The sequence below is a fragment of the Mytilus edulis genome, chromosome 2 (assembly GCF_963676685.1).
Source record: "Mytilus edulis chromosome 2, xbMytEdul2.2, whole genome shotgun sequence".
NCBI classification, from domain to species: Eukaryota; Metazoa; Mollusca; class Bivalvia; order Mytilida; family Mytilidae; genus Mytilus; species Mytilus edulis.
This window is the reverse complement of record NC_092345.1, coordinates 58340573-58412661: the sequence shown is the minus strand read 5'-3', so window position 1 is coordinate 58412661 and position 72089 is coordinate 58340573. Positions and strand designations below refer to the sequence as shown.

The window sequence follows — 72089 nt, the reverse complement described above, 5'->3', positions numbered from 1 at the left end:
TGTATAAAGCTGTGGTGACGCCTTACCGGATAGCACGAACGGACGCCTAACGGATGAAAATAAAAGTTGTCCGTTGACAAAATTGTTATCCGTTCGGAGTCCGTTGATGTACTGACCAAATAAAATGGACGCGTAACGAATGGTTAACAAACACAGACTGGATATGCAACGTACAAGAAACGGAAACGTACCGGACAGAACGGATGTCGAACGTACATTAAACGAACGAGTACCACATAAAACGGACAACTAACGAAAGCGCACCGAATAAAACGAATGAACAAGATATACGGACAAATTAAAGGCGACAATGATAATACATGTAAGTCGCATCAATCTTCAAACAGTTTCTGTGTATACTGGTTTTGGTTTGTCCTTCAAAATGCAACCAAAGGGTAGTGTCTGGCCTTAATAAGAGCTGCTTGATAGGGAAGACGTGAACTCTAAGATCGATTATGAATAATAAGAATTCATGACACTCAAGAAATCTGACATACCAATAATTGGCATTTCTGACGCGAAAATTTCAATTGACATATATCCGTTTCTCATCCATTCATCATCTGTTTTATCCGTTATACGTCCGGTAGACCGTACAAAAACAGACGCCTACCGGACGTTCAACAGACTTTTCATCTGTTAAACGTCTTTTCAAAATTTTGAACAATCTCAAAATTTCCCAGCGGACAGAACGGACGTCGACGAATAAAATGTACGCTAAACGGACATAAAACGGATATGGACGGACGTCGAACGGATAAGAACGGACGTCTTACGGACATGAACGGATTGAAAAAAGTTATCCTTTCGGCATCCGTTCGAGATATCCGTTAAGATGTGACCGAGGCTTAACAGACAAGAAACGGATACAAAACGGAAACGAAACGGAAGAGTACCGACAAAACGGACGTCTACCGTACGTTCAATGGACACTTCATCCGTTGGACGTCCGTTCAAAGTTTTGAACATGCTCAAAATTTTCTACCGGACAGAACATACGTCGACGGATAAAACGTACGTTAAACGGGCATGAAACGGATATGGCCGGACGTCTAACGGATTGAAAAAAAGTGATCCGTTCGGCATCCGTTCGAGCTATCCGTTAAGGTGTGACCGAGGTTTTAGTAACAGGCAAATTAGAAACTGTTGTATTTCTTTCCTTTATTATTTGGCTCTCGAACGTAAGATGAGTGGCGTTAGTCTCAAGTGTACCCGATGAAGGTTATAACATAACAGAAATATGTGGCCTGCGCAGAGAAATTGGACGACCACACTATCATCAGTTTTATCAAAACATACTTCCGGTAGTAACGGCTACGGTAATGATCACCGTAACATTATTGAATGCGTATTACTTTAAAATAAAAAGGTATATGACACATTTATGCTCCCAACGATACAATAACATAAAATTTTGTGAAATTATGATATGGATGTGAAGTAAGCAGCCGGTTCGTTATTCGATATTTGATATCCAACCGGCTGCTAGCATTCGGCTTGATATTCAAATTTAGTTGAAAATAATACCTACCTGAGACCGTTGAAATGATTGCGAGACCCCCCTGTTTTTCAATGTCCATAAAGTTCGACGAATTTATAGATTCTGTATACATAAAGTTTTTTATCAAAAGCATTTACCAGAATAATGTCATCTTCGATGTTTACGGCGGGCTTAGATTGTCATTTTCAGCTAAACATTGTCAAAATGTCAAATCAAAGGGCACTGGACAATAGTGAGAGCCCCTGAACTCTCAATCTGCCTAATATTAGGCAGACAGTTAATAGGTAGATACAATCGTGAAAAAAGTATTTGGATACACTTTCTGTCTTATATATGTACGGAGGGCCTAAAGTGCCAGTTGGATATTCAATATATATAGAGATAACCTACATTAGACCGCTGATAAGATGGTGAGACCCCCTATTTTTTCAATGTCCTAAAATTTTGACAATTTTTAGCTAAAAAGTGACAATCTAAGCCCTCCATAGATATCGAAGGTGACATTATTTTGGGAAATACTTCTAATATAACCTTTATATAAACAGGGTCTATGATTTACCTGAATTTTATGGACATTGAGAGACCAGGGGGTCTCACCCTCATTTAAGCGGTCTCAGGTAGGTTTTCACTATCTATATCTTTTTTGGCTTTCCATTAGTATTTCTATTTATATTTCTAAATGTTTCTAGAGTTATATGTTTTCCTTTTTGCTTCAAGAAATATCATATATAAAAGTACATCTTTGAGGTTGTTTTATTGATAAAAATCTACATTACATAAAGACAAATATGCAACTTAGAAAAGAGTTTAGAAAAGGGTTAATATTCGAGGACCACGAGAATTTACGACAGATTGAAGAGGCCATTAAACGAGTTCCTACGTAACTTATCAGTCCTTTTTACTATGAAAATGATGCTTTTAATGTTATCAAGTAATTTTTTTTTATGATTTTTAACTTCATTTAGAATATCGAATATCGAATAACGAACCGGCTGCTAACTTCACATATACATGAAATAATAGATCTATGAATATAAAGCTACACGTCAATGCATACATAACCCTTATTTTATTCATTTTTAATTGCGAATTCTTGAAACCTGTCGAATATGTCTATGACTGGTTATTGCTATTAACATTTCCGTTGTCGTGATACGAATATATGTTGAGCCTTAATATCTTTTGTTCAGAAGAAACTAGATAATGTCGACGTGATGTCTGAAAGTCTGCCATATTGTTTGTTTGTAAATTGTTTTATTTTAAATTAGGTCGTTGGTTTTCTCAATTCAATTGATACCTATTTTTTATTTTGGCGCCTTTTATAGCCTACTATACAGTAGTTTTTTCTTTTATCATTGAAGTCCGTACGGTAGCCTTTAATTACTTACATCAACTTCATTTGAACTTGGGTGGATAGTTGTCTCATTGGCAATCATATTACATTTACTAATATATTAATTTAAACATTATATACTATTTTCTTTATCACAATCAGTAAATATATTTTGATTAATCTAAAACCGACCTGATATATAACATCTTGTTTCGTCTTCACCTCCGGCACAATCACTATGGGAATCGCACAACTTTTCAAAAGGAATGCATGTTCCGTCGTCACATTTAAAATTTTCATTACAGCCTTCTGTGGAATGAATGAAGAACAAATACTTTAGTTAAGACTTGTGCATATTGTTGTACTGTTTTACGTAGTCATACTGTGAGGTAACTGTTAAGAATTTTTATCATTTTTATAAATTTCCTGTTTACAAAATTTTTAATTTTTCGAAAAAAAAACTAAGGATTTTCTTATCCCAGTCATATATTACCTTAGCCGTATTTGGCACAACTTTTTGGAATTTTGAATTCTCAATGCTCTTCAACTTTGTACTTGTTTGGCTCTATAAATAATTTGATATGAGCGTCACTGATGAGTCTTATGTAGACGAAACGCGCGTCTGGCGTACTAAATTATAATCCTGGTACCTTTGATAACTATTTAGAGTAAACGAAAGCACATCAACACCAGGAAGTGAATGAAGTATTTCTGAGCGCTATTCAAAGGCAATATATATATTTTTTGTAACTTTTTAATATTTCAACAATTTTTAAATTGATTGTATCTTAAAAGATAATAATTGTTACATAACTAGAACTCTATCCATATTCTGTCTTTTCATTTCATCGATGGAAAGCTTTTATATTCAGGCAAAAATGACAAGTACTGTCTATATAGAACGATTTTTCAGACATCTATTTGTTATTGTAATCTTGGTGATCATTTGTCTTTTGACCATTAAGGCCAGTTTGGTTTTTATTATTACCTGGTGCAAAATGAAATGATGTATTAAATTATAGAATATAAAATATAAGATACCTATCAAGCAAACATAATATTCTTCATATGCAATGCTGTGTTCGTTTTGGCAATCAATATTCCCATTACAAACCAAACTGTATGGTATACACTCATTTTCACCACATGTAAACTCTCCTGGGCAGTCACCTGAAAAAGATTATATCTCCATATAAAATAAAATTATCAGAAAACAACACTAACAACAGTATCCGAACAACGGTGAGCTATAGTTGCTTAGTTGTAATCCATTAGTTTGATGTGTTTGAGATTTTGATTTTGGCATTTGTTTAGGGATTTTCCGTTTTGAATTTTCCTCAGAGTTCAGAGTTTGTGATTTTACTTTTTACATAATTATGCGTCATTTTGTCTCTGTTGGATATTTGTCACATTGAAAATCAAACCACACTCTTATTTATGTGATACTACGTCTACTACTACTGCTACTGATACTGAAACTTCTACAACTATAACATGTTTGTAAACTATAAATTGATACAGACACATTCAACTAATGCCTAAGACAGGAACCCTTTGATTTCAAAAAGGGGTTATCTCAATATTTACAATGATCACAAGCAATTTGATATGAACTGGTGGTTAAATGTATTTTATGTACAGTACCGTGTAAAATATATACTTATTTAAATTATTTATCATACTACTGATTGATTGTTAATAGAGTAGTAGAAGCTGATCATCATTTATAGTACTTTGTGAAACAATGAAAAGGAGAAACAAACAAATGAATAGCTCTCGTAACAGTAATAGTGTAAAGTAATTTATAAATTACACGATTTGAAACTTTATTCAGAAGAACAATTAGGGTCAACAATAACCAATTGAAATCTCACAGATTTCACTTAATCAAAATAGCAGATAGTTTGTACCTTGGGCGACTCCATAGCATGCCAAAATGCTGTAAGTGCGATCGTAACACTGATTATTGTTAGTATGAATTAAACATTAGAATAAGATATTTAAGTTTTGTCCGATTAACGCATGGAGCGATAATAAATAATGTGGGAAATAAGGTCAAATTAAGCATCTAGCTTGAAATTTTCATGCTCATCACACCGATAAACAGGCTTCGGACATATATATATTTGGACTGTACTTTCATTATTTTTAGTAGTGTGATATCTTTCAAGAGTGCTACAGAGTTACCGCTGTTGATACAAATAAAAGTAATAGTATATGAAATTATGAAAACAGCAAGAAATGAACGAAACTAAGTTTAACTTACTTGTACAAAGCCTCATTACCATTATCCAAATCGAAGCGGAAACCAGTCGTTGTATTGAAAACTATAAACAAAAAAATATTACACTCTCATTAATTTGAAATAATAAAACAAGAAAATTGAAAACTGTATCATATAAAAACTTGTTACGATACAGGCATAAAACAAAATAAACAGTAAAAATGTTAAATCGTCTCATAAAGTTTTGTCCGTACGTACTATATAACTTGCCATTTTTGCCATTTTTGTTTTTTCCGTGGATTTGGTAAAGCTGTTTAACTACTTGTGATATTTTCGTAATTCATATATACACTTAAACTATATAAATGCATTCTGCATTTGAATATTTGCCTAATCATATTCATCGAAATAAACAGATTAGCATGTTAAGACAGTTTATTTGTCACTATTCAATATACATTTAATAGGGAACTAGCGCCTTAAATCGACACAGCTTTATAATTGAATATTTGGAGTCTACACTATATCAGGCCTAAAAATTATTCAGTAATACAATCTCATACGAACTATCTATAGTATAATTATCTGTACACCTGTACTAAAACTTTTGTGTGAAATTTGTTGGACATGAATATTTTTATTTAACTTTCCAATGGAATGTCTTATGTTCTGCATAGTCTTAAAGGTGTAGGGTTTCGATTTGGCATGACTATAGATAAAACAAGAAAGCATGCATCTATATATGCTGACATAACTTACTTTATGATAATGGTTTTGTTCATTATCGAATGCTTACGTTGACCTATATCTCATTGCGTATTATTATACGACATCTTATTTTGCATTTCTAGTGTATCATTCTATTATATTGGTCTGTTATTGTTCATATCATGGATATTTGTCCTTCGGTCCGAAATGGAATGCTGTATAATAGATAATCAAACAAGAAATTGCATGGAATATTTCGAACCACCAATCTTCATGCTGTGACTTTGATTAAATAGAATGTTAAACGTACATAGAGTATTAAAAAGGTCTGAATACATTTTGACAATTTCTTTTTTTAATGAAAAAATGTTTTTACATGCTATGAGAAAATGCTGATTTTCTGAAAGTAAAAAAATACCCAAAACAAGTCATTGTTTTATTTGTTTTTCAGTAGTCAGGCTTTTACAATCCCTGTACATCACCACCTGACAATGGTGTTAAGGGGTTAGATTTTTTTCAGTAGTCAGGCTTTTACAATCCCTGTACATCACCACCTGACTATAGTGTTAAGGGGTTAGATTTTTTTCAGTAGTCAGACTTTTACAATCCATGTACATCACCACCTGACTATGGTGTTAAGGGGCTAGATTTATAAAACACCTACACATCAACACCTGACTATGGTGTTAAGAGGTTAGATATATAAAACACCTATACATCACCAACTGACTATGGTGTTAAGGGGTTAGATATATAAAACACCTGTACATCACCACCTGACTATGGTGTTAAGGAGTTAGATATATAAAACACCTATACATCACCACCTGACTATGGTGTTAAGGGGTTAGATATATAAAACACCTATACATCGCCAACTGACTATGGTGTTAAGGGGTTAGATATATAAAACACCTGTACATCACCACCTGACTATGGTGTTAAGAGGTTAGATATATAAAACAACTATACATCACCTCCTGACTATGGTGTTAAGGGGTTAGATATATAAAACACCTGTACATTACCACCTGACTATGGTGTTAAGGGGTTAGATATATAAAACACCTATTCATCACCACCTGACTATGGTGTTAAGGGGTTAGATATATAAAACACCTATTCATCACCATCTGACTTTGGTGTTAAGGGGTTAGATATATAAAACACCTATTCATCACCACCTGACTATGGTGTTAAGGGGTTAGATATATAAAATACCTATACATCACCACCTGACAATGGTGTTAAGGGGTTAGATATATAAAACACCTGTATATCACCACCTGACTATGGTGGTAAGGGGTTAGATATATAAAACACCTGTACATCACCACCTGACTATGGTGTTAAGGGGTTAGATATATAAAACAACTATACATCACCACCTGACTATGGTGTTAAGGGGTTAGATATATAAAACACCTGTACATTACCACCTGACTATGGTGTTAAGGGGTTAGATATATAAAACACCTGTACATTACCACCTGACTATGGTGTTAAGGGGTTAGATATATAAAACACCTATTCATCACCACCTGACTTTGGTGTTAAGGGGTTAGATATATAAAACACCTATTCATCACCACCTGACTATGGTGTTAAGGGGTTAGATATATAAAACACCTGTACATCACCACCTGACTATGGTGTTAAGGGGTTAGATATATAAAACACCTATACATCACCACCTGACTATGGTTTTAAGGGGTTAGATATATAAAACACCTATACATCACCACCTGACTATGGTGTAAAGGGGTTAGATATATAAAACACCTGTACATCACCACCTGACTATGGTGTAAGATATATAAAACATAGATATATAAAACACCTATACGTCACCACCTGACTATGGTGTTAAGGGGTTAGATATATTGAATAATTGACTACATTTGCTTCCTTCTACTGTGAATATATACTATATGAAAATCATATATAATTATAAATATACTGTGTGAACGGTCGAACCGTAAACACACAATATTCTTCACAGAAACGATACCCTGTACAAAGTTGAATGACAGCTAGGTAAACGTCTTCTTAATTCATTTCTGAGCATGCACCACGATTAGATATTCCTAAACAGTAAACACCTTTGTTTAAACTTGATGTCGACTGACATACATTAATGTTATGTATTGATAAACAAATTAATTGTAGAGAATGGTGTTTCAAGGATTTTGTGGGAATTCAACTTTTTGGGTAGGATTTTTTTGTTACTCTACAGCAGTCTTTGAGTTCAAGAAGTGTGCAGTTACTCTACTAAAACTCTCATTATCTCCAGAAAAAAGTCAAATTACATAACTACTGAACTCGGAGGAAATTCAAAACGGAAAGTCTCTAATGGCAAAATCAAAAGCTCCAACATATTAAACGAATGGATAACAACTGTCATATTCCTGACTTGGTATAGTTTAAGAAGTGTACAGTCACTCTACTGAAAACTCTCGTTATTGTCATAAGCAGAGTTGATATCGTATCTCTATTTCAATCTGTTACAGTATTGCCACGGACATTTAAGCTTTGACCATAGACATTTGTTAATGATTTTGAAAAGATCTGAAAGAATTTACATTGAACAAAATTGAACTATAGCGGCTGTCAAACATCCGATTTTGATCTTGAATTTTCAATATTGGAGTGATAACATTTCAACATTCAACATTCGATTTTAACATTCAACATCCGTTTTTTCAACATTCAACGTTGGATATCAACAATCATATTTTCAAAATTCGATGATTACTTATCAAATCGAATGTTGAATGTTTTAAAATGAATGCTGAGTTATATAAATGGAATGTCGGAAAGTTGAAGTTGTTTTGAATTAAGGATATAACTCAGTTTTAGTTTGTAGCCTGGATTTGTTTTCCCTCAATCGATTTATGACTTCTGAACATCGGTTAACTACTGTTGCCTTTATACAGAATTAAATGTGCTTATTTCTACGAAAAGTATCATTAAAAGCCACAGTTATTATACACTTTACAACTTGTAACATTATTTTCAGGATGAAAATGTTCTGACCGGTGAAGTGCCAAATTTAACTGATTGTTTTCTCACTACTATACCAATTTGGATACCTACAGGATGGCTTCTTATATCCTTTATATACGATTGCTTTATTTCAAGGAAGGTTCAGAATCCACCCTTGGCAGTAGGAACTATAAGTGTGTTCAAAACTGCAAGTACTTCTTACATTTGACTTTTCACGGGGAAAATTGACAATTTAATTATAAAAATACATTTGCATGTTCTCACGTGCACAATGTTTGATTGCTGTCTTATTGACGTACACTCACAGCCTCTTTTTATTTTTTGTGGAAATTTATATTTCCTTTTAAGGAACTGATACAATTTTATATGTTTCAACACTAAACTACGCTGAAAATCAATTTCGCTTATCGGTCCGATATTCATTTTTGGTCATAATAAATTTTTAAGAAGCTCTGAAAACTAATACATACCAAAAAACAACAGAATATAATTTTATACATTAATTTCATCTCATCAAATCTGAATGAAAGTAAATTCAAGAGTTGTATCACTCTTTCTTTGTATATTGTAAACGTTTTGATAATTCAGGTTATATGTGTCCTTCTGTTGGTGCTGAGTCTGTTCTATCTTTTGTCCAATATCCATTATGGTTACAGATGTGACGAACACAAACCTGTCCCACTGTCACTACTGGTTGGTCTTTTACTAAATGGTATTTCTTACGTAAGTATATTCTATGTTTTAAATAAAACAAACAATTTTCAATTTTCATATATAAATGCAATCACTGCTGTATCCTTGTATGTTCTACACCTGGAATCTGTATCTTTATAATTTCGATTTATTGCAGAATACGAAATATTCTCTCGTTCCTATTCTGCAAACATAGCTAATCATTCATCTATTTCACAAATTTCGTTTCTCAGTTTCAGGTACGTCGATGGCCAATGTCTTAGGAAACACAAGTCGAAAAGCTTCAACATAACTAAGAAATCAATCGTGTCATTACTCAAATTAATTATCAAGTGATGAAGGTAAATCTAAAAGAAAAATAACCATTTCCGATGATTATACTCGGCACAACACAATGGATATGCATGCTGCTACTGTACATTTACAATATATCATTCAACTGTATTTAACATATTTTTTAAGCTCTTCTTGGCTATTGTAACACAGATCAACCGAATGAAAGGAATTACAACATCGTGGTATTTATGGATATACTGGATAATTTCTGTTGTTTTGTTTATTTTTACTCTTCAAAATGACATACAGAATCAGGTAACAATTTATGATTTAACATACCACTGTCGATTTTTGTCCTTCATCGTTAAAATTCGTCAATTATGCGCGCCTTTATGACATCGTTTCCCTAGACTGGTATCCGGTCGTTATTGACAAGCTTGTATATTCCGAAGGCATACTGAATATTTTACAGAGGGAACCAACCTATACTATTAAAGTTTATCAATCGTCTTTCTGATCTACATTAAGTAGGATAACTAGAAATAATGTTTGTTCAGAATTTTAATTGCCAAAGAATTTGTGCAATATAGCATCATATTTTAACCACTCGCTCAACATAGTAATGGAAGTAAAGATTCCTCTAAATGCACGCAAGAAATATGTTCACTAAATCCATTTTTTTTACTGAAATGCAAAGAATTCTAAAGTGTCTATTTGTTTAACAATCATGTGTTTCTTTTTAAATGTGAGCTCTCGGTCGTCTGTATGACGTTAATTTTAACAATCATCAAAGACTAAGCCAAATCACTCTTGAGGTATCTTCAAAAGCATTTTCTATGACCCATACTGCAAACCAACTTTACCACCAAAACTAAAAACATATAAAATAGGGGTTAAATACAAGTATTGATTTTTGTAAACTGCATTAGAAAGTCACAGGCGGAAACCCAATTGAAATGGAACAAAAGAATCGAAGCTCTTTGTTAGAGAAGGCAATAAATGCTTACTGTAATGTTTACTAAAGTAACAAAAACTTTTAAAGTTAATAGAAACAAATAAAATGACAATTTTTTTCTCAATTACGAAGTGTTCTATTTTAAAAACACTATTTGCATAAGGTTTCAATTTATCTGTTACATAGTTAAGTAGAATAATTAGATATCAAGTCAACGACATGGGTATCTATCAAGTTGGATGTAGAAAATTCATAACCTCCCATTTTTTGGAAAAAATTACCACGGACGGAGAACAATCAATAGTTCAGTAATTTTCGTGTCTTCCATTATGTGACTCAAGAAAAAAATTCTAAAAAATGAGTAACAATTGTAACGAAAAGAGAAAATCGAGTGCACTTTTTTATGTTAGGGCGTGTTTCAGTTGAATATTTTGTCTTGAAAACGTACAAAGGAAGAATATTTGACACATCATCTCGCTTCAGATTCTATCATTTTTATATATCAAAGCTACAGGTTGACTTTATAACATAAAAACAGCACAGTACTAAAAGATGAAATATATGGGTCATGTGAATACCTATCTAGTGAATCATAAAAACAGAGAAGGTGTCATCGAATAAGTATTTTTTTACTAAAAGTACTTGACGACAGTCTTTCAAGTCGGATGATGAAAAAATAATAATTTTTTGTGTGTGATAACTAAGGTTTATAGTCTTCAACCACTAAAAAAATCTAGTCTGCCCGTCCACGAAATATTTGATTAGAAATTTTTTAAATGTTTATGAATTTTCAAAAATTTCACCTGACAACCGATTAGACACTAGTTTTAAGTGGAATCAATGCAGACAAGATCATTAACTGATGCTCATCAGCTAGAAGATACATTTGTCTTTTAAAATACAACTGACATATAAGGATCGTAATGATGCTATGCGGATAAATTTATCGTTTTTCAACAGCAAAATTGGCAGCGCGTCATCCCTACAATGGATTTCATTTCTACGATTGTGAAAATTAACTGGCGTAATGCGGGGTTCACACATTGCCAATTATTGCTCCCGTTTGAGATCAGACAGCGATACGACACGAAAAGTGAAAAAGTTGGATTAGTATCCTCAATTATCTGGAATGTTCTATTATTGTCTGAACGCAGTCGTTTTAGTTCGTAACAGATTCCTACTGGTCGGGAAGGGTGCGAATATTTCGACAAAGCACCCCGATAGTTAGGTGCGTCCCGTAACATTCGGGGAAACTCAGCCGATTTTGTCTAGTCGGATTACAATCGTGCCTATGTGGTGACAGATTCTGCTGAATCGGATCGAATTCGTAACAATGTTCTGTGTATTCGGGACGGTGTCCTGTAGAACGGGAATGATCTGGAGAGAATTTTCCATTGCTGTTTTTCTACCGATTGAGTCCAGACTGCATCCAGATCTTGTCGATTGCGAACCGTTTTTGCCGAAATCGTTCCGAAACAGTCCCGTTATTAATTCTAAAATGGGTTAATGATACCCACGTCAAAGTCCCGACAATTACAGAATACAATACGACTGAGACCAGACAAAGCCGTTTGCAATGCGATAGAGCAGACCGTGATAGGATTACGTTCCGACAGTACCTGATCATCCCGAGTATGCCGACAGTTTTCGAAAGGATAACTTCCGTCAGCGTCGGTTCACTGTCTTGTCACTATCTGATCTCTGTCGGATTACATTCGGTAGAATCTGGACGCAGTCGTGACAGACTCGGTCGAATTTTACCTGGCGAAAGATACAAATCGGATTATAAGCGGATTTAGAACGGGATTATCGGGATTTATTCGCTTGGAAACCGTTGAATATTGACACTTCCTGAACAATATCTGATTGTTGTCGTGATTAAATTAATTTTTTCACAAATTTTAATTAAAGTTTGAATTTCTATCCACGATTCATAGGATCTTGGTCAGTCTTTTAATAAATTTTAATCGGGAATGGTCCTGTCATGGACGGCAGTAAAATCGTGAATGTTTGACCCCAGCTTAATGCGGCGTTCACACATTGCCGATAATTGCTCCCGTTTGAACTCAGCCGATTTTGTCTAGTCGGATTACAACCGTGACTATGTCGTGACATATTCTGCTGTATCGGATCAAAATCCTAACAATGTTTTGTGTTATCTGGACGGTGTCCTGTGGAACGGGAATGATTTGGAGAAATTTTTCATTGCTGTTTTCTGCCGACTGAGCCCAGATTGCATCCAGATCTTGTCGATTGCGAACCGTCTTTGCCGAAACCGTTCCGGAACAGTCCTGGTATTAATACGAAATTCGTCAATGATACCCACGTCAGAGTCCCGACAATTACAGAAAGCAATACGACTGAGACCCGACAAAGCCGTTTGCAATGCGATAGAGCGGACCATGATAGGATTACGTTCCGACAGTACCTGATTATCCCGAATATGCCGACGGTTTTCTAACGGATAACTTCCGTCAGCGTCGGTTAACTGTCTGGTCACTGTCTGAACTCTTTCAGATTACATTCGGTAGAATCGGGACGCAGAAGGGACAGACTATAACGAATTTTACCATACGAAAGACACCAATCTGATTAGAATCGGATTGAGAACGGGATTATCGGGACAAATTCGCTTGGAAACGGTTGAATCTCGACCCTCCTGAACAATATCTGATTGTTGTCGTGATTAAAAAAAAAAAAAAAATAATTAAAGTTTGAATTTCTATCCACGATTAACAGGATCTTGATCAGACTTTTGACAAATTTTAATTGGGAATGGTCCTGTCAAGGACGGAAGTAAAATCGTGAATGTTTGACCCCAGCTTAATGGGGAGATAATTTTGACGAAGTAGGATCCTGACTGGTAAAAATCTGACGGGGCAAAAATGTTAAAAACGATGAGAAATACCTACCGACCGGTTAAAAATTTAAGACTCATAAATTGGATTTATTACCGTAAAATGACGATTTTAACAATTGAGTAAAAATGTTCATCAACACTAGATCAACTTTAAAGTCAAAATAGCCGAAATCATCAGTCAACTCCTAATAGGAGTCATTGCACGTAAATAAGGATTGTGTCGATATTGTTAGGCTAATGATTGAGCATTATAAGGAAAATATCAAACGCGAAAAGGTCGACAAGACAATATCTACAAAAAGTCACATAGATGAAAATCGTCAGTCGACTCCTTATAGAAGTCATTGCCATTTAATGATAATAAATTTTTACTCATTTTGCCACCTTGGCAAACACTATAGTAGACAGAAATTGTCAGCAACAAAAACGAACAACAACAACAAGAGAAATTTAGTCAAGAATCATGTTCTTTACATTTATACATAAAAAGAAGTTGTGTTATGATTGCCAATAGCTATCCCATATGGCAACAACAATACAATATTAACTTTACAAACTGGAGGTTATTACGTTACCTGTACGCTTCAAATTCGGATAAAATAACTTTAAAACGGCGAATTCGAGGTATGAGTTGTTTTGTTTTGGATTATATAGTAGTAATCGAACATTTGTTGATTCAATCATTTCAAAATGGTTGTGCCTCCTTAGTTACGCCTGGTCACCTGTGGATTTGACGGCAACTTTTAGCCAATGAAAACAAATGTTACATACAAATTGCATTAGAATATTAACTTGATTACGAGACAAAAGTAATGTTTTATCTTTTAAGTAGAAAATAGGAGTTTTAGTCTTTTTCTGAACATTCTTTCATTTTTGCAGCCATCTTGTGTCAACAGCATTATATCTTATGTCATTTCCGGCTGTGTATGTCTACAAGTTGTGCTGTACAGTTTTGCTGAGTATCAACACAATAACAGCTACTACCCTCTAGACGAAGTATGTTCTTATCTTTTATATGTATTTTAAAACGAACCCTGTAAAATACAGTGGCGTAGCTAGGCCATTTTCAAGTGTACGCCCGAACCCCGACATGAAGTCTAAGGGCCCCATCGGGTCTTGGTCATAGCACCTGTTGGTATTTGGTTCGAGGGGCGAAGCCCCCTGAAGCTAACGAGTTGTCAAGAACGAGATACCATTTATTTTATGTCATTTAAAACATACTTAGAGTCTAATTTGTTTATCTTTTGTGTTTAATTTCTTCATTTTGTTGATTTGAGATATAAAGGTTATTAGTTTCAGAGAAAATGACCAAACCAGTTACTTTAAAATATGTTTAAAAGGAGCCATGGGGTAAATCAATCACTCAACCAAGACCTCTTTTTATGTGCAAATTTCTTTAGTGGACATGGAATAATCAACTTTGATAGATTTTCAGGTGTATTATGAAAATTCGTAAAGATTTCCGTGGAATTCTGGCACTCCGGTCTAGGACAACTTCCCTCAAAAAAATCTATTTATCAGTCCATTACAGGAATTAAAAATATTAAAGATTTTCCTCAGATATTTTTTCTTGATAATTTCTTTTGCCAATGTTTCATATGACAATCAATGAAGGTTTACAAATTTACCAGACCGTCTGTTAATTGCGAAAAAATAAGTCCACAACTGAAAAATAAAAACAAAATTCTTATAAAATTTTGCTTAAGACAGTAATCATAAAAAAGCTTCTGCTAAAGTTTCATAAAATTCGATGAAGGATTGACAAATTAATTAATGTGTAACAAACTAACCCTAGACTTTATCTACTTGTTATATAACTGCAAAAACAACTTTCTTTTATCAGTAAATACGAGAAAATTAATTATATATGTCCAACTTTCGTAAAATATCATGATTGTTTGACAAAGTTATTGATGATCGATCATTGATATATATATATAAAAAAAAAACGTTTAACAACATGCTGAACCTAAATGTTGACGCCTCCAACGGAATCTAGGATCGCTATGTCTCGCTTTCGCGACTGAAATGTTGCAGGCTCGACAAAAATGCAAATCTTAACAGTATGAAGTAGCTTTAAACAAAGGGAAAGTAGTAGAATTCACAGTACAGTCAGACTTTGACAGAAGATGAACAAATTTATAATACGCGGATACCTTTTGATTGAAAAGTAAATTTCGTCACTTTTATTCGCAATTATACAAGCCATTGAAGAAAGATTTACAAGGCTTATATAATTTTAGTTTATTGAGATTAGAATATATTTTTTTAACCAAAATTCAAGTGTACGCCCGGGCGTTTTGACGTAAACGTAGCTACGCGCCTATTAAAACCTACTTGGTAGTCTAAAGTTGATTGGAATAGGATTATAAGTACATGTCGTCTTCGCGTCAGGAAAGATTAATGTTAATGGTTAGGGTGACACGTATTTCTGTTAACATGACCAACGAGGAAGCTATGTCGTTTAAAATATACATGTATATGTTTCTTCATATGGATATAGTATAACATAACAGTTTAAACTGTAATACTAGTAGACTTTAATATGCATGCGATGTTTAATACTGGAAGTTACAGTATGTAAGTACCGTTTATGGCATAAGAATGAGAAACTGGTTTTCGAATTATTTACTTTTGTGTTTCAAATAGGCTTTATCTAAATACATCTGAAAACTTGTAGTTTGCTTAGTTTTGAGCGATTTCTTATAGCGTTGCATTTGCATTAAAACTGAATCAATTATAAAACGTAATGCATCTATCCACTTTTTTGTTTACGATGACATACTAATAAAAGAAGACACAGACGACGCTCTTACAGTAACACGACACAAATACCCGTTTTAATACTGTATGTAAAGTTTGGGTTACTTATTGACTATGCGTCACATGTATCTAATACTGAGAAAAGCAAACACATCTACTTTAAACTCTTTAACTCGATCACTTATCACATGAAAAAGTAACTTTCTTTTCAAAGACGGTAGTTTATAGAAGAAGTATATAAAAAATCCATATATCATATTAATGCGGTTTTTTTTCAGAATGTTTGCCCACTGCAGTATGCATCAGTGATTTCTAAACTTTTCATCAGTTGGTTTACACCGTAAGTTCAAGTGAATAAATTTAAAATCTGAAATAAAATTTGAAAATAAATTATTAAACGTAAATATGGAAAAAATCAACATTTGCATAAAAAGTACAAAATGCAAAAATGTTTTTTCACATAATTCATTTTTATCCTTTCAAAGAGGATGAACTTTCCATCACTGGAAAAGTTAATGAAATCGAAATAGATTGATGCACTGATTTCGAGCTAAGATTGTGTATGCTACACGAATCTTTTTAACCAGCATACACCAGCATACACATACATTGTATATATTGATTAATTTCAAATTCGTTTTAACTTTTTCAATAACTATCTACAACAATAGTTGATATCAAAATTTATATTCTTTTATATTTCTTTTATAGAATGATAATTTTATGTTATAAACAAACAATTACTAAGGCTAATCTTTGGAATCAAGAACAAGATTTGAAAGCAGAAAAGAATATTACGGGTCTACAATCGCTTTGGAAATCTGAAGAATTGAGGTGTGCACACAGGTGTGTTCAACATGATTGATTTTTTTTGGACAACAATATCCTTTTTTGTTTTAAACCAATGTTTAAGCCCTGATGCTTCGATAAAGTGTTGCCAGCCGGACCAGTGGACTGAAAACTCTACTGGTCCTGCAAAAATGACATTCACTTGACAAACACTAATATAAATGATAGATGTTTAATTTTATTTTGATGCTTTCGTTTACATAAGTTAGACAGGAACAAAGGGATAGTCTTGATTCTGATTTTGATAAATGCCTAGATAATCTCAATGATTTTCTTTATCAAAATCAGGATCAAGGACAGAAAAAGTATCAACATTGTCTTCCACGTCAACGCAATCCTCACGAAGACCATAGGGTGTCTGACTTGGTCGTCTGGAGCGCTGTCCAGAAATATTCCACATTTCAATAGCCAGGACCGGATCAAATGATGCTATATCCAATCTACTATATAATTCAACCATTCGCGACCTTTTTCTCATGATTATTGGTATTTGCGTTTCCTTTTGTCAATTTCATATACTTTATTTCGATCTTCCTTTTGATTTTCACTTATTTTAATTTTTTTGTCCGGCGGTTTAACTCATTCCAAAAATTTCCACATTTTATATTGTTGTGAAGGACGCTCACCCGAGATATTAATTAACTTGATCAATTGTAATATCCCCAGTACCGTGTAATTGATTTCACAGGTAAATTGTTTTGTAAACAAACGGAGATTGTGATGCAATCAGTGATTTTAATCGACAAATTTCTACTGGTCCGCCGGACCACCAGCTGACAAAATCTACTGGTCCGACGCACCTTCTACTGGTCCTGGACCACCGGACCAGCGCTAATTTCGACCCCTGAGTGTTGGACATATTCATTAAGACAACTTAATAGAATACTGATATTTTCCTGTTTTTCAAGGGATTTTTAGCATCATTTATTATATCTTAAAGAGTTTGTATATATTTTTTTTTTGTTTTAAACCAATGTTTTTTGGCTCGATAAAGATAAAAAATGTTGGACATTTCCATAAAGATAAATTAATATAATAACTAATTTTTTTTTCCAAGGAATTTTCAACATAATGTATCATATCTCAAAGAGTACAAAGGTAAAGAACCATCTGACGAAGAGACTTCTTTACTTCATGAAAATATATCAAACGATGATGACCATCTAAAGAAAGCTGCAGTCCCATCACTTACTAGTTGTCTAATAAAGTTGTACGGGTTCGAATGGTTACGGTCATCTTTGTTGTATTTATTAGGTTGTGGAGCTACACTGCTCAATCCTATCATTCTAAGGTATGTACAACTAACAACAATTGCCCTCATTCCAGTACAGCTCCCCACTAAGAAATCAATTGTTAATAAATGGCAATAGTTATATTCATGTTTTGAAGGAAAAAAAACGTTCTTCATTAGTTAGTAATATATTTTGCACTTTTTATTCAGTGCTGTCATATAAGGAAATTGCATTGAAATGACAAATGCATAGGCACTTGTCTGTGAAAAATGTAACCAATATTTTACATGAGATAAGTGTCTGTGGGTCATTATGTTTTTATATTATTTTGGTCAACAAAAACCTATGTCTATGTTTGAACACATTACAAAAAAACATTTTAAGTTATGTTAAAAAGAAATATTGTATCAATTACTTTGCGCTTTTGTTTTTATTCTAATGAGATTAAGACTTGGAAAGTGATGAAATTAAATAAACAGTAAAATATCATCAAATATACCTAGCTTATAATTGTGTACACACACGAGTATCATCTACAACGATTAACAATTTGTACTCGATTAAAACAGTAGAAAAGTGATGTATAGTCAATTTTTCTGCTGTTGACATTTCGTTTCATTAGTATTGCTTCGAGTATCGCGTTATTGATCGAAATGTTCATGTGGTGCATTTAATTGTACCGTTTAATATTGCTGTTTTCGCGCATACAATGTATAAGTATAGTTGTTTTCTTGTTCTTTACATTCTTCATTACAAATAATTGACTTTAAGCTTTATTGCATAATGTAAGGGGTGCATTTTTGTAAAATAGAGGTGAAAAATACCAAATAAACATTCAAACAATGTCATTGCAAAAGACTAAACATGATCAAAATACAAAAAAGAACCCAGTAAACGAAACCCAACATACACAACCAAAAGGCGGGGGTAATCTTAGCTGGTCCGGGAGGGGGAGGTAAATCAGGTCCAACTGTTTTACATGTAGCATCAGTCGTGTTTCTCATGTTTCTCATGTAAGAATAAACATTTTTATAAGTAGCATTAATTGATGTTTCCGAAACCATTTTAACCAAACTTTGAATTTAGTAAAATCAACGCGATGAAAGCTGATTTAACGAGAAATATCTGTTTTTAATGTTTAGGGAAATAATACATCAAGTTGAAAACGTGGAAGAAAGAAGAACATTGAAAAGTGTTCTACTTGCTGTACTGTTTTATGTTGTATCTCAAATGAATTGTTTTTGTTTTCAACATTCTGAACAAATGATGTTGCGCTTGGCTTTGAAAGTAAAGACGTCACTTATCGGAATTATTTATCACAAGGTTAGCAATTATCAATAGAACATTGTATATGAGAACAACTTTGAAAACAAGAATAAACTATTACCAGTGAATGACACGAATAAATTTATAGGAGAAAAAGAAAATATTAATAAAAATCCCGAACTCCAAGATTTTTTCAAAAAGGGGAAGTCCATAAACACTTACAAAATCTAACGTTAGACTTTATCGACCAACTGAACGAATGGAAACAATTGTTATATTCCTGACTTGGTACATGCATTTCCCGACGAAAATGATATTTTGTATTATAGCTTGCCAGAAAGAAAGGGGAATGTTCTTAAAATTGAAAAACAGTGATCATTGTTTGTCATGATTTTGGAAGGCTGCATACATTAACTATTATAGCGCAAAGAAAACATGATTTGAAATTTATTTTGACGATTAGTACTTCGATAGTTTCATAATCATTATTGCCTATAAAAACGTTGCAAATTAAAAAATAATGGATTGATTACTAAGCTGAGTTGTCACCCTTTTATATATATAGTTGCCAACTTAAAAAAGAATAGAAAAAAAATGTAAACTACCATTATCAATTACATATACATATTATTTACAGATCTAGATATAGATGACTTTTCAGATATTATTGTATAATTGCTTGGTAATGTAAATAGTATTAATTTACAAACAAATACTTTTGTAACGAATATTTATTTCATTTGTGTTACTTATTTTAACAAAGGTCCGATACGGTACCTTATATCCGTACCATATTTTGTTGTTGGCGTAACTATTTGAGTACAGTACTGATAAAACCAAAATAGACAAACACATACTTTTGTAAAAAACACACATAGTGTGCGTTTCTTGTCAGCACACTACGGTTACGCTATGCAACAATTGATAAGACAGGATTACTGGACACGAGTGCCGAGATTTTGAAATTATTCAAACTGATACCAAAAATATTTATCTATGTATCCATTTTGAAAATTTGACATTGTTTTTTAGTGCTTAAAGTCAAGTAACAGTTCTAAAAAAGACTTTACCACCGGAGAAATTCTTAGCCTGGTGTCAGTGGATTGTCAGCGAATTCAAGATTCATTTGCATTTTCACAATCTTTAATGTCAATCTTGTTCATAGTGGCAATAGGCATTTATGAACTATGGGAACCATTAGGGATATCATTATTTGGATGTGTGATTGCAATTATTACTGCAGCAGTGACAAATGTTTTATTTGGAAAAATCCGACAGAATTACTTCGGAGATATCTTGGCACTAAAAGGCAGAAGAGTTAAGCTATTTGACGAGATAGTGAAGGGGATAAAAGTATGTCAATACACACAGTTGTGTGATAAATTATTGTCCATGCATAGTTTTGTTTAATAGTGTAACAGGATGCTGTTGCCCACCCCTAAAAAAATAAAATAATTATACTTTTAAAAGTATATGTAATGTTTTCGTTGAATATTCAGATCTGCTTAAGCAATTTTTAACATATCTATTACGTCCGACCTTGATATTGAAAACAATTCTAAAATTGAGAATGGAAATGGGGAATGTGTCAAAGAGACAACAACCCGATCATAGAGAAGACAACAGCAGAAAGTCACCAACAGGTCTTCAATGCAGAGAGAAATTCCCGCACCCTTCAGCTGGCCGTAAACAAATATATATACTAGTTCAGTGATAATGAACGCCATACTCTAGTTCTTAAGACTATAGAGATAAGAGGGAGAAATATGATCCTTATGGTTATGTGGTTACTTTAGACCTTGCCACTTTTCCAGACCGATTGTATTGTCTAAACAAAGGTATTCATAATTCCTTTAAAAAATTAATCAGTAGGAATATTCAATAGTCACCATTGGTTCGTTGTCCTCTTATATGAAATAAAGATACACAAGAGAGGAATCTGATAGAAAAGAAAATATTTCGTCTTGTTGATACTAGTACTAGACATTTCCAAAGTAATATAAATGAAGGATAGCTATTTCAGTGCGCATGCTACTTGTTTCAGGAATGAACTTCATGGTATATATGCTTGAGACGAATAAGTTGCTAAGACGAGGACTACAAAAAAGAGAGCTTCGAACATAAAAATAAATCTTCGTTCAGGAAATGCAATTTTGGTTCTATTAAATTTACCACACTGAAACCTCGCAGCGACATTCATAAAACCAAAAAATAGTTTCATTTTGTTATGTCCTTTCATTCTCTGAAAAGGTGACGACTGTTTGATTTCAGAACACCGGAATTAGCGCATTTTCATTGCGGACGGACGAATAGACAGAATGAGAAATTTGGGTCAAACCATAAACATCAGTTATTGAGTGTCTGAGGATAATAATAACGACAAAGGGGAAATTGTTAATAACTTTTCCTGTTTTATGGTGAAATTTTCTGGACTTTTTTATTATGCATTTGATATAGAACCACTTTTTTTAGATGTAATAGTGATGTATTATGGTAAGAAACCACACAGTTTGCGTTTCTTTACTGTTACTTATGAATTTCGTTCCTTGAAATTGCTGCAAATGGAAATAAGCAACAATTGGGATAAGCGAGTTTTCACGATACATCTACATTATTATTTAACACTTAAAAATCGTATGTTCTTTTTATTATATTAACATTTTATTAAACATATACATACACATATCATGGCTTTCTAATCATTTTCTATAAATTGCAGATTATCAAAATGTATGCTTGGGAAGTATTTTATACTGAGAAAGTATCATCTATTAGGACAAAAGAAATAGAAATTATCATCAAGCTGATTAAAGTTGCAGCCGGGGAAGGTGTTAATAATAACATTACCCCATTCTTGGTAACTTTGAATTTATCATTTTTCTATGTTATGTTACAAATCACCTGACTTTTGTTGATGTATATGTATATATATTTTATACCTGTTCCATATGTAAAAAAGTAGAAGTAATATGATTACCAATGAAAAAATTCTCTACGAGGAACCAATGAGAGTTCTCACAGTTACTGAAAGCAAGTTCAAAATCATTAGGAACAAATATAAAATCATGTGTATAAGACTAAGATATCAATCAGTACACACCCAGCATCTAATGGATTCAGTATAACGACTAACAGTCAGAGAAAAACAAGACCTTGTGGAATGTGAAAAATATTGGTATCGACAGATCAGAGAACCGTAATGTAAATGTGTAAATATCAAAAATATTAAGTTCTCTTTAAATTTACTGATAGCAAAATCAATATTTATACCGATAAATACATTATTTAAAGATCTTATTACAGTTTTGAAATGATAACCTTTTATATGTAGTTTTTTTTAAACGGATTGATTAGTTTATTTAAGATTACATTTTTGCTTAACTTGTATGGTCATGGATTATCCATATCAATAAGTCTTTGATTTTGTTTTTTAAACTTATTATTGAAATGAAATGACAGTAAAAAACTAAGAAATAACAAGTAAACGAAACAAAGAAACATAAAGATTTCACCAAAATTGATACGTTTATACTCCATGTCAAGTTTGAAATTGACACGAGTCTAAACAAATCATTTCATGCCTTAGAACTGACATCAACCAATGATTTATAACTACAAATGCACCACAATAGTTGACGTGTTATAGAAATATGATAAACCCGTTGTCTTCTCCTGCCAGGTAATATAATGATTACCAAAGCACAGCGATCGTTTGAGTGAGAGGGATGTATGAATTCACAAACGTGCGGTCAGAATGAAACCGTTAAATCCGATGCTCTCCAAATGTTAAGAACTCATGCAACAAACCTTTGAAGATTTTTAGGCAAAACGTCTGTCCCTATTCAATTTACCCTTATTTTCCAAAATTTCCCCCCCGCCCTTTATCCTAGTCGTTAGAATTGATAAAGTGTTGATTCATTAAGCACAATCTCTGATTAATTCAATATACAGTATACAACACTACTTATTTTATTCTTTGATTTTCAAATTAACAAGATTATTTTCAGTATGAAATATTTACAAATGAAAATAAAAATAAAAGATAAAAGTACCGAGTAGTATACACAAATATATCGTGAAATTGAATTGTTGATTATACAGTGTGAGCAATATAAATTTGTTTTGGTGATTAATTAGAAGTTTTCCTATACTATTTTAGATGAACTTTTTCATGGTGTTAATATACAGTTTTATTGCAACTCATCCCTACGATGCTCAGCGAGCATTTCTAGCTCTTTCGGTTGTCAATGTAGTTAGGGGTCAATTGACACTGATGCCATTTGTTATTGGTGGAGTCGTTCAGGTGAGCATATTATCTGAATACTCTAACATTTACTTATATAATTTACTTTTATTTTTATCTATCTGTATAACACAGAACTATAACCAACCAACAGAAAAGTATGAAACTGAACAAAGCAAATGTGACAAAAGAAATCATATCTAGAGCAAACTCGAAATTAGGATCTCGGCCAATGACAAGTACAGTCTAAACACCAAATGAGATAAAATAACAAAAAAGAACCCAAACCAAATACTTATTTACGTAGGTGATATTAGACAGCATCATTTGGAATAATTTAACATTTTTTTGACACTGTGCTTGTTGCCAACTTACTTTTTATCTACTTGATATATTTATAAAAAAGAAAACGACCGACAACAGAAGAATTCGATACCAAACAGTGTATATTCAACAAAAACAACTTAAACAGAATTTATGCTCTCACCCATGGAAAATTACAACTAAAACAATAAATACAAAGAGAGTATGAGAAAAGAAAACAATATTTGACAACAATGTTTTATATAGAACTATGGTGTATCTTTTAGATTAAAAGGCCTTAACTTTTTTTTTTGCAGAATTGAAGTATTTTGAAACAAAGACACCATTACGATATATTCTTTGTTTCGCATTCGGTAAACAACATTTGAAATGAAATTGCAAAAACTCATTTTGCAATCATCATGGACACTCCCAAATTCTGTTTTCATGGTAGTTGATTGGTATTCTACACTAAACATTCACCATAATAGCATATTACTCATATACCAAATAACCTCTTAACATTCTTTGTTTTTATAATGTTTTTATTGACCTATCACAACTTTATAGTCTAAAGAACGTTGCCCTTTAAACTTCATGTTTTTTACATTTTTTTACCTCATAGTCTGATGAACATTATTACCCTTTTCACTTCGTCAGTTTTATTCTTAAATAGTTTGTATAATTTTAGACAGTTGTTTCCCTTGGGAGAATACAATCTTTCTTGTTATCTGAAGAAGTAGACGCTAGTAATGTCCAACAGGAGTCAGAATTAGGTATGCATATTACGTTTATAAATAGGATATATATTTCGACGTGTTACGCAGTTGAAATAGCTTCATATTTTTGTTACAATATACATACAAAATGTCGAAAATTACATACTTGATTTTTATTGGTGTTTTTTTCAAACTAGAAAAGCAGCTCATAAACATCGCTGATGTATTATTGACTTGAAGGTCAATAGTTAAACCTCATTGAATCCGTATGCATGTGAACTTAAATTAAATCCCATAGCTGTAGATGGGATTTGAAAAAGGAAAAGAATGTCAACATTGAAAATGAAACAAGGATGAACCATTTTGTTGACATATTCGATCCACAAAAAGCATTGTTATACAGATAAAAAACGACGATTAAACATATTTTCAACCTAATATTAGACATTGAAAAAACCTTGAATATTCCAATTGCACGTGCCAACTATTTATTTATATGTATGTTTATATCGTGTTATATGACCGCCAGCAGGATACGGAGGTAGTCTCGGTGGTTAATTAGATGGCACCTAGACTGAAAAAACAAACAATACCGATACATATTATCAAATCCATGCATTGTAAATTGTTTATTTTAGACATGTTTGTAATTTGGATATACGATTCAGTATGTTAAAAATCAAATATGAGAATTTGAGTCAAATCGCTGAAAATTATTTGATAACGAATGCCTTTGTTAATGATTGCACTTAACTGGAACGTAACTGTTGAATTTTGTATCTTTTTTGTTCTATTAACTAATAATCGAAACTGTTTGTAAGATACCAAATGAATAGAAAAAATGAAATTTTCGGAAAAAGTTTACTTGGTAATAAAATAATGGAAAAATACCTATTGAAATAATGTTAAAATTTCCTCTATTGTGCTATAAGTGATAAGTGGAGGCAACAGTAGTACTTCGAATTAATTAATTTAACCGAGAGTAATACATTAACTGTAAGAGGATACAATTTAACAACAAAATACTGAATTGCATCAAAAACAGACGTCAATAAACATAGATACGGATTATTTAATAATAACTGCCAGACTACTGACTTGGTACAGGACATTTTAAGAAAGAAATGATGAGTTAAACCTGGTTTTATGCTAGTCAAACTTCCCGATTATGTGGCAATGTTATAAACCCGCTCAAATAACACATATTAAAGTGACACATATCGACAACTTCAAACCAGGATAAAGAAATTATACTTTGCCCGTAGTGCATGTTCTAGGAGTCTAATTGCAAACAAAACCCCTGCAATTTAAGGATAACCACCTCAGAAAGTAACAACCTAATTTAAAAATATTGTTAGAAAGACACATTATTTTATCTTTTTTCAGATTGTGCTGTTTACATGAAAAAAGGTTTCTTCAAATGGGACAAAAGAAGCGATCAAAATACATTGAAAGGGTAGGTTATTTATGTTGTTCAGTTCATCGACTGCCATACGATATGATCAAAATATATTTTTTTTCCTATAGATTATTAAAGTGTTCTTATAAGTTTGTGAGTCAGTAGTCTAGTTTACACATCAATAACCAGTAGAAGTAGATTTCATTCATGCGTATTACGCTAAGGCTACGAAAGTAGTTTATGAAAAATGAACTATGAAAGAGTAAACAAAGGATAAATATTCCAAAGAGCAATGGCGTTCAAGAATTTGTAGGTATGAAATAAAGAAATATGAACAATATTAAAACTGTTTGTTAACTCGAATGAAATACACAATGAATTATCATGTACTAAATAGAGCAGTTTCAAATGTTACTGTAATTATTTAATGACCTTAAGTATTTGAAACGGTAAAAAAACTTAAGATAAACTCTATATACTGAAGTAAACGAATAAAATTGTTTGGAAAGATAAATATTCATAATGTATATGTAAACTTACCCAAATTGGAGACAAAGAAATAATAATTGATGTTCGTCTTTTTCTTTCAATCTCAAAAAGAATTATGTCGAAGCAAAAAAACAAAGCGTTTCGTCAAGAAGTCTATATAATCACCTTCCCTTTCATGAATGTGACCTACCGAATACGACTATTTACCGGATTTGTTATCTCATAAGTTACACGACGGGTGCAACATGTGGAGCAGGATCTGCTTACCCTTCCGGAGCGCCTGAGATCACCCCTAGTTTTTGGTGGAGTTCGTGTTGTTTATTCTTTAGTTTTCTATGTTGTGACATGTGTACTATTGTTTGTCCGTTTGTCCTTTTCATTTTTAGCCATGGCGTTGTCAGTTTATTTTCGATTTCGTCCCTCTTCTATTTAAAAATACATTTTTTAATATTAGGATCAATGCTCAATTTGAAGAAAAGAAATTAATAGCTGTTGTCGGATTGGTTGGATCTGGAAAATCGTCACTTTTATCAAGTATACTAGGAGAAATGGAAAATGCAAAAGGAAAAGTACAAGTTAAGGTAAAGATTATAATATAACATTCAATAATTAGTTAGTTCATTACACATTTTTCTTTATCCTATGATTTTTTCGACAATGCGTCTCAATCATGCTCAATCCATTTTAAAACAATAAGACACATTTTGAGGGGCATCTATCCTTAAACATCACCGGGTATTTAAAAATTGAAGGAACATAAAATACACTTGTTAAGATTTGGATCAGAGCCAAGAAACGACCCCGCACAAAGAGCCAGCATACTGTCACGTTATCCCATAGATGATGGTTCGTAACGCAAACAATGGACATAGCTAAGCAAGGTAATGACGTTTACGTATACTACACACTATAATCATAATCGGAATAAAGTGCAATTTATCAATAGTTTCTGGCACCGTCAACAAATTATTTCAATTAAGAAAAGGCACAAATATCAAAATTAGTATTTTGCTATTTTGCTAATCTGTATGAGTGACCGTTTGTGTCATTGGCGGTATAAAATCTGTGTTGTCTCAATTTACATCTCCGTTTATTCATCATTACATAACTGTATACCCTTGTTTCAGGGATCTATGGCCTACATAACACAGGAAGCATGGATACAAAACATGACAATAAAAGAAAATATATTGTTTGGGAAACAATACGATGAGAAAAGGTATAACATGATCATCGATTGTTGCTGCTTAAAACCAGACTTAAAAAGTCTACCTTCAGGTGACCTGACAGAAATTGGAGAAAGGGTAAATTTAATAATTTAGTTTTTCTTGTACTTTGTTTATTTATATGAAACGAATGAACTGTTTTTATTTTAGTAAATACTTGGTACACATAAATCATGTATATTGTTGAACAGCTCTTAACAGAAACATCAGTGAAAAGGGGAAAAGAAAAGAAAAATAACCACACTGGTGTAACGGCACTAAAAAAACCCTAAAAACAAAACGATGCGAAACAATAAACGAAGAAAAAGATAAGACATACGAATGTTATACTTTGAATATCATAGAGTCTATACAAGTTGTGAATATAAACCGAATGAATATCTTACATCCATAACATGTTTATATAAACTTTGTTATGTAAAAGAATAAGAAAAGGTACATTTTCTATTCATTTATTTCACTTTAGGGTCAAACTTATAAAGCTGTCAAACAAGTGAAATTTAACTGTTAAAGTGTCATAAGAATATATACTTAAAATTAAAAAAAAAAAAAAAAACTTGTTTGCACAATTTTTCCATAAATGAAAATGTAAGAATTTTAAATATATGAAAAGTCTGGAGAGAATGATTTCCAGCCATTTTTTGAATGGCTTATATCTCGAAAACGAGCGAACTGGCCCATAATTTTTTTTTTGCTTTTTTCGTTTCTTTATTTGTATACTATCAATACATACTAATCTTTTTAAAAGCTCGTTATTTTGAAACAGAGTAGCGAGCCTCCTTAAACATTTTGAACAATTGACGAAAACGCCGGAAAATAGATGACATCCATCTTGTCAAAAAAAAAGTTATGTCTGTGTTTTAAAATATAGGGTATAAATTTAAGTGGCGGACAAAAACAGAGAGTGAATGTAGCTAGAGCAGTTTATGCAGATGCTGATATATATTTGTTGGATGACCCTTTGAGTGCCGTCGACGCACATGTTGGTAAAGATTTGTTCCACAATGTAATAGGAACAAACGGGCTTTTGAAGAATAAGGTTAGAATTAAACATGACCTTAAATTATACAAGAAAGGATGCATTCTGTGGTTTACTTATTGTCCACAATAAAAATTGTTGTGAAACAAAATTAATGAGATACTCTAGTAGATGATCAGTAAATGCTTCAAATCTAAAGTATGTATCATGTGCTAAATGTTTTAGGAAAATGTCTCAACCATTTTAATGTCCCATTTATTTGCATTATGTTTTCTGATCTATGCGTCCGTCCGTCCGTCCGTTCGTTCGTCCGTCTGTTCGTCCGTCCGTTTGTCCAGTTTCAGGTTAAACTTGTTGGTCGAGGTAGTGTTTGATAAAGAAGAAGTCCAGTCAACTTGAAACTTAGTACACATGCTGCCTAAGATAAGATCTTTCTAATTTAAATGCCAAATTAGAGAACCACCTCCATTTCACGGTCCACTGAACATAGAAAATGATAGTGCGGATGGGGAATTCGTGTACTGGGGACACATTCTTGTTCATATATAGTTTGCAAATAATGAAGGAACAATACATTATTATTCTGGTTCGTGAAATTAAGACAAAATCGAAAAGTAAATATTTTACAATTTCGTCTTTAAAGGGGGACTAGCTACGAGATATGTAAAAAATCTAAAGTTTGATTTTTTTTCTGTTCAATCAATAATGAAAGTGAAATAGTGAAATAACAATTCGCTTTTTGCAGTCAAAAAGGTTCAATTTTGTCAAATTACGCTAAGAAACATTGATAATTAGTTATTCACTTGCAAGTGAATGAGTCGACCTCTTTAAATCCGTATTCATGTGAACTTCAATTTAACCCCTAGCTAGAGATTGACAACGCATGCATTGTACGTGTACTGGTTATTTAAAGAAAAAGAATGTCAACAATGAAAGTGAAACTACGGTTAATCATTTGATTACTAATTCGATGCACATAAAATCATTCTTATACGGTTAAAAACAATGAGAAACATCTATTTTTAATCTATAAAATAAAATCAAACAGACCTATAAAAATCCAATTGCACGTGTTGGTTTTATCTATTCACATCTTTATTTATGTTTACATCGCTTAAAGTGTCATCTGAGGTCAAATCGATAGGTAATTAGATGGCGTCTGGACTAAAATACACACGAAACGAACCTATATATTATCTACCCTATGCTCTGTAAACTGTTTATTTTAGACTTTTGATAGTTTTGATAAATGTTTTACATTGTTATAAATCAAATATGAGAATTTGAGTCAAATCGATGACCATGAATTTGACAGCTAGTGCCCCTTTAACATTTGCTATAACCGTTTTATTTTTTTGAAATGTTACCTAATTAACTATTGTTAGTCGAAAAGAACGAATTTAGCCAATCTTGTCTGACCTTTCTTATCATAACTGATGGTCGAGGGTTAATTCGTGATCAGGTACCCTGGCAGGTAAGCAGTTTCTGTTCTCGTGTACGTTGTGTTGATCGTGATAAGCGAAGTTACTTACCAAGACGAATTTCATAATAAGATATAAACAATGTAAAGAGGAATGAATACTAAAAATGGCTTCATAATAACAAAATTATCTGTAGTTATTAAAATGACAAAATAATGCTATAGCTGCCAACAAAGACAATTCTCTGAGACAATTTCAAACTGAAAATCATGTCAACCCTTTGTTTTCTGAGGTAATTTTTTGTTATTTTCCTTGGCATTAAACCAAAGTTAATTTTAATATTCTGTAGACTAGAATATTAGTAACGCATGCAGTTCACCTACTACCTCACGTAGATAGAATTGTAGTTATGGATAATGGCCAGATATCTGAGGAAGGAACATTTGATGAACTTGTTGCTCATAACGGTCCATTTGCTCACTTCCTTAAACAACATCTGGTCTATGAAGAGCAATATGATGATGACGACGACGAACAAAGTGAGTTAGTTAATAATAGGTATTTATGCTTTTAGTCTTACAAAGGGCTTTTGTGCTAGCACCATCGCTTCTAACTATTATGATTGTCATGATTTACCGTTTTCTTTGTTGGCGAATTTGTCAGGTTAATTTTTATAATTGTTTGCATTTTTTACTTAATCGTGTTGTCTGTGGTGCTTTTATACACAAGTTTTTCTGCTCGATTCATGCAAGTATTGTCACGTTAACCAATTATGTCTGTTTGTGTTGAGCACGCGATTATAACACTATAACGGATCACTAGTTATTTAAGGACTCTTTACAGCTTGCTGTTCGGTGCGAGCCAATGCTACTTGTTGAAGGCCGAACTTTGATCTATGATTTGTAACTTCGTTGTGACTTGTGGGGAAAGTTGTCTGAATGACACTCATACCACATCCTCTACATTAACCCACAATTTTCTTCTAAATTTTCTGTACCAAGTTATTAATATGTCAGTTGTTTTTGTTCGTTTTGTTAGTTGATATAGTTCAGCATTTAAATTTGTCATGTTGTATGGGCTGCAGACTCTTTGATCATACACTGGTACTTTTACATTGTACATTTATAAAATATTTAATATAGAAAAAATATTTTTACTCCTGCAATATAGCAAAACATAATTGGAAAACGTTAATAAACTTTAAAATGAGTTTAAGGTCATATAACATCTGTCAGAATTTCACCTGTATGTTCGCTAAGAAGAATCAAATGCATTTTACCCAAAATACTCTTGAAAGATCATAATATTCAAAGTTTGATTCTGAAAGAAAAACTTATTTTAAGAACTTCAATTATGCAACTAGAATGTACAATGATGTCAAATAAATTTTTTATCTGATCATGTCTGATTTTCGTCGTTTCATGTTTTGAATTGACATCTTTGTAAATTCTCTTTTTTATCAAAAAACAGTCATTCAGATGAATAATGAATTGTTTGACAGACTGGAAAGTGGATCTGATGTGATAACATCTGACGAGGAGGAAAGACATTTCAGAGAAATAAAACAGCGGAGATCCAGCATGTAAGATATGAATTAATATATAATCGATAACACTTTGTTGTCTATTTTATTACAACCCTTTATATTAAATTCATGTATTGTATCACGAGCTTCTAGAGTAAAACTGGTTTGTGCTACGTAATATAATTATAATATTCAATTGAATAATTTGCAAAACCGGATCTAAAACTACGATTTACCTGTCCAGAACAACATTAACCAGCACAGTGCACATACAACCCGTATATTTAGAATTAAGGTTTTATTGTTGTCAATTTAGTTACCTTCATTGTGTTTATTTGAATGTTAACATCTTCGTGATTTAATAGATGAGGGTGGTTCGTCAATGAATTTGTCTATTTTCGTGTGGCGTTTATATTTTTGGTTGACCTGAATCCTGAATGTTCGGGTTAAATCAAGGCAAAAAAAAAACCAACATGGTAGGATAGGTTCAAGTATAGTTTGTATTAGAAAGCGAAATTTTCTACTAGTAAATATTTTTCTATTTTGTTAATTAAACAACTAGTGTTTAGCAAACATACACTTACCCTAATGCTCATCACTCTATATCAAATAAAAGTACATTAGAGTATCAACAATGACATCATTTTCCATCAAATCAGACAACAAATCATTGGAATCATCTAAGCTATTACGACAGTTTTACAGCGTCAGGATCGGTATTTACATCGGAACTATCTTGACTGCTTTGGAATAAACCTTTCAGTTTAGTATAATTTGACAATAAATTCATGACAATTAAGGACTTATGCGATGTCGATAGTGCACACTGTTGAAGGCCATACGTTGACCTATAGTTTTTATGTTCTATGTCATTTGGTCTCGGGTGTGGAGTTGTTTCATTGACAATCATACCAAACCGTCTTATTTTTATATTAAGCGGCAATTTACGGACCAATCGGTCATATCACAAAATATAGGCATCAGAATTGCTTCGCTAAAAGTATATATATATATATATATATATATCACAAAGTTATTACTTTGCAGTTATTTCGCGTTGTTCAATGATAATGCAATTAATGCAAATTTAACGTTCTTTTCGGATCATTTTACAGTTTACAAAATGTTATTAAACCTGGTTCGAACATAAACGCAGATAGAGATAAAAAAATTCCTTACTTATCGTTAATTGTCTTGAGAAAAGATTAGTTACTCTATTCATAATCCTGTTTTCCTACGATATGATAAAAATCAAAATCAAACGATAAAACGAGATATATGATTCTGAAAGTTGAATTTCTTACAGTAGAAGACGGTCCTTAACTTTGGAAAGAAGCAAGTCCCTTTCATCGAGCTTGCACCATTCAGCTCATATATTAGGAGACCAGGGAAAATTAATTCAGGACGAAGAATCTCAAGTTGGATCGGTGAGCAGCAACCAAGTTGTTCTTACAGATAAAAAAAGTTGATGAATCTCGTCAGAAAATCGTGTTCTGAATATTTTTGACAGCACAATTATTCATATAAATTGTTTAAAGCACAAACGTAATCATAATTTCATAAGAAAATTTAACCAAACCCTGTAGGTACAATTTATCTTTTATTTTGTTATCATGTTTCAGTGTTTCATCAATATAGTCGAACATAAACTAAGGTTGCAACATTTATAGAGAAAAAATGACTTACAAAGATTTTTTTTGGGTATTTTCCTACGTAGGTTTATCTGCTTACTAATAATTGTACAATCGATCGTACTGATAAAAATGTCCTGTCCGTGGTGGGATTTATATCATCAATGTAAACTGTTATTTTTAATTTTGGTTTTTTTTTTCTACTTCCAATGTTGAAAAACCAACCTATTTACTTATCACATGATACATACTTCAATTCTTTTTCAGGTAAAAATTAGTGTTTTTGTTACATTTATCAAAGCTATGGGTATGACGACGATAGGGCCTGCATTTTTCTTGCTTTTTACATCACGAGCTTTACAAGTATATTCCACTTTTTGGATTACATACTGGACAAGTGATTCCTATTTAAAGAACGAGACATTAATGCAGACTGATGAATACCATAACAAACAGCTTTATTATCTAGGAACTTACGGCTTATTTGGATGTTTGCAAGGTAAGCTTCTGAAAGCTTAGTTTAAAATATATATCTGTTGTATTTAAGATTATTACAGTGAAGTTAGGGAAGGAATTTTGTTTTCAAAGGAAAGTAAAAGTTGGCTGCAATTTATAAAAATGGCGTGCGTAAATCACGTAATCACATGTTTGAAATGTAACCAAAAGGTTATAAACATACATGAGTTTAAAGGGCTTAGGCAATACCGAAAGGTGCTCTAAAAATACTTGAAGTGAAATATAGTGTTCTTCTGTCCTTATATAAATACATATTTTTTTGGCAAAATTTCGCTTTTTGATTATCAACTTCATAAATGTTTTAGCAATCAATACTTATGAAAACGAAAAGAAAAAGTTATCAATTGAAGGACCTGGTATTCCATTAGAAAATATTAACTTTATGTAGTTTAAGATATTTTTTACATAATATAATTATTATATAATAACTGTTGCAAATAGAACAAATACCTTGAAATGTTGTACAATTTCTGCAAGACACAAAGAGTAGATGGCTTTATCGACAAATTACTTTATATTATAATGTTTTTTCATAAACATACCTTAAGGTAGATAGGGTGTCTTCCTCCATCTTGGATTTTGAAATACCAGAAAACATTGGTCTAAATCTTTGATAGAATGTGCAAATTTTGAGAGTAGTAGGTAATTCATGTGTAAGAATTTTCATTTCAATATAGAAAATGACATGTTTTATCATATTTATGGTTGTATTTTACAAAAACACAGAAACTTTAATTTGATTCAAATTTTTCAAACTTTGCCACATAAGGGGGGGCACCTCCAATATAAGGGCAGATAATTCAGATAAAGATATTTTTACAATAGAATGTGTTAGGAATTTCTCTATTTCATTAAGTAGCAACAAAACGAGTCCGGTGACCTTTTTTTTTCTTTTTCTTATCTAAAAGCATGCTATTACAGCTATCTTCTCATATTTCATCTCAAAATTCTATGATACAGTTTTCGTTTTATGGCAGAACATTTGGATTCTATGCATAATCTACACAAAATCTGTCAATTATGAACTTCCTGTAGCATGAAAATAAGCCCCGTGACCCATTTATTTTTAAAAAGCATGATATAAACTACATTTTGGCAAACTATTAAAAAATTCTATGGATTATAATTTAGACACCCCATCTACCTTAATATCTTTTTTTTGTAGGTTTGACTTTGTTCCTTTATGGAATTTTTCTCTTTACCGGATTTGCAAATGCATCATCTAAATTACACCAAAAAATGTTACTCTCCATAATGCACTGTCCAATGTCATTTTTCGACACGACACCTGTCGGTAGAATCATAAATAGATTTTCTAGCGATATTGATGTTATCGACGAAAGATTTCGGCGATATTCCGACTTCTTTATTGGAAAGCTGAACTCATTAGTGTCTATTGTAATTGTGATCGTCATCCAAACACCGCTCACCTTTATCGCCGTAGTTCCTGTTTCGGTGTTGTTCATCATTCTTATCGTAAGTAAAACAGTTTTCAATGATCGTATAGTGTTGCCCTTTTTCTGGAGATCGGGAGATTTAATCAAACATTTATATTTGTATTATTTATTTTTTGAATTATTTTCACCTTATGTAATTTTTCATGACTTTGTTTCTTATCTGTCTTAGGAGTAAAGCAGGTTTATATATTGATTGCTGTGTTCATATCGGATAACCAACTATTTTATATTTGTTTATTGACTACTTAAAAAATAAATTAGCAAAAATACCGAAATGCTAGGAAAATTTAAAACGGAAAGTCGCGAATCGTTTGAAAAAAACAAAACAAAAAGACAAGCAAAAACAGAAGACCCTTCCGGAGCACCTGAGACCACCCTCAGTTTTTGGTGGGGTTCATGTTGCTAAGTTTTTAGTTTTCTATGTTGTGTCTTCTGTACTATTATTTGTCTGTTTGTCTTTTTATCATTAGCCATGACTTTGTCAGTTTATTTTCAATCTATGAGTTTGACTTTCTATCTAGTATCTTTCGTCTCTCTTTTAGTCAAAGCCAAACTAGGGCCATGACCTAAAACCACAATGAAGCAACTACTGAACAATAAGTTAATTAAAAAGACAAATTAATTGGAATAGTGACCCACTCTTATAAAACCATTATTAAGGAGATTTCTTGAATTCTTCTACTTTTCGGAATATTCTTAAATAAGTCGTATATAGACGAAACACGCTTCAGTGCACCAAATTTGAAGGCTGATGTCACTGATGAGTTTTTATAGTTATAATTTCCAGTTACATACCTTCTTACTAATTTGCCTATCAGTATTTTGTTAATGAGTCCCTGTTTATCTCAATGTATCGATAGTTCAATACCTTCTTAGTTTCTTCTCTCTCTTATAAATTGTATAAATCAAAACAAAACAACTTTTATAGTCGCCGTCAAGTAAAATTGGCACCATGTTTTATGTCAATATTTTCTTAAATATCGACCGCGTTTACTCAAGATGGAAGCGGAAGTAAACTCCTGTCCAAATATCCACTACTTTCCTACTTTTTATTGTGTTTGCACTGTATAATCCTGACCTTCACATTTTTCAAGATTATTTACAATGTAAAACCGCCATCTTAGTTTCTATGAGGATCCCCTATTCCATAACATTTGTTACTCTCCGGTAGTATCATTGTCATTGGTGATACAATTTCCCGCGCTTTTTTCGTAAAGTTGACGAAAAGCTCCGAGAGACACAAGAAAATGGAGAGCACGTGGAACTCCACGGCAACACTTCCGGTAATAACAATGTCGGATTCCACCATACAAAAGAATCTTAGATTATTTGAAGGTCAGGATTATACAGTGCAAACACAATAAAAGGTAGGACAATAGTGAATATTCGGACAGGATGTTTCTTCCGTTAATTGAAAAACATGATCTTTAGTAAACGCGGTCGATATTTAAGAAAATTTTTACAAAAACATGGTGCCAATTTTACGTGACGGCGACTATAGTTTGTAGCAAAGAAAAACTAACTTGGATTCAAAGTCTTTTATTTACGAATGCTGCCACGATAGTAACAGTTAGTAGAAGTGACAAAAAGAATATCTAAAAATTCGTCCACACTTAACCAATTTTATATTTTAAACGAAAAGAAAGAAAAACCTTTTTCGTTTCTTTTAAAAATGTTTAATATCTTAAAACAATATTTTTTTTAGATGATAATTATATTGTAAATATAGTTTTTAAAAAATCATTATGTTTTGCAGCGATTTTATCTGCCAACGTCCCGCCAATTGAAGAGGATAGAGGCAGTGACTAGGTCACTTATATTTAATTTTTTCAGTGAAACTATTAATGGAGCTAGTATTATCCGTGCCTACAAATCTCAGAACAGATTTGTTTATGAACTTTATAAAAGACTTGATATCAACTCTGGATTTTATTTTGCTGCTAATACTGCAATGGGGTAATTGTTTTAGTCTTTTCTTCAACGGTTTTTTTTTGTCTTGATTGCTATGCCTTCATCAAATGTTTTTGTCCTTTCATAATACCAGTTGCTAAATAAACGATGTTTATATTTGTGCATAACACAAGTTAATGTAGTTTTCTGATTTTTTAATGAAGCACACTCAATACATGTAATGTCGGATATTTACTGCTTGATATTTTAGTCTTAGATACATGATTTTTAAAATTTATTGCAAACAGCATTTAATTTGCTACCAGCAACTGTGAATACTCTGAGATCTATAATTAGTGTCTTTTTATTGTAAGGATGTACATTACCCTTCCACATGTGTATTTTCGGTAACGTCGTTTCTGATTTGTATAGATCTGATGAGTAAAGCCGTTTTCAAATCATTTTTGTTATAGTTTGTTCATATATTGTGCTTTTACTACACTGTCTCAAGATAGGAAAAGCTTTGGTGCCCGCTAACATTTGAAACTTCGCCATATTCCATATGTGCCTGTCCCAAGTCAGGACATATAAATCTGTGTTTGTCGTTTGTTTGTTTCTGTATACCAAATTTGTTTTTCTTTCATTTATTTTTTAATAGATATATCAGGCCGTTTCTTTTCTCCAATTGTTTAACATTTGTCATTTTGGGGACTTTTATAGCTGACTATGCGGTATGGGTTTTTATTATTGTTGAAAACCTTAAGTTGTTAAATTTTATATCATTTGGTCTCTTATGGAGACTTGTCTCGTCGGCAATCATAAACATCTTATTTTGATATACATGTATATTCAATAATTCAACTCTACAAATTGATCATCCTGATAGATGTTAGCATAACTTGAGTTCAGTGAAAGTAATGCTTTTAAACATCCAGCTCAAGTTATTTATTGAATGCGTCATGAAATTGAAATAAGATAATCACGGCTGTAATATAAGGAAAAAGTATTCTATTCTTATGACATTTTATAAATGAATAGCTTTGAACATTGTTTATTGGTTTATAATTTATTGCTTAGTTTTCTAACAGAAAGTTATTGAGTAATAGTAATTTGAACGAAATTTCGGAAACAATTACTGATCTGCTTCTATTATTGGAAAATAATTTATAATTATTACAGTCAGCAAAATGTTCTGTCAACTATCAACTTCCTTTATATTGACTTTTTATTAGTGTTGTCAACGGTTAACCGGTTAACCGGTTAACCGTTCGAACGATCGAATACCGAATACCAAAAAAGCTAACCGGTTAACCGGACTTTTTTTCAATTTAGATAGATTTCATATAAATGTGTATTGAAATCATTAAATAGTTGTGTTTTCTTTAAAAAATGTTGTCGTGGTAATTAATTTGACGGATCAACTGTCCAGTATACTGATTGGTATTGTTAATACAAAAATATAAAATTAATTAAAATTTGTCTCTCAGCTCGGGGCAAGATCTTAAGGAAACATAATTAGTTTCATGTTTTTTTAACAATAATTTTTAATCAGTAATACGATTAAATTTTACGATTTACTTCATTATTTCATTATTTCACTTTTGATCTCATATTGTGTAGACCTACATCTGAATGTGCGTCGTGCAGGTCTTTGTCATAACTAAATACTAAATCAAAAACTGTAAAAAGCAAACCAACGTGAATGTAATCATAGATGTATTACATCTATGATGATAGATGTATTACATCTATGATGATAGATGTATTACATCTATGATGTAATCAATGAATCAGGATTAATCAATTTCAAGATCAAGACGTTTTCTTTATTTTTCAATTTGAAGTTAGTACAAACGCCATAATTGATACCGTGTATTTGATTATTAAAAGTCAAACTTCGACAGGAATCTTCACAGACAAGCATTATAAAACCAAAGGCCAAACTTCCATTCATCGTATTATAAAAACGTAAATGTATGACTTGGATGGAATGTAGTCACATTGACACTCATACCACATCTTCTTACATCGATGTGTAGGGTACTTTAGATAAGGCCTTCAAACATTAACTTCGTCCTGAATAGGCATGAAATATTTGTCACTGGACGTTAAGCAACCAACAATCAATCAATCAAACATTAACTTAAACTACCGGTTAACCGGTTAATCGGTCGAACGATTATACGAGTAACCGGTTAGGCAAAAGTGTACGATTTGACAACACTACTTTTTATAAGTCATTTGTTCTTAACATTATTTCTATGATTGTTATTTTGTTTCTCTTAATAGGAATATGACATTTATTTTTTACATGATAAATTTTGGGAGAGCTGTTGAAACAAATCACAAATCTATAATAACTTTATGTTAGACCAATAAAACAGTGTTAAGTGTTTATAACCAAGTCAAACGAGTGCCTATACCATATTAGGTGATTAGGTATCATGATGCATTCAATAGATTGGGATGGTTAGCATTATTATTATTTCAATGTACTTAACTTCTCACTATGACTAACAACCTTTTACTGAAAAAAAGCTTTGAACCAGTTGATCTGCTTGTAAAGTGGAATTCAAACTGCAATTGGAAAATAAATCTATTTAGCAATTGATGTTGTGAAAGGACGTAGCTTCTATTTAAGAACAGTAAAATATCAGATAGCTTTTGAGAAAAAAAAAACAGATTAAAGAAAATGTTTCTTATAACAAAATATGAGAAATACCTTTTGTGTTTATATGTAGACAGTAATGATACTATGTAAATTAGATTAAACGAGGTTATTTTTTTGATGAGATTGAAAGTAGCGATACTTGAGTACTTGTTAAAACATTTCAATCCCGTTTTCTTCAGATACATTTTTTTTCAAATCTTATTTCTTACAGTGCTGTAACCGTTATTTTTTTTTTCACAATAATTCATTATCATTATTCACAATTAAATCGTAGATAACTATGTACTCCTTCGTATGTATTTATCCTGCATTTGGTCCATCTTATTTCGCTTTTAACTCTTTGTTGCCATCGAATTATCATAGCTTTTGTTTACATCAAATTTATCAATATTTCGGATTATTTCGGATCTTCTTTGTACCTATTGACAAAAAAGTTGTATTTATAGATGGATAGGCGTTCGAATACAGAGTTTTGGGAACCTAGTTGTTTTCGCTGCTGCTTTATTTGCGGTCTTGTCTGAAAACCTTAGTGGTGCTGATGTAGGATTATCTCTTTCATATGCAATGCAGGTATGAAACTACAATAACAATTTTTTCGGTTGGTTATTAATAAATGCATATAACCAAATAAATCTATACAATTATAAGGAAGCACAAAGCTCAATGTATTACAAAATAGGATTTATAAAAATACCAAATTCCCTACAAATCATGCTGATATTAGAACTAGAATTCTTCCATTGCAAATGTTTTGAACAAAAACCCATTAGGCACACTATTAACAATAGACAGGTCAATTATGCCAAACTTTAAACGTAACCAAAACATCTAAGGTAAGAACTGGAGAACAATCTCAATTCTGTAAACATTTATCTCTTTCACGTCCGCACACTGACTTGAAGGGATCACGTAATAACTGAAATTCTGCGTAAGTAACTCAATAACGGATTAATTTGATCTAAAGGTACCAGAATCAAAGACATTCAATTAATGTTTGCCGAAACTACAAACATAAACGTGTTGCGTACGTATATTAGGTCCTTTGGATTGACATTAAGAAGCAGGGAATCAACTATTGTAATTGCGACGCAACCATTCTCCTACAGGCTCTAACCTTGTGAATTTTAAGAATGTAGATATGACAAAATCAAAGGTACTCTATTCATATGATTTGCACCACGTGACTTTGGCCCTTTTGATTGAATTACTTCCCTTAGTTTAAGATTGGAATTATAAGTTATATCAAATTGCGGATAATCCAGTCATTTTCCGTCATGGATCTAAAACTAACGTGTCTTTGAAAACTTCTTTTGGCGGATATTTACAAAAATATTGTGTAATTCTGAGGGAAAATGCTTAAAATTTGAGAAAATTTGAAAAACGTAAGAAAGCAGGTAGCTTAAAAAGTTATCCAACTTTAATATTCAACCTACAAGGTGTTTCCCTATATGCGGAAAAATAATGAACAACATTTTCTTGCACCTTAATTAGTGTTTTGAATTTTGCTTTTTTACGATTTTTCGTCATTTTATATAGCAATTATACTACGGTTACCACCTGGTTACGCTTCCGATGATTTTCAAACTAAAAAGGCCGAATGATTTCAAAGTAAACAATGTTCGTTTGTACACGGACAGAATCATAAAAACAATTCACCTATATGCAGAAAAATTGTTGTTTCGATATAGGAATTGGCATTTTTATATAAGGGGCATATATAATCCTATTGTAATGGCAGTCGTCATGACAGAGCAGAATGACTGCTATGCAAATAAGCAAAGTTCCCTAAAGTTTGCCATATGAGGTGATTGGAGATCAAAGTAGGGGCAAACTCTCTTGACAAGTCACTCCTCTACGCTGTTCTCGTAGATAACCAAGATGTCGATTGAAACATATTTTTGTCTATTGTTCGATCGCAAAGTCTTCTCGTCGTAAACAACAATTGCTTAATGACTTTAGTTAGCATGTCCATCATGAGTTCTACTTGAAACGATCATTCAAGGAAAAACTGGTTTCGACTCCAATGTTATTAAAGGGAGGTAATAGTTTATGATGGTCCTCTGTAAAACAAATTGTAGGCAAATTGTATCGATCCCTACGTCTCGGAAAGAAAGTAACGGTTCAAGACGTTTCTGCCAAAAAAAAAAAAAAAAAAAACAACCGAAAATGATTTTGCAGTCAATCTTGACACGGACTTTTCGACATATCACGCATCTGTGAAAAAAAGGGATTTTCTATACGGACCCACAAGGATGCGGATCTAATAGCTCCATGTGTGACATGTCGACCTTGATAAAGACATTGAACCAACTAATACTATGTTATAGTAAAAATCTTTTGAAAAAATGATCTGATACAAATTGTTACAGACTAAAAGCGCTTATCTAACGGTTATATTGATTAAACAAAATATTTAACATTTTGAACGCATATAGATTTCAAAAGAGGTAATGTAATTATGTTTTGAGGACATAAAGATCAATAGTATTTTAGCAGTACATCTAAAAGCTACGGAGCCCCGCTAGGGACATGCAAAGAAAAAAAAATATATTGTGCGCACAAAATAATATATTGTGCGCACAACATAATATATTGTGCGCACAACTTAAATATATTGTGCGCACAACTTAAATATATTGTGCGCACAAAATAATATCGTGTGCGCACAAAATAATATCTTGTGCGCACAACTTAAATATATTGTGCGCTCAATTTAAATATATTGTGCGCACAACATAATATATTGTGCGCACAACTTAAATATATTGTGCGCACAAAATAATATCGTGTGCGCACAAAATAATATCTTGTGCACACAACATAATATATTGTGCGCTCAATTTAAATATATTGTGCGCACAACATAATATACTGTGCGCACAATATAATATAATGTGCGTACGACATAATATAATGTGCGCACAAAATAAGTAGGAACAGATAACTGCATGTTGCTCCACACGTTTGAAGAATAAAGCTCAAGCTGACATTACCATGTGTTCAAGAAGACTAATTTGAAAAAGGTTTACAAAATGGTTTATGTATGTAAGGTAAGCTTCTTTTTTTATTCAAAACAATAAAAGGTATTCTATATAGTGGTTTTCGGAAATGGGAAAGGGTGGGGGTACTTTCTTTTTTGAAATGGCTATCTTATCGGGGCCTCTTATAGCTGACTATATGCGGTATTGGCTTTGCTCATTGTTGAAGGCCGTAAGGTGACCTATAGTTGTTAATGTCTGTGTCACAAATTTTTTTTGGTTAAATTATCGGTAATTTCTGTATTTTATAAGTATCCTAAAAAATTATGCATTTTTTATTCAGAAATAACTCATATTTATCAAATGTTCATGAATAGGGGAAAATACGTCATTTTTTGCTGCATGTTTATTGAAATTAAAAAAAAATCTCTATTTACAGTTTTATAAAATTTGGTTCACATCATTTCCCTGCAAAATGAAACAAATGGCTGTTTTGAAAAATAGGGGTCCATGAACTCGTTTTCAAATTAAATCAATTTGAATGATAAAAATCAGTCGAAAAATGCATCTTTTCCCGATAAGTCACAGTTTGACGTCGCGAAAATAACATTTTACGTTAGCAACGTCATTACCTTAAGACCCATGCTTATATAAGCACTAACTCATCATCACTCATAATTCATAAATATACTATCTACCCTTAATTTTTTATATATGAATTGACATTCTCAATAGCATCTTTATATATGATATGAAATTCATTCCCCAAATCAATATACAGTTATCAAACGTAAATGCATTTTTATATAGGATGTCATTAAAAAGGAGGGTCATTTTATATAAAATCTCGCAAAATTATGACCCATATTTTTGGCACATCCCCGTATACCCAATAATAGGAAGTTGACCCCCCCCCCCCCCCCCGTGATAAAAACACCCATTTTTTAATACATTTATTAACCAACTGAACAAAAGTGTATGTGTTTTTCTGTAATTGCCCTGTTTTTTCTGTTATGCCCCTGTATTAATGCCCAGTTTGTCTGTACTAAGCAGCCCAGTTAGGGTTTTTAATAAACTGGCAGTAATTTTTGGCAATAATGTACTTATAAAAAAGAAGATGTGGTATGATTGCCAATGAGACAACTATCCACAAAAGACCAAAATGACACAAACATTAACAACTATAGGTCACCGTACGACCTTCAACAATGAGCAAAGCCCATACTGCATAGTCAGCCGCGTATAAAAGGCCCCGATAAGACAATGTAAAACAATTGAAACGAGAAAACTAACGGCCTCATTTAAGAAAAAATGAACGAAAAACAAATATGTAACACATAAACAAACGACAACCACTGAATTACAGCAGGGGCGGATCCAGCCATTTTAAAAAGGGGAGTTCCTAACCCAGGACAAAGGGGGGGGGGGGGGGGGTCCAATTACATGTCCCCATTCAAATGCATTGATCGTCCACAAAAAGGGGGAGGTTCCAACCTCCGGAACCCCCCCTCTGGATCCCTGACTTGGGACAGGCACATACATAAATAATGTGGCGGGGTTAAACATGTTACAGTGGCGGATCCAGGGGGGGGGTTCCGGGGGTGCGCACCCCCCCTTTATTTTTGCCGATCAATGCATTTGTATCGGGACATATGTTTTGCACCCCCTGCACCCCCCCCCCCCCCCTTTTGCCCTGGGTTAGCAACCCCCCTTTCGAAAATTCCTGCATCCGCCCCTGTGTTAGCGGGATCCCAACCCTCCCCCTAACCTGGATCAGTGGTATAACAGTACAACATAAGAACGAACTATAAAAATCAGTTGAAAAAGGCTGAACTCATCAGATAGACACAAAATACAAGTGGACGTGGCCGGGTATTTATACATCCCGACACAAAAAGACATTATGAACAGATCTGAGAGTATTCGCAGTTATCTGACAGCTAGTTCAAAGCCACTAACAACTTATAAAAAATCATGCCTCTAAGACTAAACACTGAATCCGTACACATCCAACATACTCTTAGTTGGTTAATAAAATTACATATATATATATATATATATATATTTCAGATCAATCTCTGTTTCTTTCAGTATAAATAATATGGATACACAATTTTAATGTATTATATATATAGAAAGATGGGTATATTTTAAATGGAGAAATGGCACATTCACACCCGGGGACATCTTACAAAAAAATATTGAAGTTACCACCGCGACGATAATCGTTCCTTTCCCCACCCATCTTTGGAACGCAATATAATCTGATCCCAAAGTCAAAGATCGTACAATCGAACGAAGAAGGTGATTTATGTCACATCATGTGTATGTCTATAAACTAGGAGGCAGACTGAATTTGACCAATAGTTGAATTATTCTCCATATTTTTGTACAAATTGGTATAATCTCAAAAAACACCTTGGCCACCAAAATTTGATCTAAACTGAGCAGAAAATGTATGCATGGTCCGGCTTCACCCCTCATTACTTAAACGCTTCAATTTGATCATCATCCAAGTATGGGTATGCTTACTTAGCAAAACATTGTATATAAATAAGTAGCATATATGACACCACTTACTGTATCTGGTTAAAAAAGTAAAACAATATAAAATTGATATTGAATCATTAAATGTGGCCTTTATTAATAATTAGTCTTTTATGATTTTTAATTTTAGTTCATGTATACATGTATGTTGATGTTTATAGTATGATGTCGTTTATCACTAAGGGACGACATCAAAAGTTCAATGAAGGATAAAAAACTTAATTCAAATAGTTTTTTCGCTGACCCCCCTACCCCCCTATTAACTTAATTTGAGAAAAAATGATTGACCCATATGGATATGTAAAAATCAATATCGGATAACCAAATCTTGCAGCAGTTCAACCCCCCACCCCCAAACTATTTGAATTAAGTTTTTAATCTTACATTGATCTTTTGATTTCGTCCCTAAATGTGTACATGTTTTTGTTTAGGGGCCAGCCAAAGCATTGCCTTGCTGTGATGATGATCTGTTGGTGGCCTTCACCTGTTTTCTGCTCTCTGTTCGCATCAGGTTGCTGTCTCTTTGACAAATTTCCTTTTTTCATTCTCAATTTTATTTTACACATGTCATAAACTAAAATTAACATTATTCAGTAAATAAACATCTATGTATATTGTCAAATTTAAAGCTATCCAGCATGTTCAGGAGTTGATGCAATAGACAGAACCTATTGTGTATCAAAAATTAGTAGCAAAACAGTATTGTTACTGTAGCCCTCACAGTTTAAAAAAAACATTTTTATTGCAAAATGAATGTATTTTGATAAGAATTAATTATTGATTGTATCTTTGATAGAAATTATAAAGAAAAATGGTCTCCCTGATAGAATTTTTAAAAGAAAGAAACATTCCTGTAGACAAGGTAGAGGAAGATAAGGTAAGCATGAATTTGAATATATTACAATTTATAAGAAAAAGACTATGAATATGCATCTGGATGCCATGTTTTTAAAACCACCATCCATCAATCAAATGTCATGGTCAAAGTCGTACTAACAAAGGAAAGACTGAAATTAGAAATAAAATGTTTTCAAACAGCTTTTTTTTTTAAAAAGGCAACATATATTATTAAAATCTGCATACATAAAAAAAATTATACTTATGTCAAGCTGTTCTCCTCAAATCTATGTTTAACCATATTTTTAGCTCACCTGGCCCAAAGGGCCAAGTGAGCTTTTCCCATCACTTTGCGTCCGTCGTTGTCTGTCGTCGTCCGTCGTCTTTAACTTTTACAAAAATCTTCTCCTCTGAAACTACTGGGCCAATTTAAATCAAACTTGGCCACAATCATCATTAGGGTATCTAGTTAAAAAAATGTGTCAGGTGACCCGAGATGGCCACCATGGCTAGAAATAGAACATCGGGGGGAAATGCAGTTTTTAGCTTATAACTCAAAAACCAAAGCACTTTAATAGAGCAAATCTGTCAAGGGGTTAAATCGTTTGTCAAGTCAATACATATCCACTTAGTAATTTTCAGATGAATTGGACAACTGGTTGTTGGGTTGCTGCCCCCAATTGGTAATTTTAAAGAAATTTTGCATTTTTTTGTTATTACCTTGAATACATGTACTATATAGTATTAGTATAGATAGAGATAAACTGTAAACAGCAACAATGCTCAGCAAAGTAAGATCTACAAATAAGTCAACATGACTAAAATGGTCAGTTGACCCCTTAAGGAGTTACTGCCCTTTATAGTCAATTTTTAACAATTTTCATTAATTTGGTAAATTTTTACAAAATATTTTCCTCTGTAACTAATGGGACAAGTTTATTATAGATAGAGAAAATAGTAAGTAGCAAGAATGTTCAGTAAAGTAAAGATCTACAAAAACATCACCATCACCAAAACACAATTTTGTCATGAATCCATCTGTGTCCTTTGTTGAATATGCACATAGACCAAGGTGAGCGACATAGGCTCTTAACAGCCTCTAGTTAATATTGTTGTAAATAGAAAGTGTAAATTGCAAGGTGAGCAATTTTAGGCTCTGTTGTATATTGACATACATCTGTTGTACAAACAAAATGATACAAGCTCTTATATCAACATTTGTCTCTTTGATATTTTCAGATTGATTGTCAAGTGATATTATTATTGTCTGATGATGAACTGACAAAGTACATCCCTATCTATGGGGACAGGATAGCTGTGAAAGATTTTTGTAAGAACCAGGGTGGTACAGGTTCAAAGTCCAAAAAAAAGAAGACACTATTACAAAAGATAAGAAAAAGACTCCATCCATCATCAAAAAGAAACTTGTTTAAAACAAAAAAAGATATAGATGAAAGCTCAAGTGATAGTGATGACAATCCTTCTACTTCCAAGAATATTGGAAATGATCATGCAGCAAAAAGTGAAAGGCGTATAGAACTTGGTTGGCTGATGAAAGAAGGGGATAGGATGAAACAAGTTCGCGGGCCAACTGGAGGGGGGACGAGACATCTTATTGTTGATAAAGATACTCTAGTGAGTGCCATAAAAGAAACAGCTTTAAAACTTTACTTTCCAGAAGGAATATCACCCAGGGGTAAGATTGAAAATTTTGTGGTTGACATCATGGACTTTAAACGCCAGTCAGCTAATTTAGATTTGTCTGTAGAGAATATTTATGACCGAAGCAAAATGAGGCTGTTAAGGTTTTATTTACTAACTGTACCTAAAGAAAGGGATAACACTGAACAAGAAAAGAATTCAACAACAAGGACCAAAGAAAATGAAGACCAAAAAAGTGTTTCACAGCTGTTGAGGTTAGAAAACCATGAAAATAACAGTTCTCATAGTTCTTATAATGAGCATACCAGTTTGAACATGTGCAGTGATGATGAAATTCAGTTTGGACCTGTATTGGCTGATATTGATGATATCTATGACTCAACAATTCCTTTGAATGATATCCACACTCAATCTGACAGTCAGCCAGAGAATAGTTATATCGCCAATGATCCTGGAATAATCACTAATAGTCTTGGAATAATCACCGATGGTCCTGGATTAATAAATAATGAACAATTATTTCTTGATCCATTCCATTCTGTGAAAATTAGGGTTCATAGAGGAAATTTAATGATAGAAATGATGAAAATATTTTCAGATCCAACAATAATGTATGCTACATTTTTTGATGTCAGTATGATATTGCCAACTGGAAAAGCAGAAGAAGGGGTAGGGGAAGGAATTTTTAGAGATTGCCTTACTGAATTTTGGAATGAGTTTATGGACAATTGTTGCATTGGAAATTCACAGAAAGTCCCTACAATAAGACACGATTTTCAAGAGGAGCAGTGGCTGTCCATTGGCAGAATTATATTTAAAGGATGGCAGATAGCCAATTACTTGCCCATTGGACTTTCCATAATTGTTATGGAAAATGCAATGTATGGAAAGTTTAAGTCAGATTTAATGGAAAATTTTCTTTGTTTTATCACTGAGGAAGACAAAACCTTATTTTCCACTGCTTTAAAAGATTACGAGTCAGTTGAAAATGATGAACTTATAGAAGCTTTAGAGAACCATAGCTGCAGGTCTGCAGTCACAAAAGAAAGCATTACGCGTATTTTGCTAGAAATCGCACACAAGGAAATGGTTCAGGAGTGCAACTTTATAACTGATGCTTGGGCCAAGATATTATCTCAACTCGGACAGTCTCTTTCTTATGAGAATTTGACAGAAATATACAGTAAAATGGAACCCAGCAATCGCAAAGTTACCAAAATGCTGCATTTTTCAGATAATTTGTCTAATTTGGAACGTGAAGTTATGAACCACCTTCAGCGGTATGTTAGAGAACTTGATAAAGTATTGTTGAAAAAATTTCTTAGATTTTGCACTGGATCTGATTTAATTTTGGATGGAAAGGATACAATCACTGTTGAATTTGTAGTTCTTGATGGTTTTGGGCGTCGACCAATAGCCCATACATGTGGTCGTGTTCTCAGAATACCAAGAAATTATGAAAATTATACTATTTACCGTAGCGAATTCAACAACATTTTAAATACTTCTGTATGGGTAATGGACATTGTATAATTGCATTGATTTACATCAAACCAGGTAAAATCAGCAGCAGGATTTTATCATTGATTGCCTTTGTATCAATATCATGTTCAGTATTTCCTGGTTTTTTTCACATGACAATAAAAGAAACTAGCCTAAGAACCTACAAATTAGGCATGATATGAAGCTCATGATGAATGGAAATAAGATAGTGGTTTTGTTCATTTAAGTCCTTTTTTGTGAAATACACAACTTATTAGATATTAAGATTTAACATTTTTATTGAGATTTCAATTGTTTTTTATTAGTCATGTAAGTAGCTGAAATGCAACTCATTTTTTAGTTCATACAGTTTTAATTTTGTTATAAAACTGTTTGTTGCTGAAGTGCAACTTCATTATTAGCTATACAGAGTACCCTTAAATAAGGAAGTTGGATTAACTTGACTTTTGTATACTTTTTTTATATTTTATTTGAGAGATTTTTCACAATTTTTGATTTGTGTAGACCTTGTTCTCCTAAAATAATTTGGACGTTGACCAGCAGTCATTTGTTCATGTGGTGAATTTAACAGCATGTTAAGCACTTGTGTATGTGTATGTTTTTATAAACATTGTATGATTATTGCATTAATTAACATAATCACAAGTGGAAAAATCATTGAGTGGTCATGTTCAGTATTTTCAGTTTGTTTCATACTCAAACATACACTTTGTTGTTATTTCATGAATGTAAAATAAACAAACAAGAGCTTACAAGCAAGGTATGACAAAGAAGAGTATTTTTTTGGTGAAATACAGCTTAAGAGAAAGAAAAGATTTTACTGATTAAAGAGTTTTGCATTGTTAATTTTTAATGAATGGTTGCTGAAATGCAACTTTTGTGATTGTTTATAATTTCAACATATTTGAATACTTTATTAAATTTGAAATAAATAATTTCAGTAAGATATATGTATGGTTTTTTTTTAATAACTAGACAACAAACATGAAAGTGTGTTTTAGATTCATGTATATATATATATATATATATATCTTGTTGTCTTGTCTTGTCTTGTCTTGTCTTGTCTTGTCTTGTCTTGTCTTGTCTTGTGAAATAAACATATTCAATGTGTACTATTTATATGGTGACACTTTTGATTTTCTCTGGCCATTTTTTGAATGTGAATACCCTGGTTGCAGAACCCTTGATTGCACTTGTATTTATACTTCTGTTACAGAAGCTTGTGTCTCCGGTAAATGTTGCCTTTTGCTTGACGCTGTTTGGGATCTAAGGTTACAAGTTCACTGAAAATAGGCAACAGGAGCTTAACTTACCTTATCCTAAACATGAAAGGACTTCGGTTACAATAGTCAGGCCTTACTCAAATACAACAGAAATATTATAAAGCGGGAACATGGGTCGTAAGGGTAAACAAAAGTAAAAATTGAGAAAGGAAATGGTGAATGTGTCAAAGCGACAACAACCCGACCATAGAGCAGACAACAGCCGAAGCACACCAATGAGTCTTCAATGTAGCGAGAATTCACGCACCCGTAGGTGTCATTCAGATGGCCCCTAAAAAATATGTATACTAGTACAGTGATAATGGACGTCATACTAAACTCCGAATTATACACAAGAAACTAAAATTAAAAATCATACAAGACTAATAAAGGCCAGAGGCTCCTGACTTGGGACAGGCGCAAAATTGCGGCGGGGTTAAACATGTTTATTAGATCTCAACCCTCCCCCTATACATCTAGCCAATGTAGAAAAGTACATGGATTGGTCAAACGGTGAAGACGAACCCTATTTTATCATAATGACACTCCAGACAAATACAAGCAATAGTATGATAAAATAAAAGTAAAATTTAAGTTCTTTTACACGCATTTGCTAACAACAAGCGACGAACTTGGCTACATAGAAAATATTGTTCACTGAGTAGTCTGGACATACACCTATGTACGAATTAAAGTGACTACTTGGAAACTATTTATGTTAATTTCTCTCTTTTTATAAGAAAAAGGATGACTATATTTGGTGTATGCATATCTAGCAAGATCCTTGTGTTAGACTGTTATGTTTTCGTGATAATAGGCCCTCTATATTTGGTTGTATGGAATGATTTTACCCAAGGTTTCCAACTGGCAGGCATCTGACCTTGTTCTCATTATCCCTTATGAAAAGAGAAACATTGCTGCAAGAAGACCTGAAAGTTGTTCACCAGTGTTCGCCACTAGCAGCGACCTTCCGGCAAATATATGTAAAAGTTGCCGCAATGTTGCCGCAAACTCTTAACTTTCTTAAATTTGAAGGAACTTTGTAAACAAACTTTAAAGCAATCCTTCGCCGCATACTGAGCATGCTCCATGTACTAAAGTCAGACTTGCTGCTTCTTTGAATTTGAAATAGGAGGGAAGTTTTAATGTTGGTGTTTTCATGTAAAAAGTAAACGGATGTTATATATGATTGATTAGTTCCTGGAACAGGCCATTCATCATTGATCATCTCTTTGTAAGTTAATTTAGACAGTTTTTGCATAATAATAATTTTGGTCATAATAATTAATTAAATGTTGATCCTCATGTGCATCATTTTGAATAAGAAGTGCAGTTTTGAAAAAGAATCAACAGAAAGGTGGTCATAAGGCATCATTATCATTTGTTTTGTCAGAAGTTCACCGCAAACTATACAATTGTTAAGGCTTTAAAAGTTTGCCGGAGATTTACCACAAAAATTCCCAGAAGTTCGCCACAAACTTTATCAGGCTATAGATCAAAGTTTGCCGGAGGTTCACCACAAATAGTCGCCAGAAATTCATCACAAACTATGTAAGGCTATAAAACTTAGCGGCAGTTCTGCTGTAACCTTCGTTTGCATGGTAAAAAGTCGTGGTGAAGTTACGGCAAACTATTTGCAACAACCGTACCGCAGTGTTTGCGGCACCAACAGTTTGCCAGAAGGCTGATTTTTCGGTAAGGGATCCTGGTTCAGTGGTCCTGCAAAGTTAACTTTTTGTGATTTATATGTAAAATATCTTATAAATAAAATTGAGAAAGGAAATGTGTCAAAGCGACAGCAACCCGACCATAGAGCAGACATCATAAGGTATAAAAATATAGCCACTCTTGTTTTTTCATTATATCTGTGTATGCTTATTAATAATATCTTAGACTAGGGAAAATGATTTCCATTTTTTGCAATTGAATTTAAACTAGTTTTCAGTACTTTATTGGGTTTATTTATTACAAGTTCTGTGCCTTTTTTCATTTCATAAATAAATCCGTTTTCAACAAGTTATTCTTGTTTTGTGCTGATTCAGTTTTGTCACAGTTGTGTGGATGATTGCTCGTTCATAAACATGTTTAAACTGTGACATTTTATGTTTGCCTGCTTAAAGTCAGGATTCCGCAATTAAAGGCTTGCATCGATAAACGTCTGTCAAAATTGGTTTCGTTGATTTTTTCTTTTTATGGGATAGGATGGATATGCAGTTAATTTGTCTCATTGATCGCGATCAATCGCACCAAAACTATTCGAATAAATGATGAACCAAAAGGGACCATATTTGGGGAAAAACGATTCATAATTGTATATTTTGATTCAAAATATACTACTGAGGTATATATTTTCATTGACTGTTCCTAAATTGCTTTGTTACAGTTTCAAAATGTATACTGACAACTTTTGTACAAATTTATCGTAGATCGATAAAAAAAAATAGATACTTGTGACCTATTGTAATATCTGTCATATTAACCAGAATGAAACTAAAACATGACCTGAAACATTTCACACAATTCTTACAAAGTTTTCATCATAATTAGAATGCTGTTCAGGATCCTGTTGAGTGTCGTTTGTTGATGTTATCATAAGTGATCCTAGTTTTCTTTATAGATTAGACAGTTGATTTTCCTGTTTAAGTTGTCTTACACTAGTCATTTTGAGAACCTTTAAAGTTTGCTATTCGATGTGAGCCAACGCTCCGTGATGAAGACCGTATCTAAACCTATAATTTTTAACTTTTAATAAATTGTGACATGGATGGAGAGTTGTCTCATTGGCACTCATATTTCATCTTCTGAATTATATATGTACTCAGTTTTACCTTGTTGTGAGCATTTATGGTAAACTCCTTCGACTGATCACACAGTCACATTTCACTACTGATGAACAGTAAGTTGTGGGTCAAACTCGTACTTTTACGTACATGATCAAACATAAAAGTAATCTTTTGATATGTGAACTAAGTATTAATTCGATTTGGCTAACTTTATATATGTTACACTTTGCCGATGACATCTTCAGAGAAACCACAGAATTTATTTCAGTTGAAGACTTTATAACCTGCGAGCTCATGGTTTCTTTTTCAAGAATCAACGCTTATCCATTGTATCTATATCACATAAACTACTATGACTAAAAACATTTATTCTAAAAAGAGACGGACGGACCCAAGACTTTTGAATATAATAACCATCTTAAATATATCGTCGACGTGGCATAACAAAATTAATGTCGTAAATTGAGCAGCATGTCAGTCTTGTGTCAATCAACATTAACGAAACTAGTCCGAGATTACTCTGACGTACAACGGCTGTTTTGCCAGACAAGATGGGGCCGTGGGACGGTCGCTTGTCTGGCAAAAAAGCCGTTGGACGTCAGAGTAATCTCGGACTATAACGAAACCAGACATAAAGTAAAATGCATAAACACAAATATAATTTAAAATTTTACATGTTACCAGAGAAAAAATAATCATAATATCGAAGTCTACATAAGTTTGATAGTGATATCACTGTAATGCTAAGTCCGTTTCAAATCGTTCCAGTAAACACCGATACAAAGTGGCAGCTTCAAAAGCATCTGTTGGTAAACTATGTCCTAATTCTTCCATGTATAAGTTTGCGAGATCGTAAATGTCTGCATCGCATGGTAGACTACAATACGTAGATTGCTCTAAACAAATTTCAACTTCATCGATGTCAGGGCTAGTAACATAATCACTTGTTCCGTACACTTCAGGAACCGAGTAGAGTACATACGGTCGTCCATACACACCATGTTGTTTATTATTTTTTCTGATTTTATGGGCGTTCCAAATACTTACAACCTCTAAAAGTTCTTTCTGGAATTGAAAATAAATAATTAGTTTCAGGTTTCAGTCGATGAATTTTCGTGTATAAAACACCTTATATGCAAAGACATGAAATGGTACGAATATTTTCGAAGGTGACATTATGTATGATATTAAAGCATATATTTTAAGGCTGATGTTGACATTGTAAAATTTGGATAACATTTTTATTGCACAAAATATGTTCGTATTATAGTCTTTAGTTCACAATTATTATCTAAGTGAAAAGAATTTTATGATAGCTTTATAAAGCAGTTAAGCTGTTGTCTGCTTAACGTAAATAAACAGAAATATATGCTATAGTATATACATTTCTTTACAGTGTTTTTTTTCTCAAATAAAAACAATTAATTTCCTCACTATAAATGAATTTCATGTCGGGAGTACTAATCTGCCTTGTAATGACATTTGATTTGTTTTTCAGAGAGGTTTAATTCTTATGTATAATAACAGTTAAACAAACAAATATTGAAGTTTAAAACAAATGGCTAGCCTTAAAAAGGTATAAATGAACAGATAAACGGACTTAAGTTGAAGCATTAAAATCGGACATGAGGGCGGATAGAAGTTTAAAGGGCGTTTATTTGGTCTATGCCCATGCATTGATGGGTACATAAGTCACTATTATGACTTCTTTTTATTTATCCACAATTACATTAACTGTGGACGTAAACAATTTTCCTTTGTTTTGCTTGGTCTATATAGTACTAATTATATTAGCGTTAAAATAGGGAAATAGGAAGGATAATTTTGTTCGAAAATAAGTACCTGAATCAGTCTCAGGAAACAGAACCTTATCAAGTTTTTATGAAGATGATCTCCTGAAAATAATCCATCCTCTTTTATATCTTTAAAAAATGTCATCCAAAACTGTGAGTTTTCTTTTCTATAAATTCCCCACCATGATTCAATTCGTTGGTTATGTTGGCTTGTGCCGTAAAGAAACGCACTGTTATTTCGAGCATACGTATCATTATCATTGCGTCGTAAAAAAGACTGCATTTCAGCGACCTTACTATTTTCGGTACCAAGATCTCCTCTTATCACCATAGGTCCTCCCTTCCGAAGAATAGCTTTGACAAAATACCCAGAAATAACCCGAGGGTCACTACTAGTCTGTCCTGCCTCCAACCATATTATCAGTCTAGAAAAGCCATCTATGCATCCATTTATGCATATTCCAAAAGGTTTAAGTTTATCATAGGAATCCAAATGCCATATAAAGTTTGGCCCTTTCGAACAATATTCTCTCCTATGTAATCGACCTTTTCGTCGCATTTCAACTCCTTCAGGGTTTATAATTTGCATTATAATTCGCACATACTCTTTTTGTATAGTTATACCTGCTTGTCTACACTTCATAAACATCCAGCGATAACCATGAAACCTTCCAGATCCTTTAATGTTGTCTTTGATAAAAGCAACGACATCTTCAAGTGGCGTGTAGTGTTTTCGGCGAAATAAACGTAGCTTCTTCAATATTCGTTTCAGGTGTCGATAAGAAATAATGTAGTGATGATGTTTTGCTAAAAGTGCCAGTATTTCCATATAATCGAGTCCCATTTCGAAATAAACCCTTATGTATTTCTCCATTCTTTCACTTTTAAGAGAAGATATCAGTCGCCGTACCATCAGCGCTGAATGAATTTGAATAACATTTTGTGCGCACATTATATTATGTCGTGCGCACATTATATTATATTGTGCGCACAGTATATTATGTTGTGCGCACAATATATTTAAATTGAGCGCACAATATATTATGTTGTGTGCACAAGATATTATTTTGTGCGCACACGATATTATTTTGTGCGCACAATATATTTAAGTTGTGCGCACAATATATTATGTTGTGCGCACAATATATTTAAATTGAGCGCACAATATATGTAAGTTGTGCGCACAAGATATTATTTTGTGCGCACACGATATTATTTTGTGCGCACAATATATTTAAGTTGTGCGCACAATATATTTAAGTTGTGCGCACAATATATTATTTTGTGCGCACAATATATTTAAGTTGTGTGCACAATATGTTATTTTGTGCGCACAATATATTATTTTGTGCGCACAATATATTATTTTGTGCGCACAATATATTTTTTTTTCTTTGCATGTCCCTAGCGGGGCTCCGTAAAAAGCTACTGTCATTGAGTTTTTGTAATCTTAATGCGATTTAAATTACATAATTTTATACGAAAATGTACTGTCAAAAACTAAGCTTTTTAGTCATGTCAGTACCGTAAGCTGACATAAGCTATATTTTGTTCTATTTCCGATTCTACAAGTTAAATTTGATTTACAAATATAAGTTTTTTTTAAAAGATAATGATGACAATGAATGCAGTTATACAGGTTCTAAGTTTTCTTCAAATGGATTTGATCTCAATAGAGAGAATAGATGAATTTACCCACCTTGAACCAGAGGTAAATATTTAGTATTGTTAACCTAGTTATTAATATAATTTAACGCTTAAATATTAATAATCTAATACTGGTGAATTAAATGCAATTCATCTTAAACATGCAATGCTTCAAATTGTGTTTTTTATTGGCTTATATAAATGCTTACATCAATGTTAGAACAGTCTGATCGCACACGAAAAACTGCATCATTTTGTCTGACATAACATGGTGTTAGATATGATACTGTGTCTGATGTTGTTCATTTTTTGTTAGAAATGATAAATATAGATTATAACATGGCATTTTTCATATCAGCCCCATTATCAGCCTTAGGTCATGATATAAGCCCGATAAGTGTCGACAGCCTCGAGGGATGATTTTGACCATGGGATGATAAGAGGTCTGCTATGAAAAATGACATGTTATGTTCTTTTTATCATATACTTCAGCAGAAGACCTGCAGACAAACACTATTTTAAAACTTTAAAAAATGAATTTGTTGTAATATTTGATTTGTATTTTTTGATAATATATTTTACTGATTCCTAATATATTTTCATCCAACTATGTAATGTTTAACCAAAAAAACCCTACCATTGAGGTGTATTTTCCGGATTTTGCCGAATTACGTCGAAATGTCAAGCGATAACGTTATAGAAAAGCAGTAATAACGATAATAACCGGAAGCAGTTGATATAAAACGGAAGCAGTTGATAACAAAAGTCAGATCACTCTGCTGAAGCAATTCTTCAAATTTAATTGAGAAATATATGTACAATTACTTTTATCATGGGGTACAATTATACCCTTATTTTTTATAAGTATATTATTTAGTATGATATCATAACGATATTATTTATCACTAATTCATTCGATTTCTTATTTCTTCTATTAACGTCTTCCGTAGAGCCGACCTTTGTTTTTCTAAATTGATCGATTGTAGCATTAGACGTACTTATTTAAAATGGTCGACTAAACTATTGATTATGTCCCTTTTACCAGGAAATATTTAAGTAAAATAAATATCTCAATGATAACAAAGTAAAACAAAAATACAGAACTCCAAATGGAAAGAAATGTGTGGGTAAAATCAAACAATCAAACACAATGAGTCCATGTATATTTTAAAAGCATTTTTCCTAGTCTTTACATCTTCGATACTTGTTTTTGATAGTAAACTATAAATCATACTGATTTCTTCTGACACCTATAGTAACACCATTACACCATTGATACACAATGCTCGATATGCATAGCATTTGTAGCTCACCAATTCACCTAAAAAAAATCATGTTTGTATTTTCCAATATATAGATTATAATGCAATTCTTATTGTATTGCTTTTGGTACAATTGATCGTCACTACTCTTTCATTAATTCCTCAAGAATTCATCACTTGTATGTTTTAAGGCAGAATGGATAAATGCAAAAAGACCTCCAGAACATTGGCCTGATACAGGACGTTTACAGTTTGACGATTACAGTACACGATATAGATCTGGACTTGACCTCGTTTTAAATCGAATATACTTTGACATCAAAGGAGGAGAAAAGGTACATGGCACTTGTTACAAAAAAATGTTATGAGAAAAGCAAAGTCATTATATTTCATAATAGCTTAGATTGATGGAATATCGAATGTTTGAAGGACATAACCTTTCTCAGTTTCATTTTGTCCTCATTGGTATTAAAAGACTGTTTGGCAGCTGGTTAAAAACATAATTTTAAGTTAACACCAACGACTCATTATGATATAAAATCCCATCTGCAATCTAAGAAAAACAGTGTTGTAAAAGTTGTAAAAGAGGTGCGAAAGATAACAGAGAAACATTCAAACTCATCAATCTAAAATAATCTGACAACGTCTGTCGTACTAATTTATAATCCTGGTACCTTTGATAACTATTGCTACAAAAAAATAAGACACATCGACAAATGGAGTCACAAATGAAGGTTATCTGAGGTGCTGCGGAATGGTAAGCAGATTGTGCTCCACATGTTGTATCTGTCGTGTAGCTCATGCTACTACGTTATAATTGATATTTCAATAAATTCCCTTACAGATTGGAGTTGTTGGGCGAACAGGTGCAGGGAAATCGTCATTAACTTTGTCGATTTTCCGCCTTATTGAAAAATCAAATGGACATATTGTGATTGATGGGATAAAAATAGACGACATTGGCCTACATGATCTAAGGTCGAAAATTTCCATTTTACCCCAGGTAAATAATAGAATAAAACGATGAAGAAGTATTACTATGGTATTGTTATAGAGCTGTTACAAATCCATCAACCAGGGAACAAGTGAAAGCCAAATTGTGAAGCGTCACGATCAGCTTTATTAATAACTTACATTTAAAACATATATACCTAGCTGTAGCTTGCATATTATGGTACTTCCAAGACTAGCAGGTCCGCTTAATATTCTTTTGAAACAAATTTCAATCTAAGATCGATTAATGCATCAGTATAGTCGTCTGATTTGTAGTTTAATCGATTCTGTATTTTTTTCCGATTGAGACATTTTCAATCTGTTGATTCAAATGGCGGTTGATGCATGCGCATCAGGAAACTTTCACCCTGTCTAGTCGGCGCACATGGTCTGTTTCGTTTATATGTTTGCCTCAGTTTTTTTGTACCAACACTTCATCTTACTCGATTTACGAGACTTCAAAACCGGTTAGTAAATGTCGCCGAAGTTAAAGGTACGATATATGACAAATGTGACGGTTTCAGTTTTCCCATTGTCAACTCTTCATTACCAAGTAGTAGTATAATATAACCCTCAGCGCCATTTTATAACACTGATATGGTTAAATTTAAAATTGTGCCAACATTAATGATATTCCTAAGCGTTTAAAAGAAAAGAAAACACACAGACGACAAAATGACAATGAAACGTATAGGATTAAGTGCAGCAAGCCACTATATTTTGTCCAAATATAAAATCAACATTTTAAAATTAACAATCGTGGTCTTAATTTTGCTCTTACAATACTGAGATAACGGTGTTAAAAATAAAATAAAAATTCACATGTGATAAGTACCCATGGCATCACATTATGACTACTGCATGAATATGTGCTTGTTTCGCTGTATAGTATATAAAAATATTTGATGAAAAAAGAGCTTGTATTCAAAATCATAAAATGCAAAAAAAAACAAAAAAAAAACAACAAAAAACACAAAAATTTACAAACAAAAATATTCATAATCAATATGCAATCAAAATTAATAAATCATACGAATTTACATAAACTAAAATTTAACTAATTGAGTAAAGGACAAGGATAGCAAAGTACGTCAGAAAATCTTTCCCACTAAAGAAACATCTTTACATATGTAGTTCTAAAGTTAAAACAAAGGGAGGTATTCGGTGGGAATTAATATTTACCACAGATTGTTTGATTAAATCTAAAGCTGAACTTTTAAGGACGCGTACACATTGCACATGCACGTTAATTTGTGTTTATTCTGCAAGAACAATGACTAGTAAACAAGAAAGATGAAATCAACGCTAGCACAGGTCATATAAGCTGAATTACTCTATACGTTAAAAAGTGTTATCTAATTTCAACAATGTATCGATCAACCAAGTTTAAACAAATCTGACCTACTGACCACTTCCAGAGACCACTACAGAGACATTAAAACAATTAACAGTATTAATTCTGTATGTAAATAAATACTATAAATGTACATAATTATTCGCCCCTGCTGTCGTTGCGTATTTTACTTTACGTTTGAATAAAAAAATAGAATTGGTAATTCTGTAAAAGTTCTTGATTTTCCTGGCATAATATCAATAGTAAAGTATATTTTAGAGCGGAAAAAATAGTACACACAGAAGAAACAACTTTATATTTGTTGAGATACTGTAAATAGTTTTACAATATAAAGTTTCTACATACCTATTTTTATTTCTTTGATGCCCACAATGTATCCACACAAAACAAAGATGCATGTTCTTGACATAGTCGCATATAATTACGCAACTGCAACTTCATTACATAAAAAGAATAGGTTTATACGTTTGCATTTTTTGGTTTTACGCATTTTCATACATGCTATACAAATACGAAATAGTGTAAAAAAACTTAGTTTTCTATGACAAAAACAGGCCATTACTCCTTCGACAGATTTTATCGTACTGTTTAAGACAACATTTATCTTAGATACATTTGGCTATTATGTATAGGTGTTTTTTGTTGATATACAGAAGCTACTTTTTATACATCCTTGGCATGCACAATTTTCGGCTTGAAGCGGGTTTGGTAGACTTTTATCCTGAAATTCGACACGTACAATTCATTTAGTGTTTATATCATATTTTATCTCAAATATACGAATATTTTAGGTTTGATAATTATCTTCCTTATATACATTATTACATTTATTTCTTTGTTTTCTTAAGTGCACATTTAAAAAAAACATTTTTAAATGTTATTAACTAGCTGTTATTTGTAAAATAAATGACGATAATTAAAACACTCTTTAATTTTCAAATTACACTACTTCAAATCAATTTTCCTATTTTGAGCCATCGAGTGAAATGCTGTGAATTAATTTAAAGCTGAGAATATTAACGAAAACGAATAACAGTAATGCCTAACAAAACTATCTCCTGATAATGGAATGAATTATGTTTTAAATTCATTATTTTATTGATACATTTAGTAGTGCTACAACATCATTTTGAATTATTCTAAATGAGTTTAGGAACATTTTTAATTCAAATTATCAATTTATAGTGCACACTGTGTAAGTTTGCCGCATTTAGTTTTAATTTAATAGCAATATAATTATATCTTTTTTTTCTATCTCGGTCAGGATCCTGTGATATTTTCAGAATCACTTCGTGAAAATTTAGATCCAAAGAACGAGTTTAGCGATGAACAGATATGGAAAGCTCTAGAATGTGCACATCTAAAAGATTATATTGCAAATCAAAATCAATGTCTGGAAACAGAACTCGGAGAAAGTGGTGGAAATCTCAGGTAATAAATTGATATATAGATGTACATAAGGACATTACAAAATCCAAACCACATTCTATATCAACCCGGGAGTTCTATATCAGCCAGAATTAAGAAGGCTTGCCAGTTGATATCGATGGATGGTTGGCAAAGCATGCGATACAAATGACAGATATTATTTTCAAAATTAGACGACATGGCATTATTGTCAATGAGACGAATTCAGCTAGGCACTATATGACGTAGACAGCGTAATATATGGCATGTAATATGAATTGCAATGAGATATTCAAAAATATTAAGTATATGATAGAAATCAGTGCAATTGCAGATATTTCTAAATGTATTTGAAATTCTATTGTATAATGTTTTCTTGTTGTAACACCAGTCAACCATTTACACTCGAGTTTTTTTATATTGCGGTATAATGTTTATCTGTCGATAAAGTTCATCAGGGTATCTATATTCATGAATGTGGGAATATTATTGGTCAGTTATCTTTTGTTTCCTACTTTTTGATTTCACATACTAGTATTAATTTTTAAAATCTATGTTTATTTTGTCTTGAAATCTATATTTGTTGTTCTCTTCTTTTTCATTTGTTAATAAACATGTAAATGCACATGGGTCATAGCTGAAATTGTCATTTACATGTATCCAGACTGTTTTGTTCAAACAATCGTAAAGGCTGCAAATCATAAAGGCAAACGCAACTGATTTAATTGTTTTTCTTATGTCCTTTTTATTCAAATACTACAATCCGAACAACGAGAGGTCAAAGTTACTGGTACCATTATAGTGAAAAACTAGAATTTTATAGTGTAGTTAAAATAATGTCTGAGTAATATTGAAAGAAAAAATAACATATCCGCTGTTTTGTATATATCGCATTTGATAGTGACATCTACTTTCTGTATAATAGTTTTAGTCCTCAAACAAATTGTGTTAACTTTTAATCTTTTAACAGTGTAGGTCAAAGGCAGCTACTATGCTTGGCTAGAACACTTCTGCATAAACGTAAGATATTGATCCTTGATGAAGCTACAGCAGCGGTTGACATGGAAACAGATGAGTTGATCCAACAAACGATAAGAACACAGTTTGCTGAATGTACAGTACTGTCCATTGCACATCGAATAAACACAATAATGGACTATGATAGGTACCCATTCAATATTCTATAACAGAGAATTATAATAAAACTAATAATACATTAACTTTATATATGTAATTGGGTTATGTAATTTTTATTGTGCACCACTTATTGCAGACCTGTTTTTGTATTGCTAGGAGATACAATTTATGAGCAAAATCAGCAAAGACCCATCGAAACAACATCTGATACAAAAATTTAACAATACTTTTAGATATTTAGATGATATATTGGCTCTCAATACTGACGACTTCAGTATGTATACTAAAAATATATCTCCTGCTCAACTTACGTTATATAACGCTAATAGTAACAATGACCACTGCCCTTTCCTCGATCTTGAAATCTATATCCATTAGGGGAAGCTTTATACAATAATTTATGATAAAAAATACTGTTGTCAGGTCCTTAAAGATTGAAAATTTTGGCTTTAATATTGATTCACTTATAGGGTCTTAGCATCGGAATTAAACACGTTTATTTTAAAACCAGTTGTTGGTATAACACGGGTTATGTTCTTCTCATAATATTTTATGATGATATAATACTAAACCCCTAACGGGATGGATTGTGTCTGATATTCATATGATGAAGATATAATCTTTCAATCAGTTTAATTGGGCCTGGAGCTGGCATGTCAGTAACTGCTAGTAGTCTGTTTTTTTTATGTATTATTGTTATTTTGTTTATTTTCTTTTGTTACCTCTTCTGACATCGGACCCGGACTTCTCTTGTTTTCTACATTGGCTAGAGATATAGGGGGAGGGTTGAGATCTCAAAAAAACATGTTTAACACCCGCCGCATTTTGCGTCTGTCCGTAGTCAGGAGCCTCTGACCTTTGTTAGTCATGTATGATTTTTAATTCTAGGTTCTCGCTGCATTAAAGACCTATTGGTGGCCTTCGGCTGTTGTCTGTTCTATGGTCGTGTTGTTGTCTTTTTGACACATTCCCCATTTCCATTCTAAATTTAAATATTTAATTGTCTTTTTAAACTGAAAAACTTATATGTCACGTGGGTTGTTACAAACCTAGTTAAAATCTCACTAATATGGCATTTTCGTCTTGAATTTATGTTTAACAATGAATGAAAAAATACAGCAGACTAAATTTGTAACTCATGTATTTTGAAGATATATGTGTTCATATTGTACTGCTATTGGTAACTTTTGATACCCTGCTATAAGTTTTCCAATGGAAGTTGATGAGTGATGTAAACATTATACATCACACGGTAATGCACGCGCACATGAATCAGGCTAAAATTTTTAAGGAAGCTATGCATCCTTCAAAAAGCATGACGTACCCTCCATATACAGCCATTATGTATAAAGATGAGAACCTAATGCCTAAAAATCATTCACTTTGTAATTCAATTGGTTTATAGTTAAAATTTGTATACATAATGCTTGAAATATTTTAAGAAAGAAAGTACTCCTAAACTTGTTAATAATTCTTATTACGCTCTTGTGTTATTTTCAAGATCTTCAGTTGTATTGTTATTTGCACTACACAAGAATGTTAAAAGCTTAACTATATGAGATAAAATAAACATAACTATTAAAAAATAATGATCCTTTAAATAACTTATTATACAAAAAAAAAAAGTAAAATCACAAAAATACTGAACTCAGAGGAAAATCTAATCGACAAGTCCATAATTGCATTGCAAAATCAAATGACAAAACACATAAAAAACGAAGACTGTCATATTCCTGACATGGTACAGGTATTTTCAAATGTAGAAAATGGTGGATTAAACCTGGTTTTAAAGCGCTAAACCTCTCACTTTGATGACAGTCTCATCAAATTCCGTTATATTTACAATGAGGCGTGAACTAAACAGACATGATAAATAAAATAGTCAAAATATGAGTACAACAGTCCTCATCGTGTAACAATTTTATAATGAACAATTTAACAGAACACAAAAACATCCATCTACAAAATTTAAACACATTCCTTGATTCGCGTGTCTGACGTCAGACAATTGTTGCGTCACATATATTTGTCGTTCAATGTATATACAAACAATTTTAAAATTTCACATAGGCAATGTTAGCATACAGGGTTAAAAAATCAAAAGTATGTAAGAATTAATTTCAGAAATAGACCGAGATTTAAAATAGTCCAAAAGTTATAAAGAATTTATAAGAATCCACAAATTGTTCATTCCACTACGCGATTGAATACTTTTGACGTTTGTGGTTCAACGTATTTTCTAATGCTTAATAGAAATATATCATAATGACATATAATATAACAATATCATACTGACGGGATCTTTTAAAGCACAGAGTCACGTTATAAGAACCAAAGAAACACAAAAAGTCGCATATACAAAACACACCAGCAAAAAATGAAAGATAATATAAACACATTGACGGGATGTTTAAGTACCTAGCCACGTTAAATAGATATCAAATAAAACAATCCAACAGTAATAGTAATATTAATAATAGAACAAAGACAAACGAAGGAACAATATAACACGTTGTTAAGATGCTAAAAAACATCAATACACAGAATCTATACATCAAGACCATCATGTATTATTTGTGAAGTTGATACGGAATATTTATCAACAAGGTCGTGGTACCTTCCGATGAATTTTGTTTAGAAAAGGACGAGACGTTCCTTGACATACCCCTGGTTCATCAACTTTATACTCAGATACTGATGACGTTTTACAAAGTCTGAGTAGGAGCTGCAAGCTCTTGAATATCGAATAAGTTGGGAAATATATCCCATATGCAGGTGAAGTTGGTATAGTGCTACTGAGGTGGGGGAAATCTATAATTTCAAAATTAAAATCGTCTCGTTTGTCATAGATTCTTGTACTGAGATGACTGTGTAAGTCAAATCCGAGATATAAGTCTAAAAATGAGGCGGAGGAAGCCGTGTTTGTTGTTTCTTTAATTACTTGTTCTGGGGGATATTTTAATGGAACCCAATCAGAAATTTCGAATTGTTTATGGAAAGAAAATCATCAATATACCTAAAAGTGAAATTAAATAATCTGGTTTCTTTGATCCTCTACAGCACATAATTTCACTATTTTTCAGAATATTGGTAATGGACCAAGGCTGTATAGCACAGTATGGTACACCAAGTTCATTACTAAAAGACAAGCGGGGTGTATTCTTTTCCCTAGCAAAAGAAGCAGAACTTGTACATAGTAGCATATGATTTTTGTTGATTAAAATAGTATGCATTTAACCATAACTTGGATTTTAAAATGTATGCTTTGTCTTAGACATAATTTGTGTTTGAATTTGTATTTGTGAATGTAATCTATGCTCATAATAACCATAGTAATTTTTCGGGGCCTTTACAGCTCGCTGTTTGGTGTAATCTAATGTTCCGTGTTGAAGACCGTACTTTGACTTTTAATGGTTTAATTTTATTAATTGTGACCTGGATAGAGAGATGTTTCATTAGCAAGCATACCACATCTTCTTATATCTATCATAAGATTGTTACATATCTTCCTAATTTAGAAATGATTGTGAATAAGTTGACCATGTTTACCTATTCAAAACTGTAATAAGATCATTGAATATTGTTTTTATTGGTATAAATATTGATTTTGTCATCAGTAAATTAAAAGCTAACTAAATATACATATTCATGGAACTACAATCTGTCGATACCTGTAACTTGGCATTGCACAAGGTCATGTTTTTCTCTGGCTGTTTATGACGTCTTTACACTAAATTCATTGGATGTTGGATGTGTACGGATTGATAGTTTAGTCTTAGTTGCATGATTTTTTTTTATTAGTTGTTAGTGGCTTTGAACTAGCTGTCAGATAACTGCGAGTACTCTCAGATCTCTTCATTGTGTCTTTTTGTGTCGGGATGTATAAGTACCGGGCCACGTCCACTGTATTTTTGTCCATCTGATGAGTTAAGCCTTTTTCAACTGATTTTTATAGTTCGTTCTTATGTTGTACTGTTATTGAAATCATCCCTTCGTAAATTTTACGGACGCCATCACGAGTTGGTTGACCGTTATAGAATAACCGTTACGCAAATGATATCGGACATGTTCCTTACGTCGTAACTACAATCCCCATCCCTTTCATGAATGTGACCTACCGAATTAGACTATTTACAGGATTTGTTATCACATAAGCAACACGACGGGTGCAGGATCTGCTTACCCTTCCGGACCACCTGAGATCACCCCTAGTTTTTTGGTGGGGTTGGTGTTGTTGATTCTTTGGTTTTCTATGTTGTGTCGTGTGTACTGTTGTTTGTTTGTCTTTTTCGTTTTTAGCCATGGCGTTGTCAGTTGTTTTGGATTTATGAGTTTGACTGTCCCTCTGATATCTTTCGTCCCTCTTTTTTACCACTGTCCCAGGTTAGGGGCAGGGTTGGGATCCCGCTAACATGTTTAACCCCGCCACATTATTTATGTATGTGCCTGTCCCAAGTCAGGAGCCTGTAATTCAGTGGTTGTCATTTGTTTATGTGTTACATATTTGTTTTTCGTTCATTTTTTACATAAATAAGGCCGTTAGTTTTCTCGTTTGAATTGTTTTACATTGTCTTATCGGGGCCTTTTATAGCTGACTATGCGGTATGGGCTTTGCTCATTGTTGAAGTCCGTATGGTGACCTATAGTTGTTAATGTCTGTGTTATTTTGGTCTTTTGTGGATAGTTGTCTCATTGGCAATCATACCACATCTTCTTTTTTATATTATATACATAGTAAAGAAAGTGTGGTAAACATTCTTATGCTATTCAAATAATGAAGGAAAAAAATATCAAAGGATCAATAAAACCCACAAGTCGAAGAAGGTAGACTACACAATGGACAAAATAAACAAGACAAAAAAAGAAGAGTATAAGATCTTTATGGACGACTCAAGGTGAGGCATCACACATCCCACCAAAAAAACAGTCTCTACAACGCACAACATATTATGATTGATCATTTCGCTAGTGCAACATTAAGATATGGTTTGATTCAACTAGGGGTGTTATTATCATCTTACCTAAAATCATTGATTCGACTGGGTATGTTACAATCGTCTTTTTAAATAAAAATTATGTAGTGACGCACTTTATATAAACGTTGTATGAAAAGGAATTGTATCCATTGAAATCAAATAGTATTACAGGCAATACATAATTTCGTTTTCAATACGCAACGTAGATCAAATTTATAATTGTCATTTTTCAAAAATTTTAATTTAATAGTTGTTTTTTCAATCTTAATATATTAAAGACATATTTTCATCGTGTGAGTATATGCATCTCTCTTAAAGTTGTGTTCACAAACATGCTGTTAGTTATCATGTTGAATTGTTTTATGTTTTACATTTGTCAAATCGGATCCATCTTGCTACTTGGTATGGGTTTTGCTTAATGTTGAAAACGATCACCATACTTCCTCTCTTGTATGCCATGTTTTCACTGGCAAAGAGTTGTCTCATTAGATATCATAGGGCATTTGTGGCAAAAAACATCATGCAGATCGTATAAATTTCTAGAAAGGTACTTATTATAGATTTCTGCAAACCAAGAATTTTAACCCCATTCATATTATGTAACTTGTATAACAAACATGATCTTCAGTAGTTGTTGTTTGTTGATGTGGTTCATAAATGTTTCTCCTTTCTCGTTTTTTATATGGATTATACCGTTGTTATGCCCGTTTGAATGGTTTTCACTAGTCAATAATCGGGACCCTTTATAGCTTTCTGTTCGGTGTGAGTCAATGCACCGTGTTCTGTGTTGAAGACCGTACTTTGACGTGTAATGGTTACCTTTTAGAAATTGTGACTTGAATGGAAAGTTGTCTCATTGGCACTCATACCACATCTTCTTAAACTATTGATAACTTATTACGCTATGATTCGATTATTTAGCATAGTCAGAATGCTATCCTCTCTTGCAGTACTATAAAATGGCTAGATATAAGATAATTCAATTTCACACAACTTTGAAATATCAATTAGTAGTTGAATAAATAAACTAGATAATCTTTGAAAAATAAATCTTGTTTATAGTCACACTAATAGCCCTTATTGCTTTGCGATTCAGCTATGTTCAGTCATATGAAAACAGTAAAAATTCTAAATATTGTAATAATAATTAATTCAGTCGAAATAGAGACAAAACGTTACATTCTAAAAACAGACATTACTAGAATATAAATGAATCTATGAGGTCTTCCACAAATTTGATTTATAAGCAAAAGCCATTCAAACCTACCATGAAGTTTAGTGATACAATTTAAAGATTTTAAAAGTGTTTGAAAAATATTATCGGATATACATGTACCCTTCTAAACATTGGTACGCCAAAATGCGTGCAAAATGTTTATGTCACGTTTAATTTCAATTTCCAAATATTTGTGCAGTATTACAGAGCCTTCGAGAGCAATCTCCATGTTCCTCTTTGTATTCGTTAGCAGATTATAAATGTTTTTTTTTCATAAAGCCATAGGTAAAAAGCTACCGTTTGCATTGGTTTTATTTTATGTTAATTAAACTACTGTAATACGTAAGTGAACGACTTTTAAATAAAATTTTTTTTTATATATAGAACCTTGTACTCAAATCAAAAGTTGAAAGTATTTCAAATACTTTTAATCATGATTTCGTATTATTGTACAATTTGGACATAAACAAAATATGTTAGACATGAGAAAATGTCGTTTCGAACGAATACACGAACAAGCGTCAGATACATTGACTACATCTATTATCCACTGTTGTAGTATTCTTTCATATGTTTGGAGATTAATAGTAATTAAGATAAATGATAACCTTTCCGTTAATTATTTTATTAAAACTTGACATAACTAAGCTGAATTAGACAGGTACCACTTTTGATAATGACAAATTCAATAAAAAGTAGAAAAACGTAGACAATAAATATGTTTACATTGGTGATGACCCGTCTGTGTCTAAAATACAGACAGCGGTAGTTTGCCGCTGTTCAAATCTCATAAATTGATAAGGATCGAAGACAGACAGATAAAAGCAACCAACAAAAACAAACACAATGGCATGCACTTATAAAAATAGCAGACCAGATGCATCGCCAGGGTAAGTGTCTCTCACATGCATTTTATCAAATTTACCTGCAATGAACTGTACAAAATGTGAAAAAATACATTTTGTTTGGGATATGAATATTCATTTCATTACTTGATATATGTTCGGGTTCATATTGTCAGTTATATTCAAATGAAGGCTCGACACATATATATATATGACATGTCCATTCTTTGTACAATAAAATCAGTTAAAATGTGCCTCAGCAAATATGGTAATGCCTTCCCTCAAACGGATTATTTGACGTTTTTAGCTTACTTGCAGTACTTTGGCATTCTGGAAAGCATTTACTGAAAATAATGTAGGTGTTTTATAGAAGTGCAACATATATTCATCAGACATTAGAGACAAATCTTATGTATAATACATGTAATCAACCTTTTCATTTACTGATTCTATAATAAGAAAATCTAGACTCCAGTCTAGACGGTGACCTATAGTTGTTAATGTCCGTGTCATTTTGGTCTCTTGTGGACAGTTGTCTCACTGGCAATCATACGACATCTTTTTTTTTTATATTACCAGTATCAATAAGCATAGTAAAACAAATTAATTACTGTTATATCAAACCTCTGGGAACACTTACTTCTAAAATTTGTTTTACAATGATATGGGGGGGGGGGGTAGACTAGTCCAATAGGTAAGAACGCTAACATTTGTTACATACAGATTTGAAAAAAAAGAGTTGTTCATATTTTTTTAAATATACAGTAAATATTTATACACTAATAAAAGAGTTAAAAAGTAAACCTCGACAAGATAGCAACGTCAAAACATTAGCTCACTAAATATATATAAAGGAGATGTGTATGGCTTTCAATTTTAGAATTGCACTAACGCCATAACATCTTTCATTCGTATAGAGTAAAAAATACAATGAATTCGATCATATCGGTTTTATACTTGAATCAAACACAGTTATATATAATTATCAAATTATATGCACAATACAATAGAAAAAAGGTCTAAAAACCTACTTGATTTAAATTTTGTACTGTAAACCTATTCCCATTTTGCCGGTTGTTTTGAGTAATCTTTGGTTTAAGTGTAGTCTTCTTTTTCTATAATTTCAACAGTAATGTTACAAAGAAATATGAAATAACGAACATTAATGTCAGTTTGTAACGCATTTGTAGACGATGGTTCATATAATATACTGTTTTACACTCGATTTTAGAAATCACACCTCAAAAGTGATTATTTTTCATTAACAATGGAAAACATATTATAAATATTTTTCCTCAACTCGTTTATAATATGTATGCTATTTATTTATTCGCTCATTTGTCTTTACGTTGTACGCGAATGCACGAACCGTTGTTTCAGTCGTGCTACGCTGGACTGTTTGCTTGTTCGTTAAGTCTGACATGTCTGTCTAGACTTGTTACTTTTGGAAAATGTTTCTTCATTTACGCATACTGAGGCAAACATTAACTTCCATCACATTCAATATGTTGTATTAGCTATCTGTATGAGGTCCTGTATTCTTTGAATGCCAAAAAGTACAAATTAATCATAAAAAATGTCTTCCGACCATTTTACTCTATTAGATATTGGTAATTTACGTCGGTCTTCAGTTCTTTGACTTTCCGTGTTAACGCCTATACGGAATCATTTCATTAACTTGCGAGGATTATTTTTGATAAGGCATTAATGTTAAAACGCAATTCTGATCTAAGAATCATTTTCCTTAACAAA

General features: G+C 32.5%; 4 protein-coding genes across 4 annotated transcripts; all 4 read left to right on the top strand.

The window, feature by feature from the left end:
• The first annotated feature begins 16603 nt into the window (after positions 1–16603).
• Positions 16604–25489, top strand: LOC139510933 (multidrug resistance-associated protein 1-like). Its single transcript, XM_071297485.1, has 9 exons — positions 16604–16659; positions 17031–17165; positions 18226–18459; positions 19543–19723; positions 20699–21019; positions 22386–22523; positions 23826–23969; positions 24904–24988; positions 25464–25489. Exons 2-9 carry the CDS (start codon positions 17032–17034, stop codon positions 25487–25489), a joined length of 1263 nt encoding a protein of 420 aa, XP_071153586.1. The 5' UTR covers positions 16604–16659; position 17031.
• Positions 24888–34505, top strand: LOC139510932 (multidrug resistance-associated protein 1-like). The gene is made up of 10 exons (XM_071297484.1): positions 24888–24988; positions 26318–26387; positions 27274–27400; positions 27947–28123; positions 28917–29084; positions 30795–30984; positions 31916–32027; positions 33277–33397; positions 33869–34100; positions 34423–34505. Exons 2-10 carry the CDS (start codon positions 26332–26334, stop codon positions 34503–34505), a joined length of 1266 nt encoding a protein of 421 aa, XP_071153585.1. The 5' UTR covers positions 24888–24988; positions 26318–26331.
• A 6128-nt stretch (positions 34506–40633) lies between these two features.
• LOC139510931 (multidrug resistance-associated protein 1-like) lies at positions 40634–66507 on the top strand. Its single transcript, XM_071297483.1, has 7 exons — positions 40634–40705; positions 57110–57211; positions 58601–58744; positions 59254–59412; positions 62021–62187; positions 63134–63328; positions 66384–66507. Exons 1-7 carry the CDS (start codon positions 40700–40702, stop codon positions 66505–66507), a joined length of 897 nt encoding a protein of 298 aa, XP_071153584.1. The 5' UTR covers positions 40634–40699.
• On the top strand, positions 46392–50608 carry LOC139512514 (uncharacterized). Its single transcript, XM_071300172.1, has 2 exons — positions 46392–46537; positions 47737–50608. The coding sequence occupies exons 1-2, from the start codon at positions 46472–46474 to the stop codon at positions 49690–49692; spliced, it is 2022 nt and encodes a 673-aa protein (XP_071156273.1). The 5' UTR covers positions 46392–46471; the 3' UTR covers positions 49693–50608.
• Positions 66508–72089: the final 5582 nt, after the last annotated feature.

Excerpts from the sequence above, each read along its gene's own strand:
- LOC139510933 (XM_071297485.1), top strand. The coding sequence starts at position 17,032 with ATGATAATTTTATGTTATAAACAAACAATTACTAAGGCTAATCTTTGG. Across the intron at positions 19,724-20,698 it reads TCGGAATTATTTATCACAAG|TGCTTAAAGTCAAGTAACAG; the intron begins GTTAGCAATTAT and ends ATTGTTTTTTAG. Across the intron at positions 21,020-22,385 it reads AGATAGTGAAGGGGATAAAA|ATTATCAAAATGTATGCTTG; the intron begins GTATGTCAATAC and ends TATAAATTGCAG.
- LOC139512514 (XM_071300172.1), top strand. The coding sequence starts at position 46,472 with ATGGTCTCCCTGATAGAATTTTTAAAAGAAAGAAACATTCCTGTAGAC. Across the intron at positions 46,538-47,736 it reads ACAAGGTAGAGGAAGATAAG|ATTGATTGTCAAGTGATATT; the intron begins GTAAGCATGAAT and ends TGATATTTTCAG.
- LOC139510931 (XM_071297483.1), top strand. Across the intron at positions 58,745-59,253 it reads ACATCAAAGGAGGAGAAAAG|ATTGGAGTTGTTGGGCGAAC; the intron begins GTACATGGCACT and ends ATTCCCTTACAG. Across the intron at positions 62,188-63,133 it reads GAAAGTGGTGGAAATCTCAG|TGTAGGTCAAAGGCAGCTAC; the intron begins GTAATAAATTGA and ends ATCTTTTAACAG.
- LOC139510932 (XM_071297484.1), top strand. The coding sequence starts at position 26,332 with ATGAAAAAAGGTTTCTTCAAATGGGACAAAAGAAGCGATCAAAATACA. Across the intron at positions 26,388-27,273 it reads GATCAAAATACATTGAAAGG|GATCAATGCTCAATTTGAAG; the intron begins GTAGGTTATTTA and ends TTTTAATATTAG. Across the intron at positions 32,028-33,276 it reads AAACAGCGGAGATCCAGCAT|TAGAAGACGGTCCTTAACTT; the intron begins GTAAGATATGAA and ends AATTTCTTACAG.